General features: G+C 46.3%; 1 protein-coding gene and 1 long non-coding RNA gene across 2 annotated transcripts; both read left to right on the top strand.

The window, feature by feature from the left end:
- Window positions 1-36,734: 36,734 nt before the first annotated feature.
- On the top strand, window positions 36,735-48,517 carry LOC140716027 (uncharacterized). The gene is made up of 2 exons (XR_012096233.1): window positions 36,735-36,874; window positions 48,277-48,517. It is a non-coding gene; the product is annotated as an uncharacterized lncRNA (long non-coding RNA).
- A 120-nt stretch (window positions 48,518-48,637) lies between these two features.
- On the top strand, window positions 48,638-51,703 carry LOC140715700 (uncharacterized). Its single transcript, XM_073028069.1, is given in 3 exon segments — window positions 48,638-48,667; window positions 48,732-50,126; window positions 50,128-51,703. Coding segments are annotated over 3 exon segments (1,602 nt in total). The 3' UTR covers window positions 50,305-51,703.
- The last annotated feature ends 20,386 nt before the right edge of the window (window positions 51,704-72,089 follow it).

Raw genomic sequence — 72,089 nt, 5'->3', positions numbered from 1 at the left:
GGGGCTGATCGAAACACTCATGTTTTACCAAAATAATTATATACATCCATTAAATAATACCACAGTTAAATAGGATCGAGATCCAGTGCACGTCCAGGGGGAAATCACTTAACATCGGGATGTCGTGAGACAGTGGAGGAGTTGAATCGGGAGAGAGAATTGTCACTAACTCCGCTCTGACGTCCCCATGTTCTGCCAGCTCCACGTCCGAGCCCAAACGAATGAGAAGCAGAGCAGACATCAGGTGGGGGAAGACAGAGGAGACACTTGGGTAATGTTTCCCAGATCAGTCCTTGGTCTGGATCATGTGGGAAGTTTCAATGGAAGGTGAAGGTCTAAAGGATGGGCACCAAGGGGCAGAGAGATTTGTTGCTTGGGGAAAGGGGTGGTCACTCAGTCTGGGGCACAGAGATGGAGGTGCCCTTAGGGTCATCGAAACGGTCCATGGTCTTGAGGCTGGTCACCATGTGCAGGCCATAGGTCAAGATAGAAACCATCAGAAGGCTTGTGAGGAGACCCATCCAGACGGCCGGCGTGAAGAAACCAGAGCAGTCACTGGCGTAGGAGAATCGCAGGCCCTTCACCCCGAATGCCTGGATCTGCAAGGAACGTGAGATATGGGTCAGCAGCGCAGCAAACACACACAATGTCCGAGAGCGCAACTCTATGATTTCACTATCTATCCCATTCTCCTGGCTGCAATCTAATCCAGGGGTTCAGGGGTTTATATATAGAATAACAGATCCTCAGGAAATGGTTACAAGCTGGGATCCAATCTAGGGATTAAGGGGTTTATATATATCTGGAATAACAGATCCCCAAGTGTGGGTTACAGGCTGCGATCTAATCCAGTGGTTCTGGGGATTTATATGTAGAATAACAGATCCCAGGTAGTGGATTACAGGCTGGGATACGATCAAGGGGTTTGTGGGGTTTATATACAAAATAACAGATCCCCGAGAGTGGGTTACAGGCTGAGATCTAATCCAGTGGTTCTGGGGATTTATATGTAGAATAACAGATCCCAGGTAGTGGATTACAGGCTGGGATCTGATCAAGGGGTTTGTGGGGTTTATATACAAAATAACAGATCCCCGAGAGTGGGTTACAGGCTGGGATCTAATCCAGTGGTTCTGGGGATTTATATGTAGAATAACAGATCCCAGGTAGTGGATTACAGGCTGGGATCTGATCAAGGGGTTTGTGGGGTTTATATACAAAATAACAGATCCCCGAGAGTGGGTTACAGGCTGGGATCTAATCCAGTGGTTCTGGGGATTTATATGTAGAATAACCTGGGAGTTATGTAATCCCAGGGAACTGGGGAGCGGGATCAGGAGTAGCTGGGATCTTTAAGCGGGATCGGGGGGAGGTTTGTATGCAAGTCCATCACTCACAGAACAAGCATCCTCTGCCTGTACCTGGAAATCGTAGATCTGGAGCCTCCAAGTCTGGGAGGTGGAGCTGGAACGGAGGACAGAGCCGGAGGCCGGATCGTTGGAGATGTAGCCGCAGCGGTAGGAGTAGGCAGCTGGAGCATAGACATCAGTGACATTGAATGTGATGGCGTCCTTGTCCGAGGAGACCTCCACCTGGTCCAGGGTAAACCAGGGCTTGGCTGACACCCTGTATGACTGGTTGCTCATTTTAAAGCTGCAGGGAGTCAGAGCAGAATAATATTGTGGCTCATCATCACTCACAATAGTCCTGAAACGCTTTGTGGCAGCGAGACTTAATTATGGTAAATTAAAATAAATACATGGAGCAAAAGGGGAATGAGGATGCAGTGTTCATGGATCGTTTAGAAATATGATGGCGGAGGGAATAAGCTGTAGTTGAAAATTTGAAGGTGTGCCTTCAGGTTCCTGTACCTCTTCGATGGTAATAATGTGAGAGGGGCATTAAGGGGCATTAATGACGGATGTCACCTTCTTGAGGGACCTCTGTGAAAATGTCCTCGATGAAGAGGAAGCTCGTGCCCATGATGGTGCAGGCTGAGTAGGGAAAGGAGGCAGGGCTCTCCCCAAGATGGGAAAGTATGTGAAAGAGGGGGTGGGAGGAGAGTGAGAGAGGGAGGAGGCAGCAAGGGATGGCAGGCAGGAGAGAGGGGGACTGAGGGAGTGGGGTGGGAGAAGGGAAGGAGAGGGAAACCAGGGGAATGTTGGAGAGAGATAGGTAGAGGGAGGGAAGGAGATAGACTGAGACAGAGGGTGTGATAGAGACGAAGAGAACGGGACCCACAAGCAGGACATGTGAGTGGGGTGAGATTGGAGTTGCCAGGGTCGGGGAGGGGCAGGAAGTGGAATCGCTGTCTGGGACGGACCCCGAAGACATAATCTTGGTACTTACGTGATCTTCACTGCCCTGAGCTTCTCCACGTTGCTGTACTCGAGGACAAGTCTGTGGAGTCGGAGGTGGGGAACAGGAACAGAGCGTTAGTGAGCAGCCTCACCACCACCATCCCCACTCAGCCAGGGAGACAATCGACCCTCCGCCCAGAGCCACCAGACGGTGGCTGGGGCAGCAGTCCATTTCCGAGGCCTGCGGCATCGTCAGAGACTGAGTACTGCCTCCTCCCCAATCCTCAACCCCAGCACCCCACCCATGGATACCAGTGAGGAGCAGCTGAGGAAGTGGGAAGGGTACACACACACCCTCACCTCAGAAATGGACTGACCCCTTCCTCGCCCCACACTATCCCACCTCTGTCCCATCCACTCCCCACCCGACTCTCCATCTCTCCCACCCTCCCAAATGGTCTCTCCCCTGCTCCAACCCATCATACCCCTCCCCTACGGAGACACACTGGGCAGTAGAACATTCCCCCATCACCCTTTCCTTCGCGGCATCTCTCCACCCCATCTCTCGGCGCTCGTGAACCGACGGATGGACATGGAGGTGGTGGTCCCAAACCCTCTCCCCTTCCCTCCACCCCTTTCGTTCCTTCCCTCCTCCCTACCCGTCTGTACAGCCTCCTCCCTTTGCTCACATGGCCTCTCAGTCAGCAGTTGGCTCAGGCGGTGCGGCAGACAGACACACAGACACAGAGTGGCCCCTCCCTCCCCCCTACTCGCAGCTTCCCACATCGACTCGGTGTCCCCTCCCCCTCCTCCTCCTCCCGAGGCCACTCACTCGGCGCTGTGGTTGGCGCAGGCAGAGCGGTGTAGCGACACTGTGGCGGTGCTCCCGAATATGCGGTTGGTGAGGTCGACCTGCTCCTTGCCCCGGGTCAGCCACAGCTGAGACGCCCACAGCAGGATGCAGGGGGTGCCGCTCTGGTTGAAGGCTAGCGGCGGGTAAGCCCACTCACCCTCGTCCTTCAGCCCCAGCAGGTGGCGGCCGGGGGCTGGGGGGGCAGGTGGAACAGGCTGGACCACCTGTGGATATAGGGGAGAGGGAATGGTGTGAGAACCTTGGGCACCCAGACACCATTCAACACAGCGAGCCATCCGCTCCACTCCCCCTCCCACATCCCCACCCCCCCTCCCCAACCCTCTGTCCACACCCCCACTTCCCCTCTCACATTCCTCCCCATCATCCCCTCTTACCACACACTCCTTATCCCCTATCTGCATCTCCCCTCCACCAGCTTACCCGGGAGGGCCTGGAGGCAGTGAGGATGGCAGTGAATGGGACCCCGTCCTCCTTCAGGATGTCCAGCACCTTCCCCACAATGTCATCTGTGGGGTACAGCAAATGGCAGTGTCACTCAGGGGCGGGGGAGAGAGGGGAGATAGCAGAGAGAGAGACTGACATGACGAGATTCCATCCTTGAACAGTCCAGCACAGAAACTGGCCCTTTGGCCCATCCAGTACATGCCAACCCACCACGTACAGTATCCCATTCCGATCCCTCACTCAGTCAACACACTGGAGGGACAATTAACCCGCATGTCGTTGGGTGTGCGGAGAGAAGGTCATGTGTGTCACAGAGAGAGCGTGCGAACTCCACACGGACAGACAGTGTTAGATCAAATCCGGGGCAGTGCTACCCTCCCCCCACCCTGAGAAAGCACACACAAGGGAGGGGGGGAAAAGGACGAAAATCAAACACAAGAAATTCTGCAGATGCTGAAATCCAGAGACACACACACACACAAAATGTCGGAGGACCCCAACAGGTCAGGCTGCATCTACGGAGGGGAATAAACAGTCGACGTTTCAGGCCGACACGTCAGGCAGAGGGCATGGTCTGAGAATAAGGGGTAGGTCATTTAGGACAGGGTTAAGGAAAAACTTCTTCTCCCAGAGAGTTGTGGGGGTCTGGAATGCACTGCCTCGGAAGGCAGTGGAGGCCAATTCTCTGGATGCTTTCAAGAAGGAGCTAGATAGGTATCTTATGGATAGGGGATCAAGGGATATGGGGACAAGGCAGGAACCGGGTATTGATAGTAGATGATCAGCCATGATCTCAGAATGGCGGTGCAGGCTCGAAGGGCCGAATGGTCTACTTCTGCACCTATTGTCTATTGTCTTCATCAGGACTAGAAAAGAAGGGGGCAGAAGCCAGAAGAAGATGGGAGGGAGGGGGAGAAACACAAGGAAACAAACGTACCGTTGGCAGCAAGGGCCTCCTTTGGACGTATCAAAATGGAGCTGAGGAGGATGAAAATAAAGTGGACAATAAGCAGATGGGGTACAGACACACCCTCAGGTTCAACCCAAATCACCACAGCAGCCCAAGAGCTTGCAGTTATTTTGCACACCTCTATCAAATCTCTCCTCAAAATCCTATGAACTACGAAATAAAGTCCTAACCTATTCATTCTTCCCCATAGCGCAGGTCCTCAAAGTCCAGGCCACATCCTTGTAAATCTTCCCTGCACCCTTTCAGTTCTGTTTACATCCTTCCTGTACTTGAGTAACCAAAACTGCAAACTAGACCTCACCAACGTCTGACACAATTTCAACATAAAATCCCAACTCCTGTGCTCAGTACTTTGATTTATGAAGGCCAATGTGCCAAAGGCTTTCTTTATGAACCTATCTACCTGTGACGCTAATTTCAAGAAATTATGGATCTGTATTCTCCGATCCCTTTGTTCTCTGGCTCTGTGTAAGACTCCCAGAGTGTAACAACTTACACTTGTCTGTACTAAATACCTTTAGCCATCTTCTACCACTCTCTAGCTTCTCCCACAAAACCAATATCTAATCCAATTCACCTCCTCATCTTAAATACCAAGCAACTAAGCTTAGCCATGCATGAGGTGCCGGAGGGTTGGAGGATAGCAAATGTGATTACTACAGAAATCAGGGGCATAGATAGAGTGGATGGACAGAGTCTTTTTCCCAGAGTGGAAATGGCTGATACTAGGGGGTTTAATTTTATTCGAGCCCCACTGAGACAATACTCAACCCACACCAGAAGGATGTGGAGGAAGGTTCTAATTGAAAGCACAAAATGGGGGGAGGGGGGAAGGATGGGTTCTTTGGTACCAAGCAGAGGAGGTTCACAAGAATGATTCTGGGAATGAAAGGGTTAATGTAGGAGCAGCTTTTGATGGCTCTGGGCCTGTACTCACTGGGGTTTAAACTCAAATCAACAGTTCATTTTCCAAACCAGTGGAGTTTTCCTTTGTCCTCATTTTTTCAAGTGAATTTTACGTGAGGGGGAATCGCATTGAAAGTAGAAATAGTGGATGTGGAGAGGATGTTTCCTATAGTGGGGGAGACTAGGACCAGAGGGCACAGATAGAGTGGATGTGGAGAGGATGTTTCCTATAGTGGGGGAGACTAGGACCAGAGGGCACAGATAGAGTGGATGTGGAGAGGATGTTTCCTATAGTGGGGGAGTCTAGGACCAGAGGGTACAGATAGAGTGGATGTGGAGAGGATGTTTCCTATGGTGGGGGAGTCTAGGACCAGAGGGCACAGATAGAGTGGATATGGAGAGGATGTTTCCTATAGTGGGGGAGTCTAGGACCAGCGGGCACAGATAGAGTGGATGTGGAGAGGATGTTTCCTATAGTGGGGGAGTCTAGGACCAGAGGATACAACTCAGAATAGAGGGATGTCCCTTCAGAACAGAGATGAGGAGGAATTTATTTATTTACTGAGGTACACCACAGAGAAGGCCCTTCGAGCTGTGCTGTCTAGCAATCCCCCAACTGAATCACAGGACAATTTACAATATAACCATATAACAATTACAGCATGGAAACAGGCCATCTCAGCCCTTCCGAACGCTTACTCTCATCTAGTCCCACCGGCCTGCACTCAGCCCACAACCCTCTATTCATTTCCTGTCCATTTTTTTAAAATGACGAATATCGAACCTGCCTCTACCACTTCTACTGGAAGCTTGTTCCACACAGCTACCACTCTCGTGTTACCCCTAAACTTTTGCCCCTTAACTCTCAACTCATGTCCTCTTGTTTGAATCTCCCCTACTCTCAATGGAAAACTCTAACTCTATCTATCCCACTCATAATTTTAAATATCTCTATCATGTCCCCCCTCAACCTTCTATGCTCCAAAGAATAAAGACCTAACTTGTTCAACCTTTCTGTGTAATTTAGGTGCTGAAACCCAGGTAACATTCTAGTGACTCTCCTCTGTACTCTCTGTATTTTGTTGACTTCTTTCCTATAATTTGGTGACCAGGACTGTACACAATACTCCAAATTTGGCCTCATCAATGCCTTGTACAATTTTAACATTACATCCCAACTCCTATACTCAATGCTCTGATTTATAAAGGCCAGCATACCAAAAGCTTTCTTCACCACCCTATCCACATGAGATTCCACCTTCAGGGAACTATGCACCATTATTCCTAGATCACTCTGTTCTATTGCATTCCTCAGTGCAATATTCCTCATTCCTCTATTGCATTCCTCATTACTCCATTTACCATGTATGTCCTATTTTGATTAGTTCTACCAAAGTGTAGTACCTCACACTTATCAGCATTAAACTCCATCTGCCATCTTTCAGCCCACTCTTCTAACTGGCCTAAATCTCTCTGCAAACTTTGAAAACCTACTTCATTATCCACAAAACCACCTATCTTAGTATCATCTGCATACTTACTAGTTCAATTTACCACCTCATTATCCAGATCATTAATGAATATGACAAACAATACTGGACCCAGTACAGATCCCTGAGGCACACCACTAGTCACCGGCCTCCAACCTGACAGTTATCCACTACTACTCTCTGGCATCCCCCATCCAGCCACTGTTGAATCCATTTTACTACTTCAATATTAATACCTAACGATTGAACCTTCCTAACTAACTTTCTGTGTGGAACCTTGTCAAAGGCCTTACTGAAGTCCATGTAGACAACATCCACTGCTTTATCCTCATCAACTTTCCTAGTAACCTCTTCAAAAAATTCAATAAGATTTGCCAAACATGACCTTCCACACACAAATCCATGTTCCTAATCAGACTCTGTCTATCCAAATAATGATATATACCATCTCTAAGAATACTTTCCATTAATTTACCCACCACTGACGTCAAACTGTCAGACCTATAATTGCTAGGTTTACTATTAGAACCCTGTTTAAACAATGGAACCACATGAGCAATACGCCAATCCTCCGGCACCATCTCCGTTTCTAATGACATTTGAAATATTTCTGTCAGAGCTCCTGCTATTTCTACACTAACCTCCCTCAAGGTCCTAGGGAATATCCTGTCAGGACCCAGAGACTTACCCACTTTTATATTCTTTAAAAGCGCTAGTACTTCCTCTTCTTTAATCATCATAGTTTCCATAACTACCCTACTTGTTTCCCCTACCTTATGCAATTCAATATCTCTTTCCGTAGTGAATACCAAAGAAAAGAAATTGTTCAAAATCTCCCCTATCTCTTTTGGCTCCGCACATAGCTGTCCACTCTGATTCTCTAAGGGACCAATTTTATCGCTCACTATCCTTTTGCTATTAATATAACTGTAGAAACCCTTTGGATTTATTTTCACCTTACTTGTGTTACGTACCCGTGACACGTGACAGTGGTACCCTTGTCACGTGACTGGGGTTGAAGATATACTGGACTTGAGGTAATGGTCTTGTGATGGTGGAGTGACGTCATTTTCCCGCCAGTAGAGGTCATGTGACAGGTTTTTTTTACAGGTTATAAAAGGAAGACCCACCCTGTGGGGTGGGGCAGTTCGTGGCTGAATTTGCCAAGTTGACTTCATGCCACTGCGTGATTTAAGTGATGACGCAGTTTAGTTGGAAAATGAAGTTTTATCTAATGCCTAAAGTTTAAAAGGTCATTGCCAGCAGTTTCTTACAATACTGCTAGTGGAGAGTGAATATCGGAGTTCGGAAGTTAAAGATCGAGGAGAATCGATTTTCGACGGTGGATGGTTTCGACCTCGTGTGATCCTCATTCGGAAGGATTTCATTGACTGTTCTCGTGTTAATCTCTGCGGGAAGCAGGAGATTGAGGACAGAGTGTGGAAGAAGAGGTTAGTGCCTTTAAACCATTACGTTTCATAAAAATTCTACGTGGGAAGAGTTCGACGCCGGGGATCGAAGGACAACGACGTGGAAGAGAATTTAAATCGCCTTAAAAAGTCTCTCCTTTTAAATGGACTGTGAGCTTTTGAACTTTCGGCATACCGCTTTAAAGAACTGTTTTTTTTTCCAATACCGATTTAAGAACTGTGAAGTTGCCGCACAGCAGCTGTTTTCCGGTTACGTTAGAGTTTGTTTACTTTTGGGGGGTTTGTTTTCAGTGTTTAATAAATGTGTTATTTGTTATAAAAACCCTTGCCTAACTCATATATATTTATTGTTGCCTGAATACGTAACATAAATATGGGGGCTCATCCGGGATTGGATCGTTTGAGTTTAAATGCTTGTTAACTTTTGAGTCGGTGTTTTGGAAACGGGGAATACTCGATTCTTTTGTTTGATTGGCTTGTGAGTGGTATTCGGCAATGATGAATATTGATGAGTTTCTGGATTCGCCAGACGCGGATTTGTTAGCGAAGGCGAAAAAAACTGAGGTGTCTGAGATAGCTAGTCGATTGCAAATTAAAGGTATTTTGAAGACTACATCAAAAGCTGTTATACAGAGAAAAATCGTGTCTCACTATGTGGATTCGGGTGTTTTTGATGAATCGATTTTAGAATCGTTTCCAATAAGTAATATGGAGATACAGTTGCAAATTGAACAAATGAAGTTGGATCAAAGTAAAGCAGAATTGGAGCATTATAAATTGGAAGCTGAACAGAAAAAGAGAGAGTTTGAATATGCAATGGCGGAATTAAGGTCTGGGAAACAGTCTTCTGGTTCTGAAAAACTGTTTGTTGCTAGTCAAGAAATTAAATTGGTCCCTCCATTTAGTGAAACAGAAGTGGAAAGATATTTTCAACATTTTGAAACTATTGCTCGGATGTCAGACTGGCCGAAAGATAAATGGTCAGTGTTGTTACAGAGTGAATTAAAGGTAAAGCACAACAAGTTTACACAGCTTTAACTGCTGCGCAAGCATTAGATTATGATATTGTGAAAACGAATATTCTCAAAGCATACGAATTAGTCCCAGAAGCATATAGGGAAATATTCAGAAGTTTGAAAAAGTCTGTGGAAAAGACTTATGTGGAATTTGCCTATGATAAAGCTATGTGTTTTGAGAGATGGGTTTCTTCTAAAAATGTAAATGGGGACTATGATACATTGAGAGAGCTGATTTTAATGGAGGAATTTAAAAGAAGCATTCCTGTTGAAGTAAGGACCTACTTAAATGAGAGGGATACTGATAAATTGCAGGACTGTGCTAGATTAGCTGATGAGTATGTTTTAATCCATAAGAATAAATTTCCTCAGGGTAGAATTTTTAAGAGGAAAAATAATATGGAGACTCAAGGTAAATCAGAAATTAAATCAGAGGTTAATGAGAAAGGTAAGGAGGAAGGAAAACCTGTGAAGGAAAGACAGTTTGGTCTTATTTGTAACTACTGTAAGAAATTTGGCCATGTAATAGCTAACTGTTTCAAATTGAAAAAGAAAGAGAAGGAAGCAGTTCCAGGTGCTTGTGTGCAACATACTGAAGCACCTGTAAAGTTACAGGGTTTGATAAACACAAAGCCTCATTTGTTAGAGTCTGACCAAGTTAGAAAGGGATATGATCATTTTATAACTGAAGGGTTTGTATCCTTGAAAGAAGGATCTACTCTGGTGCCAATAAAAATCCTTAGGGATACTGGAGCTCCTCAATCACTGATGTTAGATAGTGTGTTGAAGTTTAATGAAGAGAGTGATACTGGTGAGGTAAATTACATAAGAGGTGTTGGAAGTGATTTTATGCCTGTACATTTACATAAAGTAAATTTAAAGTCAGGGTTAGTTACAGGATTTGTTAAAGTAGGATTACAGCATAGCTTACCTGTGAAGGGTATTTCTTTATTGTTAGGTAATGACTTGGCAGGTGGACAAGTTTTTCTTGAAGTGCATTTGACAATGGAGTCAGAGGAACCAGAGATGAATTCTAACACAGATTCTTCCTGTGTTGTGACTAGAGCTATGGCTAAAAAGATTGATGTGCAGAATGAGGTTGTTACTCATGACTGTTCAACTCAGGATTCGAGTTTTGAGGATGTGTCAGAGACTTTCTTACCTTCGTTGTTTGAACAAGATTCTGGGAGTATGTCTGACTATGAAGATTTATCTCTGTCTCGGAAGGAGATGATAGCAGAGTAGAATAGAGATCCTGAGATTATAAAATTAAGGGAACAAGCTTTACTAGGTAGTGAAATTGAGAAGGTGTCAGTAGGATATTACTTGGAAAAAGGAGTGTTGATGAGGAAGTGGAGGTCGCCTACAATTCCTGCAAGTGAGGAATGGAATGTTGTTTACCAGGTAGTTGTTCCTAAAGTTTATCGGAATGAGATTTTGACTTTAGCTCATAGTGTGCCTTTAGGTGGACATCAAGGGGTAAGGAAAACTGTGGACAAGATTTTAAAACATTTTTACTGGCCTGGTCTAAGAAAAGATGTGGCGATGTTTTGTAAAACGTGCCATACTTGTCAAATTGTGGGTAAACCAAATCAGGTTACACCAGTAGCTCCATTACAACCTATTCCAGCATTTGGTGAACCGTTTTCTAAAGTTATTGTAGATTGTGTTGGTCCATTACCAAAGACAAAAACTGGTTATCAGTATTTGTTGACTATCATGTGTACTTCGTCTAGGTTTCCAGAGGCAGTACCACTTAGGAATATAAAAGCTAAAACTGTGACGAAGGCTCTTATAAAATTCTTTACTTATTTTGGATTGCCTAAGGAAATACAAACTGATCAAGGCAGTAATTTTATGCCTGGATTGTTTCAACAGATAGTTTATAAATTGGGAGCTAAGCAAATCACTTCGTCTGCATACCATCCAGAATCGCAAGGTGCCTTGGAGAGGTTTCATTCTACCCTCAAGAATATGATTAGGACATATTGTGTGGAAAATGAAAGTGACTGGGATGAGAGTATAAACTTACTTTTATTTGCAGTAAGGGAATCGGTACAGGAATCTTTAGGTTTTAGTCCATTTGAACTTGTGTTTGGGCATACAGTTAGAGGACCTTTAGCTTTATTGAAAGAACAGTGGATTAGTAAGGAGGTACACACTAATTTGTTGAACTATGTTGTGAAATTTAAGGACAGGTTACATAAAGCTTGTAGCTTAGCCAAGGAAAATTTAAAGTTGGCTCAGGAGAAAATGAAAACTTGTTATGATAAAGAATCTAGGATGAGGATGTTTAAGCCTGGAGATAAGGTGTTGGTTCTTTTCCCTGTGCAGACAAATCCTTTACAAGCTAGATTTCATGGTCCTTATGAAATTGTGTCTAGAATCAATGATGTGGATTACGTAATAAAAACTCCAGATCGTAGAAGGTCAACACAACTTTGCCACGTAAATATGATTAAACCATATTTTGGGAAACAATTTGATACTGTGACTGTTGTGGTTAGTGAGAATGAGTTTGATGTAACTAGGAACATGATAGATGATTCATCTGACATTCATTCTAAATCCAACATTGTTTCTGTTAGGTTACCTAATTCGACCATTCTGGAAAATATGGATGAGAAATTAGCATATTTACAGCTAGAGCAGAAACAACAGATGAAGGAATTGATTTTTAAGTATAAGGATTTGTTTCCAGATGTTCCTAGAAGGACTACTATAGCTTCACATGATGTAGATGTTGGAGATGCCAAACCTATTAAACAACATCCATATAGGATGAACATGGAAAAATGTGAACTTGCTGAGAAAGAAATTGAATACATGTTAGAGAATGATATTATTAGACATTCTAACTCGAATTGGAGTTCGCCATGTGTTATGGTGCCAAAACCTGATGGTAGTATTAGGTTTTGTACGGACTATAGGAAGGTGAATGCTGTAACGAAAACAGATGCATATCCAATTCCTAGAGTAGATGATTGTGTAGATAAAGTTGGAAAAGCAAAGTTCCTTACAAAGATTGATTTATTGAAAGGGTATTGGTGTGTTCCATTAACGGACAGAGGTAGAGAGATTTCTGCATTTGTAACTCCATCTGGGTTATATGAGTATAATGTTCTTCCATTTGGGATGAAGAATGCCCCAGGTACTTTCCAGAGGATGATTAACTCTGTGATTCAGGGATTGAAAGATACTGATGCTTATATTGATGATTTAGTGACAGGAAATGATACTTGGGCAGCACACATAATTGCGGTGGAGAAATTGTTTGAAAGGCTTTCAAAAGCTAACTTAACTATTAATTTAGCTAAGAGTGAATTTGGACATGCTACTGTGATTTACCTTGGTTATGTTGTGGGTCAAGGTAAGGTAGCTCCTGTTCAGGCAAAAGTTCGGGCAATTTTAGAGATTCCCACTCCAACGGGGAAAAAAACTCTTAGAAGATTTTTGGGAATGGTAGGATATTATCGGAAATTTTGTAAGAATTTTGCTAATGTTGCCCTTCCATTAACTAACCTTCTGCAGAAGAATGTGAAGTTTGTGTGGACAGTGCCTTGTCAAGAAGCATTTGAAAAATTGAAAACAATGATATGTCAACAACCTGTGCTTAAGGCACCTGACTTTGAAAAACCTTTTTCATTAGCTGTAGATGCTAGTGATGAAGCTGCGGGAGCAGTATTAATGTAAAGGAATGAGGGTGATGAGGTTGATCATCCAGTAGCTTACTTTTCTAAGAAATTTAATAAGCATCAAAGAAATTATTCAACAATAGAGAAAGAATTGTTATCTCTTGTTTTAGCTTTAGAATATTTTGAGGTATATGTTGGTACAACTCAAAAACCACTTATTGTTTACACTGATCATAATCCATTAGTTTTTCTGAGTAAGATGAAAAACAAAAACAGAAGATTATTAAATTGGAGTTTGATGTTACAAGAGTACAATATTGTGATAACTCATATTAAAGGTAAAGATAATGTGGTTAGATAGATAGATAGATAGATAGATACTTTATTCATCCCCATGGGGAAATTCAACTTTTTTTCCAATGTCCCATACACTTGTTGTAGCAAAACTAATTACATCCAATACTTAACTCAGTAAAAAATATGATATGCATCTAAATCACTATCTCAAAAAGCATTAATAATAGCTTTTAAAAAGTTCTTAAGTCCTGGCGGTAGAATTGTAAAGCCTAATGGCATTGGGGAGTATTGGGGAGTATTGCTGATTGTCTATCTCGATGTTGAATGTACAATGTAATTTTTTTTTTGGAGGGGTTATTTTTCTGATTGTAACACTCCTACTGTATTGTATATTGTGTATGTTATATAATTTATACATTTGTTTTTCTTGTAAGTAATTGTTAAAATTTTTGTTCTTGTCAGACCAAAAATATTTTTTTTTGGAGGGAGGTGTTACGTACCCGTGACACGTAACAGTGGTACCCTTGTCACGTGACTGGGGTTGAAGTTATACTGGACTTGAGGTAATGGTCTTGTGATGGTGGAGTGACGTCATTTTCCCGCCAGTAGAGGTCATGTGACAGGTTTTTTTTACAGGTTATAAAAGGAAGACCCACCCTGTGGGGTGGGGCAGTTCGTGGCTGAATTTGCCAAGTTGACTTCATGCCACTGCGTGATTTAAGTGATGACGCAGTTTAGTTGGAAAATGAAGTTTTATCTAATGCCTAAAGTTTAAAAGGTCATTGCCAGCAGTTTCTTACAATACTGCTAGTGGAGAGTGAATATCGGAGTTCGGAAGTTAAAGATCGAGGAGAATCGATTTTCGACGGTGGATGGTTTCGACCTCGTGTGATCCTCATTCGGAAGGATTTCATTGACTGTTCTCGTGTTAATCTCTGCGGGAAGCAGGAGATTGAGGACAGAGTGTGGAAGAAGAGGTTAGTGCCTTTAAACCATTACGTTTCATAAAAATTCTACGTGGGAAGAGTTCGACGCCGGGGATCGAAGGACAACGACGTGGAAGAGAATTTAAATCGCCTTAAAAAGTCTCTCCTTTTAAATGGACTGTGAGCTTTTGAACTTTCGGCATACCGCTTTAAAGAACTGTTTTTTTTTTCCAATACCGCTTTAAGAACTGTGAAGTTACCGCACAGCAGCTGTTTTCCGGTTACGTTAGAGTTTGTTTACTTTTGGGGGGTTTGTTTTCAGTGTTTAATAAATGTGTTATTTGTTATAAAAACCCTTGCCTAACTCATATATATTTATTGTTGCCTGAATACGTAACACTTGCCAAAGCAACCTCATATCTTCTTTTAGCTTTTCTAATTTCTTTCTTAAGATTATTTTTACATTCTTTATATTCCTCAAGCACCTCATTTACTCCATGCTGCCTATATTTATTGTAGATATCTCTCTTTTTCCTAACCAAGTTTCCAATATCCCTTGAAAACCATGGCTCTCTCAAACTTTAAACCTTTCCTTTCAGCCTAACAGGAACATAAAGTTTCTGTACCCTCAAAATTTCACCTTTAAATAACCTCAATTTTTCTATTACATCCTTCCCATAAAACAAATTGTCCCAATCCACTCCTTCTAAATCCTTTTGCATCTTCTCAAAGTTAGCCTTTCTCCAATCAAAAATCTCAACCCTGGGTCCAGTCCTATCCTTCTCCATAATTATATTGAAACTAATGGCATTGTGATCACTGGACCCGAAGTGTTCCCCAACACATACCTCCGTCACCTGACCTATCTCATTCCCTAACAGGAGATCCAACACTGCCCCTTCTCTAGTTGGTACCTGTTTATTGCTGCAAAAAACTATCCTGCACACATTTTACAAACTCCAAATCAGTGTGGACTTCCCGGTCTATGTGAGGAAAATTAAAATTTCCGACAATCACAACCTTCTGCTTACTACAGATATCTGTTATCTCCTTACAAATTTGCACCTCCAATTCTCGCTCTCCATTAAGTGGTCTATAATACACCCCTATAAGTGTTACTACACCTTTCCCATTCCTCAATTCTACCCAAATAGTCTCCCTAGATGAGCCCTCTAATCTGTCCTGCCAAAGCACCGCTGTAATATTTTCTCTGACAAGCAATGCAACGCCTCCTCTTCTTGTCCCTCCGATTCTATCACATCTGAAGCAACGAAATCCAGGAATATTTAGTTGCCAATCACACCCCTCCTGCAACCATGTTTCACTAATAGCTACAACATCATATTTCCAGGTATCAATCCATGCTCTAATCTCATCCACCTCTCTTACAATGCTCCTAGTATTAAAATAAATGGATTTAAGAAATTCTCCACCTCTTACTCTCTGTTTATCCCCAATGGTGCAAACAACTTTACTATCTTCTTTTTCTTCCTTCTCCCCTACAGCTTCAGTCTGAGCGCTCCCCTTCTCTATCACCTGCCTATTCTCCCTCACACTCTGTCTGCTAGCTTTCTTTATTTGTGAACTAACCTCCTCTCTCCTAGTCTCTTCAATCTGATTCCCACCCCCCAACCATTCTAGTTTAAAGTCTCCCCAGTAGCCTTAGCAAATCTCCCTGCCAGGATATTGGTCCCCCTAGGATTCAAGTGCAACCCAACCTTTTTGTACAGGTCCCACCTGCCCCAAAAGAGGTCCCAATGATCCAGAATCTTGAATCCCTGCCCCTTGCTCCAATTACTCAGCCACGCATTTATCCTCCACCTCATTCCATTCCTACTCTCACTGTCGCGTGGCACAGGCAGTAATCCCAAGATTACTACCTTTGTGGTCCTACTTCTCAACTCTCTTCCTAACTCCCTATATTCTCCTTTCAGGACCTCTTCCCTTTTCCTACCTATGTCATTGGTACCTATATGTACCACGACCTCTGGCTCCTCACCCTCCCACTTCAGGATATCTTGTACGCGATCAGAAACCAGACCCTGGCACCAGGGAGGCAAACTACCATCCGGGTCTCCTGATCGCATCCACAGAATCGCCTATCTGACCCCCTAACTATTGAGTCCCCTGTTACTACTGCCTTCCTCTTCCTTTCCCTACCCTCCTGAGCTACAGGACTGGACTCTGAGCTGGAGGCATGGCCACTGTTGCTTCCCCCAGGTAGGCTGTCCTCCCCTAAAAGTACTCAAACAGGAGTACTTATTGTCAAGGGGTACAGCCACTGGGGTACTCTCTAGTACCTGACTCTTCCCTTTCCCCCTCCTAACCGTGACACACTTGTCTGCCTCCCATGATCTCGGTGTGACCACCTGTCTGTAACTCCTCTCTATCAACTCCTCACTCTCCATGACCAGACGAAGGTCATCGAGCTGCAGCTCCAGTTCCCTAACACGGTCCCTTCGGAGCTGCAGCTCGGCGCACCTGGCGCAGATGTGGACATCCGGGAGGCTAGGAGACTCCAGGACCTCCCACATCCGACACCGAGAACAACAAGCTGCTCTCACACTCATAATTCCCCCTTTTCTCAAATAACAGGAAAAACTGAAACCTAAACCTTCCTTGCCTCACCCGTTTCCGCCTAAGCCCGTTGAGCCAAAGCCCTTAAGCCTTCACTCTGCTCCCGGCTCACTCTGTTCAAATGACCAATTAACCTACCAACTGGTATGTCTTTTGGACTGGCAAGGGACGACGGGCAGAACATCTTGATATCTTATCGGAGCGTAGGAGGTGCTGCAGGTGCAGATGCTCATTCTGGCTTCCACCCCTTTCTTTTCCAGTCCTGATGAGGGTTCTCGGTCCGAAACGTCAGCTGTTTAAAACTCTCTATGTATGCTGCCTGACCTGCTGAGTGCATCCAGCTTTTGGTGTGTTTCTCTTATAAAGCCATCTGGAATGGTACCACTCGAGGGTCGAACCCATCCAGAGGCATGCAGGAAGAACTGGCGGGAGTGGACTGCCAAGGTGAGACAGAAACTGGGGCTGTGGGGAGGGCGCTCCCTATCGATAACGGGCAAGAACCTGGTCATCAGGTGTGAGGTGCTCTCAGGGCTGCTGCACTTGGCGCAGGTGTGGCCAGTCCCCCGCTCCTTCAGCTCGGAAGTCACCGGAGCCGTCTTCAAATTCGTCTGGGGATCAAGGATGGAGCGGGTCAGACAGACCACCATGCACAAGTCCCTGGAGAATGGGGGCAAGAACGTCCCCAATGTCGCCCTCACCCTGATGGCCAGCTTCATGTGTGGCTGCATCAGGTTGTGTGTGGATCCCAGATACGTGGGTACTAAGAACCGCTGTGTGCCCAGGTTCTACCTGTCGCCCTGCCTACGAAGGATGGGTCTGGCCCCTTCCCCGCACAACACCCCTGTCAGCTGGTCGTTGCTGCCACACCTGTCCTTCGTGGAAAGAGGGAATACCATCAATGATGGCATTTACACCCCGCGGAGCCCAACGGTCTCGAAACTCGCCGTGGACTGCGCGTGTTCCTTTTCAATATTTACCCGGGCACGAACATACCCTCTAAACATTGCCGGGCAGTCTGCCCGGGGAGATCCTCCCGCCACCCGTTTCCAAGACCCTCGGATGGCGGATTTCGCCAGCCCCAGGAGCAAGTTAACAAGGACATCCTCATCCCTCCATGTCCCCCTCCTTACTGGATGACCATATATAAATAGGGTGGGGTTAAAATGCAACCAAAAAGCGAGAAGCAGCCCACGCAAATACGCAAAAAGGGGCTTCAGCCTCGCACACTCCATGTACATGTGGTACACGGTCTCCTCCAGCCCGCAGAAGTGGCATGCGGGTGGGAGATCCATGTACAAACTAAAAAAACTTATTGCAGGGCACCGCTCTATGCAGCACCCTCCAGCCTAGATCCCCCAGGTGCATGGGAAGAACCCCCTCGTAAAGGGACTTCCAGTGGGGACCCTCCTCACCTCCGGGTGGAAAGACCGACCGCCATGGTGTGTCGGGACGGTGGACAAGAGCAAGGGCAAGGAAGTGGAGGATGAAGATCTTGGTTGGTGCAGCTGTAACGAAACCCAATTTCCCTCGGGATCAATAAAGTATGTCTGTCTGTCTGTCTGGAACAGCAGCCCATACAGATACCTCCTACTTGCATCCCTGAATGGGATTGTGGGTGTTGAGGAGTGTCGGCTCATATTGTGTGGACACGGCTCCCGGATAAGATCGCGGGGCCTGGGCCCGACAAGCAGCTCGGCCTGAGCCGCACCGACATCCATTGAGTTAGGGCAAGGGTCGGCCAGGACCCCGCCCTCCGCCCGAGGAGGGGATTCCCGGCCTGAGGCGACCAAGTTCCAGACTCTCAGTAGGTCCTGATAGAAGCCGGGCAGACTCCGCAAAGCAGTACGGCTGACGCCCGCCGGTGGTAGCCGCATGTCTTCGTGAAGACAGCAGCCCCTCCGGAGGAAGAAAGTCGCCAACACGTGCCACCTGGGAGGGTGCTCGGCGTCCAGGAATCTCTGCAGAGTCCTGAGGCGGAGAGCCGCCAGTCGCGTTCGAACGCACACCAGTGACTGTCCGCCCTCTCCCACTGGGAGACTCAAGACCGCTGCAGAGACCCAGTGTTTCCTGTTGCCCCAGAAGAAGTCCACTAACTTCCTCTGCATTCTCGCAACAAACGGGGCAGCAGGGGCCAAGGTGACCATCCGATACCACAACATGGAGGCCACCAGCTGGTTTATGACCACCACCCTGCCTCGATAGGTAAGTACCCTGAGAAGGCCTGACCAGCGCCCCAGCCGGGCCATGACTTTCGTCTCCAGGTCCTGCCAGTTCGCCAGCCAGGTCTCCCCAGAAGGACTCAGGTAGACTCCCAGATAGAGGAGACGTCTAGTGCTCCACTCAAAAGCTCTCATCTCCTCCGGCAGGGAGTCCACCTGCCACTGACCCACCAAGAGTCCGGAACAGTTCGCCCAGTTGATCCTAGCGGAGGATGCTGCCGAGAAAACTTCTTGGCACTCGCGCATCCTCCGCAGGTCATTGGGATCTGTCATCATGAGGAGTACATCATCGGCGTAGGCCGACAGGACGACCTCCATGTCCGGTTCACGCAGAACCAGACCTGTCAGCCTTCGCCGTAGGAGGCTTAGGAATGGCTCGACACAGATCGTGTACAATTGACCGGACATGGGGCATCCCTGATGTACTCCTCTCCTGAAGGGAATGGGCGCTGCCAGTGATCCATTGACCTTAACAAGGCACTCTGCGGCAGAGTATAGGAGCCGAACTCGGGCCACAATGTGTGGTCCGAGTCCAAAAGCCTGCAGAGTGCCCACCAGGAAACTGTGGTCTACCCGGTCAAACGCCTTCTCCTGGTCAAGAGAGAGAAACGCTGCCCGGGACCCAGTCTCCTGCTGCAGGTGGATCAGGTCCCGTACTAGGTGGACATTGTCCTGGATGGAGCGGCCCGGGACCGTGTAAGATTGGTCAGGGTGAATCACCTGTCTCAGTACTGAACCAAGACGGTTGGCCATTGCCCGGGCGAAGATTTTGTAGTCCGCGCACAAGAGGGAGACCGGGCGCCAGTTCTTTAGCAGGTGAAGGTCTCCCTTCTTGGGCAGTAGGACCACAACAGCTCTCCGCTATGAGAGGGGCATTTCCCCGGTGGCTAGGCTCTCCCCTAGAACAAGGCTGTAATCAACCCCCAGGACATCCCAAAAAGCCTGATAAAACTCTACACTCAGACCATCTAAGCCAGGGGATTTACCCCTCCGGAGTTGCCGAAGGGCAGTAGACAGCTCCTCCCGAGTCAGGGGAGCGTCCAGAAGCGCTGCGTCTTCTGGGCTGACCTTTGGCAAATCAGACCTCATTGCACGCCTCTGTATTTGACAAATCTGTTGAGAATAAGGACTGATAGAATGAGCGGACTTCTTTGATAATTTCCTCAGGATCAGTGATGGAGGAGCCATCAGCAGCCAGTAGCTCCACCAGCTGCTTTTGAACTCCCCGCCACTTCTCCAACGAATAGAAGAAGGGTGAGCCGCGGTCCAAATCTTGCAGCATTTGGATCCGCGACCTCACATATGCACCTCGGGACTGCTGAAGCTGCAGATGCCTGAGTGCGTCCTTCTTCTCCTGGTATTCCTGCCACATTTGATGGTCTCCACCGGTCGGACCAAAATGGGACTCCAGGTCAAGCAACGCTCTCTCAAGCCGCTCAATCTCAGAGCCCCGCCTCTTTGTCGACCCCCTAGTGTACTCCCGACATAAAAACCGGATGTGGGCCTTGCCCACATCCCACCACAGCCGTAGGGAGCTGAACTCTCTCCATCTCTCTCTCCAGGCGGCCCAGAACGCTCGGAATGAATCCCGGAATCGGCTCTCCTCCAGCAGCCGGTTGTTAAAGTGCCAATACCCGGATCCCACCCGAGGGTGCAGAGGAGTAAATTCCATCCACACAAGGTGATGATCCGAGCACGACACCGGCCGCATGGAGGACGCCGACACGCGGGAGACATAAGCCCGAGAGATATACAGGCGGTCTATCCGGGAACCCCCCTCTCTAGATCTTCTGGAGAAGGCGCTAGAGTCGGGGTGAAGATTCTGCCAGCTGCCCACCAAGTCAAAGGAGCCGACTAGCTCCTTTAACCTTTTCGCCGATGCTGGGTCGCGTTGGAGGCCCGAGTGGTCCTCCACCTCGAGGGTACAGTTGAAGTCTCCCCCGAGGATGACACAGTCCCCAGGATCGATGGAACTCAGCAAGGTGGACAGCTGACAGAATAGGCGCGTCTGCATCACCCCGCGCCTCGGAGCATACACGTTGATAAAATGCAGCGGTACTCCATCGAGGCGCACAGCCAGGTGGAGCAGACGGCCGGGCACAACATCTTGGACTCCTACGATTTCTGGCCGAAAGGTTGGGGCCAACAGGATCGCCACCCCGCTTGAGTTGGAGCTAAGGTGACTCATGTAGACCCCGCCCTGCCACTCCAGGAGCCAAGCGGACTCGTCCCCCGGGGTGGTATGGGTTTCCTACAGGAAACTCACCGCGTATCTCCCATCCCTGAGGACTGAGAGATTGTTATATCTGCGGAGAGAGCCCCTGCTACCATTTACATTAAAACTAGCTATGGTAAGTTTCATGTCAGGAGCACACTAGGCCTCAGCACCGGTACCCTTCCCGCTGAGAGCGGAGGCGCCCTCAACCACACTATCCCGAAGAAAACCAAGAATATACTTTGCTTTCCGGGCCCGACTGCTACCATCACCACCCTGTGACCCACCATCTCCCGAAGGAGCGAGGCTGCTTCTCACCCTGATGTCCCTCACCAGGTCATCCAGGAAGGATTTCAGCTGCCGTCTGTCATTCCCTGACACAGCATTCCTCTTCCCCTTCCCCTTCCGTCTGAGAATGATTCGCAGGGAATTCACCAGGAAGCTTCTCAGGAGGGGTGAGGATGTCCATTGTCTCACTATCAAAGGAGTCTCCCTCCAATCCCTCACTACAAATAGATCCCCCATCTTCCCCATCGTGTGTTCTAATAGATGGCTGCACTTGTAACCCACACTGCGCAGCGGGTACCTCACTCATACCTGCCCGCTCCACCGTCGCGTCAGTCTTATCCACCATTACAACAGTGGAGGGATAATCTGCAGGGACTCCCTGCAGGCCATTAGTTGATGGGGTCGGCATGCAGGGTATAGCACCCTCCCCAGGAGACAGGTATGAGGGGGGCCCCAGCAGCTCTGGTCCAAGGGATTCACTGGCAGCCTGATGCTGACAGTGAGACAGCTTGGTCCCCTCTCCGCCCATATTACCCCTTGCCTCCAGGGAGGCGCCTACTACTGAGTCCTGGGTGGAGGTCTCCAGGTCTGTTTTAGTTGTGCAAACAGGCCCAGCACTAGCTTCCTGCACAACCACACCACCTACCACAGGACTGGTGGCTACATCTGGGGATTCAGGGTTAGACACAACTTCCACCCGGATTCCCACCCCTTTCTGGGACTCCCCCGCATCTGCATTCCCTGCCCTCTTCAAGCCGGAGGAGCACACAGGTGCGGGATTCACCGATGGAGCGTTACTCTCCGCTTCCATCACCCCGTCCGACTGTGCACTTCCCCGAGCCTCCCGCTCCACTTCAGGGCAAATGGGCGTGAGCTCTGCGGTCTCCGGAGCCGACTTCTTAGGTTCTAGTGAGTTCTATAGGTTCTTTTCAGGGAGATTTGATAGTTATACAAAATCATGAGGAGTATCAATAGGGTAAATGCAAACAAGTATTTTCCACTAAGGTTGGGTGGGACTGTAATTAGAGATCATGGGTTAAGGGTGAAAAGTGAAAGGTTTATGGGAAACAAGAGGGGAAACCTCTTCACTTCTAGGGTTGTGCGATTGTGAATGAGCTGCCAGGCTGATCCAATCCTTCCAGGCATCCCCACTCCCCTGCCTGACCTGCCGAGGTCATTCTGCATCTTGTGTGTGGTGTTGCAGCATCTGCAGAATCTCTTATGTGAAGGCATCATTTTGTGCTAAAATGTCGAGATTAGGGCTGTGCGGTGTGGGGCTCCTGCCTGATGGATATGCCTCATGTCATGTTTGTGGGAAACCTGGATGAACAGAGAAATGGAAATGGACCAGGAGGTGAGAGGAGCATATTGCACCATGTGGGTCATATCGTCTGAAAGTTCTTCTGCCCGTGGAATGCTGAAGGAATTGGAGAGTTGTTATCCTGAGTAACGCACACGCACGCGCACACACACACACACACACACACTCGCGCGCGCGCACACGCACACGCACACGCACACACACACACTCGCGCGCGCACACGCACACTCGCACACGCACACACACAGACACACTCACACTCACACACACACAGACACACACTCACACACACACACACACACAGACACACACACTCACACACACAACACACACACTCGCACACACACACACACACACACATACACACACACACACACACACAACACACACTCACACACACACACACACACCCACACACTCGCACACACACACACACACACAGACACACACACTCACACACACAACACACACACTCGCACACACGCACACGCACACACACACACACACACACACAGTGCTGGAGGAAATCAGCAGGACAGGTAGCTTCTATGAAGGTCCATGAACAGTCCATGTTTGGGGTGAGACCCTTCTTCAGGACTGGTGGAGCTTGGGTCAGTGTGTTCCTCATTGTGGTGTGGTGACTAACGCCGTCGCTGCCTTAGCCAGTTTTAACTGGGCCCGAGTGCACACTGATGAGAGCCTGGGGTGGAATAACTCCTCTGACCCCTGGACATGGGGCAGGAATTGGTTCCACAAGCACCCGTGTGAACCTGCAGCCTGGAATGGCACCCTTGCTCTCATTTTCTCCCCTGGCTGGCCCAGTACACCAGGCAGATTACAGAACCGCCAGGCTCACGGGTGTTACCGCATGCACCCTTCCACCCCACCCATGGGTGCTTCTGGGACCACAATGAGCTGTGGGGGCTTGACGACACAGAAGAGACTGCTTAGGCTAATATTCTTTCTTTGTGGTCAGAGAAAGCACACTGAGTGTTGAAGTTGGGGCATTCTGTTGCAGTGGGAGAGACTGCGTTTGGAGTACTGTGTACAGTTTAGCCTTGTTTTGCAAAATGCATGATTCCAGTGGAAAGAGTTGAGAGAAGATTTTCCTGTCTGCAGCCAGAACTCGAGGGTCTGAGTTAATATGGAGAGGTTGGGCAGGCTCGGACTCTCACCTTGTGTCAGAGTGATATACGTTTAGTGGGTGTACTCTGGTTCGGAGTAATGTTGTAGATAATTACTGTCATATGGCAATAAACTCAAATTTGAACTTTACTCCTTGGAATGCTGGGAGACTGAGGTGAGGAAAATGATGAGGGGGCACAGACAGGGTGAATACACCTCATCTTTACCCAGGAACATGGAACCAAATACTAGGGCACAGAAGGGAAAGATTTAAAAGGGACATCAGGGTGTTGTCACATGGAGTGAGCTACCAGAGGAAGGAGTTGTAGCAGGTAGAATAATAATATTCCAGACATTTGGGTAAGTGCATGTTTAGGAAAAGTTCAGAGGGATTTGGGCCAAAGGTGAGCGAATGGGACGAGCTCGGTGACTCTGTGGTTGAATGGATGGTGGCTGTGGCATTGACTCCAGGAGTGATGTGACTTTGGCAGGGTTGCTGAGACTCGCCCCAGTTCGCTCCTTTTGTTTGGCAGGTTATAATCCAACCTCTGGCATTTAGGGTGAAATGAGCTGTGTGTGTCTCATGTACATCGTAGCGAACAATGAAACGCCTCATTTGCATCAACGAGCAACACAGTTGGAGGATGTGCCGGACCCAGCCGGCAATTGTCACCATGCTCCTGGTGCTACCATTGCAAATATTCAGGTAAGATCAGTGAGTTGTGGGCATGCCGTGTTGGTACCAGGACATGGTGATGCTTTTGTGGGCTGCCCAGCACAACCTGCGGTGATTTGATGTGACACATTTCACTCTACTTTCAATGCAGGTGTGACAAATGAAGCTGATCTTGATCTTTTTTCTCCACCACCACCCCTGGCAGCCTCTGCACCCATTCCAGTGTTGCCTGTACCGAGTCTGCATGTCCTTCCTGTGAGTGGGGGGTTTCCTCCGGGTGCTCAGGTTTCCACCCACAGTCCAAGTACCGACCAGTTAGGAGGTTAATTGGTTGTTGTAAATTGTCCTGTGATTTGGCTGGTGTTAAACAGGTGGACTGCTGGGTGGTGTGGCCTATTGGGCCAGAAGGACCTGTCTGTACTCTGTCTCCAAATAAAATAGAATCAATAAAGGATAGAATCCAGGTCACTGGTGCAATGAGGCAGTAACTCAACTGGCCTGAGCGTGGTACCATTCCAGGAATCAAGGACTAATACCTGCAATTGTTGGTGCCCAGGACAATTTTTTAAAACTTTTTAAAGTACGTTTGCCGTCACACCATCCCTCCAAGACTTGAGCAACGCATTTGGCTCCCGGCTGACTTCAGGATCGTACCGCACCGTCCAACACTCTTCCTGCAGTTTGTAAAAGTGGGGCTGGATTTGAGCTTCAGCATGTGACTACCCTTGAGCATGGTCTTAACATCGTCGTCCTCGACGAGGCCTTGGGAGGAACACAGTCGGAGTGATGGCAGAAGGGAAGTGGAAGGTGCGGGGAGTGGGTAGTGGAGTGGAGGGAAGGAGTGATGGAACAGACAAGAGGAGGGTGAGGGAGGCAGGGGTAAGTGGTCGGGAGTTAGGAAGGTAGGGAAGAGCAGTGGAGAACGGAGGAAGGGCGTTAATGTGTAGGAGAGGGGAAGGTATTGCAATGAATGAGATGGAACACTAGAGCACACTACAGGCTCTTCAGCCCACACTATTGTGCCAATTTTTTAACCAGTTCTAAGATCAATATAACCCTTTCCCCAGATAGAGCACCCCCTTGTTCTATCATTCACGTGCACTGTACGGGTATTTCCCTAATGCATCTGCCTCTTCCACCACTCTCAGTGTACACCCCCTGGTATTTGCCTTTCCCACCCTGGGAAAATATCTCTGGCTATCCACTCGATCTATGTTTCTTATGCCCTTGTACACCCCTCTCAATTCTCCCCTCACCCTCCTTCACTCCAAAGGGAAAAGCCCTCACGTGCTCATCCTCTCTTCATAGGACGACATGAGGATGGGTTAAACTCGACCACGTAGCATCCTGGTGAATCTCCTCTGAACAGTCGATACCCGGAAGGGGGGAAATTGGAAGCTTTCAATTGAACTTGGAGGAAATCCATGGTGTCTTGGGGAGAATGTACAAACTCTTTACAGGGAGCAGTGGAACTGCACCCCAATGGGTGATCACTGGCCCAGGAGTGTTGCACTAACTGTCCCGTACCAGTGGCAAGGGGCAGTTAGATAATTAATGTGGGTGGGAACCTGCAGGTAAACAAAGGGTCTGTGATGTCATGACGTGTCATCGGGAGATCTGCACAGAATCAGACCCTTCGACCCATCATTTCAATCATATCATCTATACTAGCCCCAGTTATCAGCATTTGATCAGTAGCCTTCTACAACTTGAATATTCCAGAGCCCCAAAGTCTTTGGAACACAGCCCCTTTATATAAAAAACTTAATACAGCAATTGTCCCTATCCATTTATTCTCAAACTCTTACACGTTCACACAGACAGATCTGTTTAAACTATCATTTATTTCTTCATCCCTTTCACGAGAATGGGGATTCCAGTCTTCCGTGTTTCTTCCAGGACCAAACGATTGCTCTTTCCATTTTCCTACTGTTATGACCCCAGCCCCCTCCTTTGTGAGAATCGCGAGAGAGAGAGAGCAGCCTTACAGTTTGGAATGTGGGCTGGCCTCTCAGCCAGACAAAAGCCATGGACATAGCCATTGTCTTGGGAGACACCTTTGTGGAATAAGGGACTGGACTACGTGCAAACCCTCAGGGCAACGTGGGCTGGGTGATGGGGGAAAGATTGCCTCACCCCCACCCTGATTGACATCTACAACCCTGCCAGTCCAGATAAAAGGTGGGCTGCCGAGGCGGGGCCTCAGACGCACCAAGGAGACACACGAAGAAGACACGATAGCGCTTCCCGTCGGAGTGGGAAGCCATTTTGAAGGAAGCCACGTGCGTTAGATTCCGGATCGGGAGTCTGTGGCTGAAACCAAAGGAAAACCGTTTTAACTAACAACTGGGATTTTCTTCATAAAGACGACGGGCAAGTGTTCCTTTTCTCTCTCTCTCCAACACGTGAAATGCCAGCGGTTCCCGAAACGTTGAGGTTGGTCTCCCCGTTCGAGGAGACGGATGTTGATAGTTATTTCTTGCTTTTTGAAAAGGTGGCAGTGAATCAGAAGTGGCCCAGAGAGCAGTGGGTGGCGTTACAAAGTGTGTTACGAGGGAAAGCACAGCGGGCATATGCAGCGTTGCCCCCGGAAGGGGAAGGGAATTATGACCAAGTAAAGGAGGCCATTCTCCGAGGTTACGAGTTAGTACCTGAGGCGTATAGACAAAGGTTACGAAATTTAAGGAAAGGGTGGAATCAAACGTATACCGAGCTAGCCCATGAGAAGGGTGTGCTCTTGGACCGTTGGTGCATCGCGGAAAAGGTGGCCGAGAATTATGGGCATCTCAGGGAGTTATTTTTGATTGAGGAATTTAAAGGTTGTGTTCCGGAAGAGATCCGGATGTATTTGAATGAGAGGACGAATCAGTCCATCTCCGAAATTGCTAGGTTCGCAGATGAATATGCCCTAACCCACAAGACAAAGTTTTCCTTGCCAAAAAGTTACCTGAAGGACCGTCGGAATGGTAGGGAAAGTCCGCCGGCTAAGGGAGAAACTCCGCCGGGAGCTAGCAGAAAAAGTGAGGATAACAGGCAGGAAACCTGGAGATTTCCTGGTTTAACCTGTTTTAATTGTGGAAAGGTGGGACATATTGCATCTAAATGCTTTGCTCTGAGAAAGGAGCCAGAGAGAGAGAGAGCAGCGATCCCTATCGGGCGTGCAGTGGTAATCAGAAAATCGGCAAGAGGGTCCCAGGGGAGCAGAGAGCGCGAGGGGTCGGAGATTTATCTGTCACCCGGAACCGTGTCTGTGAGGAAGGGGGACCCGCCAATCCCCATACGGATTTGGAGAGACACGGGGGCGGAGCTATCATTAATTAGCCGTAACGTATTACCATTCGGACCTCCGACGGGCGTGGTAGCCCTGAGAGGCATAGGAAACCGGACCGAGGTAGTGCCTTTGCATAGGGTCCTTCTAGATTGTGAGTTGGTGTCGGGAACTGGGGGTCCTGCCGGAGTTGCCGGGGGAAGACGTGGACGTCCTTCTGGGTAACGACCTAGCGGGTGGGAAGATGGGAGCAGCCGTGAAGCTGACAACCCAGCCCGTGAGAGTTGAGGCCCCGCCCACAGAGTCCCCGAGCTATCCCGCATGCACGGACACTCGCAGCCTGTCGAGAGCAGCAGCTGAGAAAGCGAGCAGCTTAAAATTGGCCCAGACGTCTTTACCGACCCTGTGCCACGAGGGTTTCGAGGGTGGTAAAACGAGGAATAGTAACGTAAAAGGGGGTAAGGGAGAGAAGGGAGAGAAGGTAGATCCTCCTTTAGCGAATAAAAAGGTCCTAGAGGTAGGAAATAAAGATGAGAAACAGATAAAGCTGTTAAAAGGTCCAGGGTTGGACATGGATGAGTCTAAAGGTGTTCCCAATAATGAAATGAGGGCAGTCCTCGATGAAAAGGATGCCATTACCTTGAAGAAGTCTGCTGGGTTGGCAGATGAGGTTGTTTCAGCCCGCTGGGTTGAGTTTACTCCGAAAGTGAGTTGCCCAGAGAGTAACTGGGAGGATCAGGGGAATTTAGAATTTGAAAAGGGTACGGGTATTGAAAGCCTGGAAGAGGCCAATGCCCCGTTTGAGTGTGTCCAAGATGGGGAGGCCCGTGGTCCTAACCCTAGTCATGGAGCTCAGAAAAAGTCTGAGGTATTTGACTCGGCTGGACGAGACGGCCGTTCTTTTGGATCAGATAGACTTGGTTCGGGGAAGAAGGTGTCTGTGCTGAAGGGGGTGTTCCGAGTTAAGGTGGAGTTTACGAATGGGGAGATAACTGTTGTTGTGGAGGAGAACGGTAAATCTGTAGTTCCCAAATCGAATGGAAAAAAGTTAAAGTCTAGATTGATGCCTGCACATCGATTACAGGTTGATTTGGAATGTAAGGGGGCCTCACAGGCTATTGTTATTCAAGAAAGTGCTGTGAGGAAGCCGAAATTTAAATACGGCCGGAGAAAAAGGTTCGAACTGAAACACATCAGCCTGCATGGTCTTGACAAAAGGGTTAACTACCTGTGTAGCATTAAAGAATTGGGTGGAAATTCCCATGATGGACTAGGTTGGGGACACGGAGTTAAGAGAATAACCCTTGTGGAAAGGAAAAGTGGGAGAGTACCTCGCCAAATTACTCAAGTTCCCCACGGGGGAACTCCCCGGGAAAGAGGCGATGGTTAATAGAAAATGCCATTTTTAAACAGCAACGCCGGTTGTACGGGTTTGCGCCAAAGCCTGTGACTAATAAAGACAACCCCTTTGGAGACCTGCCGGTGAAATAACACGACCGAAACGATTAGTATTTGTATAAACTTTTGTAGATGCACCTCCTTAGATCACACCTCCTTAGTTGTGTTGCTGAAGAAAATAAATAAATAGGTGGTTATTGAGCTGAAGTTTGATGCTACCAGACTTTAGTACGGTACGTGATGTTAAGATATTAAAGAAAGGGGCACTGTAATTGTTACCTGTTTAGATACTGACTGGAATGTATAACTGTAGTACTCCGTGAAGAGAGGAGCTTGTGTATTGTGTTAGATTCAAAAATCCTATACCAACTTGTTTTTAACCGCTGGTAAAAAACTTTTAAGAGGGGAGGTGTTATGACCCCAGCCCCCTCCTTTGTGAGAATCGCGAGAGAGAGAGAGCAGCCTTACAGTTTGGAATGTGGGCTGGCCTCTCAGCCAGACAAAAGCCATTGTCTTGGGAGACACCAGGGTGGAATAAGGGACTGGACTACATGCAAACCCTCAGGGCAACGTGGGCTGGGTGATGGGGGAAAGATCGCCTCACCCCCACCCTGATTGACATCTACAACCCTGCCAGTCCAGATAAAAGGTGGGCTGCCGAGGCGGGGCCTCATACGCACCAAGGAGACACACAAAGAAGACACGATAGTGCTTCCCGTCAGAGCGGGAAGCCATTTTGAAGGAAGCCAGGTGCGTTAGATTCCGGATCGGGAGTCTGTGGCTGAAACCAAAGGAAAACCGTTTTAACTAACAACCGGGATTTTCTTCGTAAAGACGACGGGCAAGTGTTCCTTCTTTCTCACCACTCTCTCTCTCCAACACGTGAAATGCCAGCGGTTCCCAAACGGAAAAGCCTGCAAATTTATGAGTGACTTTTATATTCCATTGGACTCAGTGTTCCCCTAGACAACGATAGAGCTTCTGATTGATTATTACTATACCTGTGCTTTAGATTGAGTTTTGACGATGTATATGATCTGAATGTTTTGTATTAACCATACGTTTGTGCCCCTTTATAAATAAAAACATTTGAAAATAGTATCATCAGGCTTCAGCGGACCTCTCTATCTTTGCTGGTAAGTCACCCGGTTACTGGGGACGTAACAGACCTAACTTGTTCAATCTTTCCCTGTAATTTAGGTGCTGAAACCCAGGTAACATTCTAGTAAATCTTCTCTGTACTCTCTCTATCTTGTTGACATCTTTCCTATAATTTGGTGACTAGAACTGTACACAATACTCCAAATTCAGCTTTACCAATGCCTTTTACAATTTTAACAATACATCCCAACTCCTGCACTCAATGCTCTGATTTATAAAGGCCAGCATACCAAAAGCTTTCTTCACCACCCTATCCACATGAGATTCCACCTTCAGGGAACTATGCACTATTATTCCTAGATCACTCTGTTCTACTGCATTCTTCAATGCCCTACCATTTACCATGTATGTCCTATTTTGATTAGTCCTACCAAAATGTAACACATCACACATCGGCATTAAACTCCATCTGCCATCGTTCAGCCCACTCTTCTAACTGGCCTAGATCTCTCTGCAAGCTTTGAAAACCTACCTCATTATCCACAACGCTACCTATCTTAGTATCATCTGCATACTTACTAATCCAATTTACCACCCCAACATCCAGATCATTAATGTATATGACAAACAACATTGGACCCAGTACAGATCCCTGAGGCACACCACTAGTCACCGGCCTCCAACCTGACAGTTATCCACCACTACTCTCTGGCATCTCCCATCCAGCCACTGTTGAATCCATTTTACCACTTCAATATTAATACCCAATGATTTAATCTTCCTAACTAAACTTCCGAGTGGAACCTTGTCAAAGGCCTTACTGAAGTCCATATAGACAACATCCACTGCTTTACCCTCATCAACTTTTCTCATAACCTCTTCAAATAATTCAATAGGATTTGTCAAACATGACCTTCCACACACAAATCCATGTTGACTGTTCCTAATCAGACCCTGTCTATCCAGATAATTATATATATCATCTCTAAGAATACTTTCCATTAATTTACCTACCACTGACATCAAACTGACAGGCCTATAATTGCTAGGTTTACTCTTAGACCCCTTTTTAAACAATGGAACCACATGAGTAATACGCCAATCCTCTGGCACCATCCCCGTTTCTAATGACATTTGAAATATTTCTGTCAGAGCCCCTGCTATTTCTACACTAACCTCCCTCAAGGTCCTAGGGAATATCCAGTCAGGACCCGGAGACATATCCACATTTATATTCTTTAAAAGAGCCAGTACTTCCTCTTCTTTAATCATCATGGTTTCCATAACTACCCTACTTGTCTCCCTTACCTTATGCAATTCAATATCCTTCTCCTTAGTGAATACCGAAGAAAAGAAATTGTTCAAAATCTCCCCCATCTCTTTTGGCTCCACACATAGCTGTCCACTCTGATTCTCTAAGGGACCAATTTTATCCCTCACTATCCTTTTGCTATTAATATAACTGTAGAAACCCTTCGGATTTATTTTCACCTTACTTGCCAAAGCAACCTCGTATCTTCTTTTAGCTTTTCTAATTTCTTTCTTAAGATTCTTCTTACATTCTTTATATTCCTCGAGAACCTCATTTACTCCATGCTGCCTATATTTATTGTAGATATCTCTCTTTTTCCTAACCAAGTTTCCAATATCCCTTGAAAATCATGGCACTCTCAAACTTTTAACCTTTCCTTTCAACCTAACAGGAACATAAAGATTCTGTACCCTCAAAATTTCACCTTTAAATGACCGCCATTTCTCTATTACATCCCTCCCATAAAACAAATTGTCTCATTCCACTCCTTCTAAATCCTTTTGCATCACCTCAAAGTTAGCCTTTCTCCAATCAAAAATCTCAACCCTGGGTCCAGTCCTATCCTTCTCCGTAATTATACTGAAACTAATGGTATTGTGATCACTGGACCCAAAGTGCTCCCCAACTCATACCTCCATCACCTGACCTATCTCATTCCCTAACAGGAGATCCAACACTGCCCCTTCTCTAGTCGGTACCTCTATGTATTGCTGCAAAAAAAAACTATCCTGCACACATTTTACAAATTCCAACCCATCCATTTCGGCCCGAAACGTCGACAGCGCTTCTCCCTATAGATGCTGCCTGGCCTGCTGTGTTCCACCAGCATTTTGTGTGTGTTGTTGTTTGAATTTCCAGCATTTGCAGATTTCCTCGTGTTTGCTCATTCCTTTTATAGTATGGGCTTCCCAACCTATGTGTTGAAAATTAAAATCTCCCACAATCACAACCCTGTGCTTACTACAAATATCTGCTATTGTCGTGGTTTTTCGTGCTTTTCAAATGACCAGGAGACGCAGAAAATTCTTCAAGAAGGGTTAAACTTTAATTTGCAAATCAAAGTTGAGACAGTCATTGAGCTAGTCGCTGAATGCCTCCCGATTTTCGGACCCAGCCGCTTTTTAAAGCAAACCTGGTTTAGCTGCATTAACATATCCAAGCGGTGCATATCACAGTACATCCGTTACTATTTACTATATAGTTTTAATTACACAGCAGACAACTTGTCTCCTACATAGCTTTAGTTACACAGCCGACAAGTTCAAAGCAAAATATCCCTACATATTGTCTCTACATTCAATTGGATACCTGATTAGCATATATTAACACATCATTGTCCTTTAGCATTTCACACAGTTTTGGTTACACAGCAACTTCACAGCTGGCGACCGCTCCCAGCCACCTCTCCCTAGCATATACCAACACACCATAGTTTTTAGCATTAAGTTTTATACTCCATAACATTCATATTCTCCAATACTATCTCCTTGCAAATTTGCTCCTCCAATTCTCGCTCCCCATTAGGTGGTCTATAATACACCCCTACAAGTGTTACTACACCTTTCCCATTCCTCAATTCCACCCAAATAGTCTCCCTAGACAAGCCCTCTAATCTATCCTGCCAGAGCATCGCTGTAATATTTTCTCTGACAAGCAACGCAACGCCTCCCCCTCTTGTCCCTCCGATTCTATCACACCTGAAGCAACAAAATCCAGGAATATTTAGTTGCCAATCACACTCCTACTGCAACCATGTTTCACTAATAGCTACAACATCATATTTCCAACATCCATGCTCTAAGCTCGTCCACCTTTCTTACAATGCTCTAAGCATTAAAATATATGCATTTAAGAAATTCTCCACCTCTTCCTCTCTGTTTTTCTCTAACCATACAAAGAACTTTACTGTCTTCTTTTTCTTCCTTCTTCCATACATCTGTTCCTACACTCTGGTTCCCCTCCCCACTCATGTCTAGTTTAAATCCACTGGAGCCTCTCTAGCAAACCTACCTGCAAGAATACTTGTCCCCCTCCAGTTCAGATGTAAACCGTCCTGCACCATGTCTTCAGCCACGTGTTGATCTGTGCTATCTTACTATTTCTAAACCCGCCTGCACGTGGCACTGGTAGCAATCCTGAGATTGCTATCCTGGAGGTCCTGTCCTTTAACTTGGTGCCTAGCTCCCTAAACTCACCTTTCAGGACCTCCTCACTCTTCCTACCCACGTCATTGGTCCCTACATGGACCACAACATCCAGCTGCTCACCCTCCCTCTTGAGAATACTGAGAACTCGATCCGAGATATCGCAGACCCTGGCACCAGGGAGGCAACAGACCATCCGGGATTCTCAATCTCTTCCAAGAACCTCCTATCTATCCCCCTGACTATTGAATCCCCTATCACTACTGCTCTCTTCTTTTCCCTCCTTCCCTTCTGAGCTGAGGGTCCAGTCTCGGTGCCAGAGACGCAACCACTGCAACTTGTCCCTGGTAGGTCGTCTCCACCAATGGTATCCAGAACAGTATACTCATTGTTGATGGGAACGGCCACAGGGGTGCTCTGCTCTTCCTGTCTATTCCCCTTCCCTCTCCTGACAGTCACCCAGCTACCTGTCTCCTGACTCCTAGGGGTGACTATCTCCCTGAAACTCCTGTCTATTTCTGCCTCTGCCTCCCATACGATCCAAAGTTCATCCAGCTTCAGCTCCAGTTCCAGTTCCCTAACACGGTTTGTCAGGAGCTGCAGCTAGATGCACCTTTTGCAGGTGTAGTCATCAGGGACAATTGTGCTCGCCCTGACTTCCCACATACTGCAAACGGAGCACTCGACTGCTCTAACTGCTGCCTCCATTACTTACTTCTGAGCTAATTAGATTAATTAAAGCTTACCCGGCCTTACCTCACTTGGAGTGAAGCTCGTACTCAGCCTCTGCTTGCTTTTTAAATTCCCCCGCTGATCTCAGAGGCCGACTTTCACGCACTTGCACAGTTGTGCCCCGTTCAAACCTCGCCTCTGCCTGATTGAACCAAAGCCGTCCCACTCTGCCTCAGTCCACTCCGACGTTGGCCGCTGTATATGGCATTCTTTCTTTTTAAACCTTTCTCCTTTATCTATCCTACTTGTAATCTCCTCAAAGAATTCCAACAGGTTCATCATGCAAGATTTTCCCTTAAGGAAACTATGCTGACTTTGTCCTAACTTGTCCTGTGTCACTAAGTGCTCCATCACCTCATCCTTAACAACTGACTTCAACATCTTCCCAACCACTGGTCTATAATTTCCCTTCTGTTGCCTTCCTCCTTTCTCAAACAGTTGAGTGACATTTACAATTGTCCCGTCTTCTGGCACCATGTCAGAGTCCAATGATTTTTGAAAAATCATTGCTAATGCCTCTGTTGCCTCTTTCAGAACCATAGGGTGCAGTAGATCGGGCCCAGGTGACTTCTTAGATCTTCCAGCGTTTTGAGCACCTTCTCTCTTGTAATAGTAACTTCACTCAATTTGCTTCCCTCACACACTTCAACATCAGGCACACTGCTGGTGTCTTCCACAGTGAAGACTGTTGCAAAATACTCATTTTCTGGCAGTCCTATATCCACTGTCATCTCTCTTATTACATACTTGAAAAAGCTTTTAATATCCACTTTGATATTATTTGCTAGCTTGCTTTCATATTTCATTTTTTCATCCCAATGATTCCTTTAGTTGCTCTCTGTAGGGTTTTAAAATACTTTGTCTTCCCACTGATTTTTGCTTTGCTGTATGCTGTCTCTTTTACTTTTATATTAGCTTTGACTTCCCTTGTGAGCTAGTTGTATTATACTGTATTGCCATTTGAGTATTTCTTCACATCTATACTGTACCTTCCTCATTTTTTCCCAGAAATGCACGCCATTGCTGTGCTGCTGTCATTCCTGCCAGCATCTCCTTCCAATTTACTTTGGCCAACTCCTCTCTCATACCACTGTAATTCCTCATACTCCACTGAAATACAGTTTAAATACTATCAAATTTCACATTAAACTCTATCATATTGTGATCACTGCTCCTAAGGGTTCTTTTACCTTAATCACCTCTGGTTCATTACATAACACTCAATCCAGTGTAGTTGATCCCCTAGTAGGCTCAACGACAAACTGCTCTAAAGAGCCATCTGCTAGGCATTCAACAACCTCACTCTCGAGACCCATTTCCAACTTCATTTTCCTAATCTGACTTGCATGTTGAAATCTCCCATGACTATCAGAACATTGACCTCATGACACACCTTTTCCATTTCCTGTTGTAATGTGTAGTCCACATCCCAGCTACTAGTGGGAGGCCTGTATATAACTGCCATCAGGGTCTTTTCACTTGCAGTTTAACTCTTCCCTCAAGTATGCTACATCTTCTGGTCCTAGGTTACACCTTTCTACTGATTTGATGCCATTCTTTGCCAGCTGAGCCACATCACCTTCTCTGCCTACCTCTCCCTCGGGTTTGAAGAGGCAAGTGAGCTGGACCAAATGGACTACACCCCGGGATGCTGAATGAGGCATCGGAACAGATTGTAGTGATCTTTCAAGATCAGTGGATTCTGAAATGGTTATTAAGAACTGAGGTAGGTAGGTTTTTTGATTCGTAAGGGCGTCAAAGGTCATGGGGAGAAGGTTGGGGGTTGAGAGGCAAGATAAATTAGCCATGGCCGAATGGCCTAAATATGCTCCTGCGTCCTATGGGGTTGGAGGGGGAAGTACTGGGGAGGTATGTAAGGGTATTACGGGAGGATGTGGTCTGGAAGCTGCCCTCACCCTCCCCTCCCCCGCCCTGTCGTAGTTCCCCGGCCGGAGCGGGCACGCATGCGCAGCTCCGCTCCCGAGCCGGAGGGGGGGAGGCTGCGCATGCGCTGTGGCGCTTGGGGAGGGGGAGGGGCCGGTCCGGCTGCGCACGCGCAGTACCAATGCACTGCTCAATATGGAGTCCAGGAGCTGCGACGTTCCCAGACTGATGAGGGTCTCTTGTTCAATCTCGCTCTGCAGGAGGCCACAAACCGATAGGACAGAGTGAGAGGACACACCACCGTCTCTCATTTCTGATCCAACCGCGTAAGTCTCTTTAATAAATTGGCAGCTCCTCCAGTGGCGTTAACAGCGAGAATTAGGGTAACAGGGACCACCAATCTGCGTTTGGTTTCTCCGTTGTAGAGGCGACTACTGTGTGATCACTAATTTGGAAAAGTGAGACTCCCTCGCCTGGAAGGAAAGTTCAGGGCGACGAGGTGAATACAACACAGAATCAGGTCGTTCGGCCTATCTAATACTACCGACCCGTTTTTCTGCCTGATCCCCTCTACCTGCACCCGGACCAGACTCCTCTCACGCATGTAGTTCTCAAAACAGTGTAACATCTCACACTGGCATGCATTAAATTCCTCCTGCCATTTCTCAACCCGTTTTTCCAGATGGTCCAGTTCGCGTTGCTAACTCCGATAGCCTTCCTCGCTGTCCACTAAATCTCCAATCATATTGTCGTTCTGATCCCATTACTATATTATCATACAAATCATCGATGTAGACGACCCAGCACCAATCTCTGTGGCACACCAGTAGTCACAGGTCTCCAGTTAAAGAAACAACCGTCTGCTACTACTCACTATTTCAATGCCAAGAGTTAACATTCTGGACCAGCCTCCCATGCTGTCAAAGGCCTTGCTCACATCCATTTACACAAAGTCCACCGACTTTCCTACATCAGCCTTCCTTGTAACCTCCTCAAAAACCTCAAAAAGATTAGTCAACTTTATGCGTGGTTTGTCTTATCGAGGTTAACTTTCCCTAATCAGACCATATCTATCCAAATACTTATATCTCCAGTTCCGTTGAATACTTTCCAAGAATTTACCCACAAGTGATATCAGGCTCACTGGCCTGTAATTTATCGACTTATTCTTCGAGCCTTTCTTAAACAGTGGAACATTAGCTATCCTCCAGTCCTCTAGCACCTCGCCCTTGGCTAGGGACATTTTTTAAATATCTCTGTCAAGCCCCCTATGATTTCTGCACCAGCCTACTGCAAGATGGAGGGGACCTCTTGTCAGGCCCTGGGGATTTATCCAGTGAATTTGACCAAAGACAGCAAACACTTGTTTTCCTGTAATTGGGTTAAGTTCCATCACCAGTACTCTTTTGCCTCAGTCGGTTCTATAGATCCTGTGTATGTCTTCCAAGGAAATACAAATAATCAAATCAAGTTCTTCCCTATCTCTTTGGCTCTGTGGATAGATCTCCACATTGGTCTTCAAATGGACGAAATCTCACCCTTGCTATCTTTTTCCGTTAAAATATTTTCAAAGCTCTTTGGGGTCTGTTCCACCTTGTCAGTAGAACAAATCAATAGATTTCAATAGGTACATCTAGTGTCAGAGAAATGCATACAAGATATATCCTGAAATTCTTTTTCTTCGCAAGCATTCACGAAAACAGATGAGTGCCCCAAAGAATGATTGACAGTTAAATGTTAGAACCCCAAAGCCCCCCCCAGCTGCCCCCTCACACACACAAGCAGCAGCAAAGCAACGATCCCCCCTCCCGCACCAGCAAAAAGCATCAGCTCCCTCCACTGAGCGCTCAAGTGTGCAGCAAAACATCAGTAAAGATACAGGCTTGCAGTACCCCAAAAACTACTCACTCACCCGGTATTTGACATGCCACAGGCTCTCTCTCTCTCCCTAATAAGGGAGAAAGAGGGGTCGCCGTTTCAGTGAGAGGGGAGAAATAACAAAACAACTCACTGATTTATGGTGTTAAAAGTCAGTTGCGTCACTTTTACTCTGCCTCTGGGCACACAGCCAACAGCAAGCCCGCTGCTTCCGACCCTCCTTGTTCTCCCACGAAGCATCAGTCAGTGGCAGCAGCTCCAGCCTTCCTCCAGAGCCATGAAAATCCGGCACCCTGAAGATGCGCTAGTCTTCTAGGCCGTGTCCTTGGCATGTCGAAAAGCAGCCAGTCGTGAGGCCCCGAGAACGGGGTCCCATTCCCACAAAGAGCCAAGGTCAGAGTGTAACTCCAGGTCAGGGTCTTCAAAAGAACCTTGGATATCAAAGCTGTTTCCAAAGATGCAAGCAAAGGAGTCACCATTTAGCACCAGCATCACTCAGCTCTGCCTCTTCTGTCTCACGTTGTCATTTGGCCCTCCTGATATCTCTCTTAATTTGCAGGGAGATGGGAACCAGAGTGGAGAGGTTGTGAAGACAGGTGTTGTTAAGGGATCTGGGAATACAGGTCCATAATTCTTTGAAAGTGGTGTCACGGATGGATAAGGTTGTATACAGAAAGCTTTTGGCACAATCAAATTATTGAATACAGGAGATCGAATGTTATGTTGATGTTTTATAAGACTTTGGTGAGGCCTAATTTGGAGTTTTGTGTGAAGTTTTGGTCACCTACCTACAGGAAAGATGTAAATAAGGTTGGAATAGTACAGACAACCTTTACAAGGATGTTGCCAGGTCTGGAAGACCTGAATTACAAAGAAAGATTCAGTAGGTTAGGACTTTATTCCTTGGAATGTAGAAGATTGAGAGGAGATTTGATAAAGGTATACAAAATTATGAGGGGTATAGACAGGGTAAATGCAAGCAGGCTTTTTCCACTGAGGTTGGGTGGGACTACAAGTAGAGGTCATGGATTAAGGGGAAAGATAAAAAGTTAAGGGGAACATGAGGCAAACCTCTTCACTCAGAGGGTTGTGAGTGTGTGGAGGGAGCTGTGAGTGCAAGTGTGCATGCATGCTTGATTTCAAGAATTATGAGGAGTTTGAATGGTCACATGGATGGTAAGGGTATGAGTGCCTATGGTCCTATATGTCTATGAATGCAGGTCGATGGGAGTAGACAGTTTAAATGGTTTGGCACGGACTAAATGGGCCAAATGCTCGTGTTTCTCGGCTGTACTATTCCTATGACTATGACTCTTAAGTCTTCTCATGCATTTCTTATACCCCTCAAGCATCTCATTTGATTCAAACTGCCCTCCTCCTCCTTCGTAACCAGGACCTCAATATCCCTCCATAACCAAAGTTCCCTAAATTGGTTAACCAGACCTCTATTCTTACAGGAACATCCAAATTCCCTACTCTCAATATTTCACAGGTGAGGACAATGCGGTCGCAGGGGAAGTGTAGTAATAGGGAAGAGGTGTTGGTGGAGGATGGGAGTGGACTGGGGTGTCCAAAGTGAATGGGCCTTGCAAAACTCCATGATGTTCTTACACCAGAATGAGGACAAAGGAGATTTTCAGGGATGTTGCTGGGACTCAAGGGTCTGAGATGTGGAAGGATCTTGAGCTGTTCGACTCTCCAGGCATAGGAGAACAGTCAGGAGAGGCATAGATAAGTGTTTAAAATTAGGAGAGGTGGACTCTAACAAACTTTCCCCTGGGTAGGTGAGTCTAAAGCTAGCAAGGGGTGGAACAGAGGTGACCTTGCAGAGGTGTATAAAATCATTGGTAAGCTGGTTTACAGTGTGTTTACTGATTGGGGTTCGATTCCCACTGTTGTCTATAATGAGTTTGTACATTCTCACCATGACCACGTGGATTTCCTCTAGGTGCTCCAGTTTCTTCCCACCTTCCAAAGATGTATGAGTTAGCATTAGCATGTTATGTTGGCGCTGGAAGTGTGAAGACATTTGTGTGTTGCCTTGGCACGTCCTTGATGCAAGCAAAGCATCTAACTGTTTTGATGTTTTAATATACATCCAACAAACAAAATTAATTACAAAAGTTAATACACTAATCTTTTACAAGGGAGAGTTCTTTTCCACTTAAGGATCAGTGTGAGCATCTACATTTGGAGGCACGGGCGGTGTTAAATCATTATTTCTCATCTGTATTTACCATCTAGGTATTGGAAGCTCGTGATTCCTGGGTAGGTCTGTAGTCTAGTGTAGTTTTTTTCCTGTGTTATTTTTTACGTAGTTCAGTCTAGTTTTTGTACTGTGTCATGTAACACCATGGTCCTGAAAAAACTGTCATTTTTACTGTACAGCAGTTATGGTCGAAATGACAATAAAAGTGACTTGCCTTGATTTAAGGGATTGAATAGTCATGTCTTCAAACAAATCGACATTACGAAATGAGAGATGCTGGAAATTTTAGCCGCATTAAGATGAATAAATTGCCAGTGTCTTGGCCAAGTTTATCCTTGGAGACTGTAAGAAGCAAGGGAAGAGTTTATATGGGCCCTTACAGAAATATTTGTATCATCTTTTGACATGGGTGAGGTACCAGAAGAATGGAGGCATGTCTTTGTTTCAGAAGGCCTGCAAAGGCAAGCCAGGGACGTACAAACTGTTGGATCTAATGTCAGTGGTAAGAGGGGATTTTGAGGGTCAGGATCTACCAGCTTTTGGAAGAGCAAAGACTGATTAGGGATCATCAGCATGGCTTTACACATGGGAAATTGTGTCTCATGAACAAGGGGATTGACATTGTCTCCATGGACTTCAGCAAGGCCTTTGAGGAGGTCCATGGTAGGCTGGTCTGAAAGCGTAGTTCACGTGGAATCCAAAGTAAGCCAGCCAATTGGGTACAAATTTGGTTTAGCTGAAGGGGACAGAGATTGTAGGTGGAGGATTGGAGGCCTGTGACCAGTGTTGTGCCACAGGGATTAGTGCAGGGCCCACTATCGTCTGTCATCTATATGAACAATTTGTTAGCATTGATCAGTAAGTTAGCAGTTGACACCAAAATTGGTGATGCAATGCACAATGTAGATTTTTATCTAAGTTTATGGTGGGATCTCGATGGATGGGGAAGTGAGCCAAGGAATGGTATGTTGAATTGAATTTGGACAGTGTGAGGTGTTGCATTTCAGTGAGTGGAACCTGGGCAGAACACATACAGTAACTGGTAGGGCCCTAGGGAGTGTTGTAGAACAGAGGGACTCAGGAACACTAGAAGATTGTTCCCTGAAAGCAGCGATACAGGTGGACTGGATGGTGAAGAATGTGTACGCAGCACTTGGCTTCATCAGTCAGGGCGCTGAGTGCTAGAGTTGGGATGTAATGTTGCAAATCAGTGGTGGGACCACTCCTGGAGTATTGTGCACAGTTCTGGTCAGCCAGCTGTGGGAAGGATGTTGTTAAGCTAGAAAGAGTGCAGAACAGATTCACAATGACATTACCAGGGCTGGGGACCTTGAGTTATAAAGGAAGGCTGGATGTGTTGTGACTGTTTTCCCTAGAATGTAGGAAGGAGGCTGAGGAGTGATCATGTAGGAATATACAGTATAAAGTTATTAAGTGAATAAATAAAGTGGATGGACACAGTCTTTTTCCCATAGTCAGGGACGCCCGTTGATATTTTGGGCTGAGATCCTTCACCATGTCTAGACTGTTCATTCCTCTGCTTAGATGCGACCTGACCTGCTGAGTTCCTCCAGCAGTTTTTGTGTTTTGCTCTATATTTCGAGAATCTGCAGAATCTCTTTTGTTTTATATCTACATTTGTAAGTAGGTTGGACTTTAACATTTGACAGCCAATGACGTTGATTATATTGTTTTTGGAGCTTGCTGTATTAACGCAGCTGCTGAATGTTCTATATAAAAATATTGACTTTTTGAGGCAAAAAAGGGATCAGCAATGATTGAATGGTGTAGCAGACTTGATGGGCTGACTGGCCTAATTTTGCTCCTGTGTCTTATGGTCTTTTGGAAATGGTGCATACAGATACTTTCAATGGTTCTTTGCGAACTCAAAACCCTCTGCGCTTTACAATTCACCATTGGTGACGAAGCGATCAAGTGCATGGGCATCAGGGTCCTGAATATTGCACATGAGCTTCGTGGACAAAACGCTCTGAAGGATTGGCAGCAGGTATGAGCGGGGCTGTCATCAGTAACATGCACAGAATGCTGGAGGAACTCAGCAGGTATGAGCGGGGCTGTCATCAGTAACATGCACAGAATGCTGGAGGAACTCAGCAGGTATGAGCGGGGCTGTCATCAGTAACATGCACAGAATGCTGGAGGAACTCAGCAGGTTAGGTACCGTCCATGGAAGAGAATAAACAGGCGACATTTTGGACCAAGACCCTTCATCAGGACTGGAAAGGAAGGGGGAAGATCCCAGAATAAAACAGATGCTCTAGCTGGAAGATGATAGGTGAAGCCAGGTGGGTGGGGAAAGTCAAGGGCTGGAGAAGAAAAAATCTGATAGGAGAGGAGATTGGACCATAGGAGAAAGGGAGGACCATAGGAGAAAGGGGTAAGTAATAGGCAGGTGAGAAGTGAAAGTTTAGGGTGGGGAATAGAGGAAGGGGTGTGGGGGGGGTGGATTTGTTTACCCGAAGGAGAAATCACTATTCATGCCATCAAGTTGGAGAGTTGAAAGTGAGACCCATCGTAAATAGTGGGACTGTTTCATCGAGCAGCTCTGCAGCACCCACCAAAAGCAGAATTCCCAGTGCTAAACATTTTAACTCCCATTCCAATTCCGACGTGTTGGTTCTTGGCCTCCTCTTGTGCCGAGAATAGGCTACACTTGGGGTGGAAGAGCGACAGCTAACGTCTAGGTAGCCTCCAACCTGATGACATGAATATTGATCTCTCCTGGTTTAAAAATATATCACTCCCTATTCCCTTTTCTATTCCCCACTCCGACTGCTTACTTTTTCTCATCTGCCCATCACCTCCCTGCTGTCCCTCCTCCTTCCCTTTCTCCCATGATCCTATCAGATTCCTTCATCTCCAGCCCTTTACCTTTCCTACCCACTTGGCTTTGCTTAGCTATCCTTCTCCCCCTCTCCCCCCACCTTTGCTTCTTCCCCCTTCCTTTGCAGTCCTGAATAAAGATCTCAGCCTGAAACACTAGTTCATTCCATGGATGCTCCCTGACCTGCAGAGTTCCTCCAGCATTTTGTGTAGGTTGCTTTGGATTTCTCATTCCGGTAAACAAACTTCCCCCTCCCTTCCTCTCAGCCACCTATTACTTCCTCCTGAGCCCCCACCCCCCTTCTGTGGTCCATTCATATCAGATTCTTCCTTCTCCAGCCCTTGACCATTCCCAGCCAACCTGGCATCACCTATTACCTTCCAGCTAGCCTCTTTCCCCACTCCCCACCTTTTTATTCTGGCAATTTCCCCCATCCTTCTCAGTCTGAAGAAGTGTCTCAGCCCGAAACATTGCCAATTTGCTCTTTTCCATAAGATGCTGCCTGACTTGCAGATTTCCTCCAGTATCCTGTGTGTGGGATTCATAAGAAAGGGTGAATAAATATAACACAAGTACGAATGGAGCAGGCCGCTGTTTAGGCAACTTCAGGCTTGGGCGAGGTGAAGTATCTGCCTTTTCGTCATTCAGAGCATAGTGGTGTGGTGACAACGTTTTGTTCTGTGTGTGATATGTGGGAATTCTGGGAGAACTCTCGTCTCCCCAGTAAACAATTAGCACTGTGGTGCAGCTTCTCAGGAAATGTATTCATGAACCAGAGCTACAGCGCGATTACCTTTGGCTCGTACAGGAGAATGAGGAGGCGATAGATAGGATTAATCAAGCTTTGCTAGAATTGTTCAGGAGAGTTGAAACGGATTGTTCTAAGACAAGGACATGCTCGGCACAGCTGTGTGGGCCGAAGAGCCTGTATTGTGCTGTAGGTTTTCTATGTTTCTATTTTTTTTAATTTGGCAAAGGAATGGGAATTGGAGTGATAGGCTGAGGATGAGGTAGTTGGTTTCCAGACGAAAACAGTGTGTAGTGAGACTCCTAGCAAGGAGAGGCTAGGGCAAAATTACGGTCAACAGGGTGAGTTGCAATATAAAAGGCAGACCAAATTGAAACAAGTGAATACAGGACTGAAGGTGTCACAGTATACAGAGTAAGGTAGACGAACTTGTAGCACAGTTACAGATTGGCACGTATGATATTGTGGGCATCACTGAATCATAGTGGGAAAGATTTATAGCTGGGAACTTAAAGTACAAGAATTAAAAGGACAGGGTTTTGGCAGTCCTTGTGCAGGATTCCCTTAAGGTTAATTTGCAGGTTGAGTCATTTCAAGAGTTTTGAGACACTGGTGAGGCCTCACGGAGTATTGTGAGCAATTTTGGGCCTTTATCTAAGAAAGGGTGTTCATGTGCTGATATTGGAGAGGGTTCAAGGGAGGTTCACAAAAATCATTCCGGGGTAGGCTTGTCATATGAACAGCATTAGCAGAATGAGGGGTGACATTATTGAAATCAACTGAATGTTGAAAGGCCTAGTTAGAGTGGATGTGAAGAGGATGTTTCCTATAGTGGGAGAGTCTAAGACCACACAGCTTCAGAATATAGGAGTGTCCTTTTAGAACAGAGAAGCAGAGGAATTTCTTTAGTCAGAGAGTGGTGAATCTGTGGAATTTGTTGCCACTGTCATTTATGGAGGCCAAAGGAGATTGATAGATTCTTGTGTTACGAACCCCGTAACTGGGTTACTTACCAGCAAAGATAGAGGCGTCCGTTGGAGTCTGATGATACTATTTTTAACAGTATTTATTAGTAAAAATACACAAAAATAATATCAATGCAAATATACAGATAATATACGTCGTCAATACTAAACCTAAAAGTGCGGGTATAATAATAATCAATAAGAAATAAGCTCTATTGTTGCCTAGGGGATAATGAATTGTCCGATGGAAATATAAAGTTCGCTTCAGTTCACACAGGCTGCCATCATTTGTTTGTCGCTGTGTTGTAATTGTTGGAGAGAGAGAGGGAGATAGAAGAATGGGAATAGTTACCGCTAAGTGTTTTGCCAACCTTCCTTTATGATTTCGATCCGTCGGTGTCTCGTTGTTGTGGCCATTCAAGTATGACCTCTCCTTTAGCTAAACCGTTCTTCCGTGATGAGCCCGCCACCCAGGCAAGGGAGGACGCACATGAGCTCTCACCGGCTTCGCTATAAAACGCTGTCACTGGATTTCTAGCGTTTCTCCTGGTGCGTCTGAGGGGTGTTCCCCAGACCCGACTTTTATCCTCACACACGGGGTCTCAGATAATCAGGTTGGGATGATGCAATCCCTCAACCAGACCACTCTGGTTGTCCCCTGAGGGGTTTCAATGAATAGTACAGTACTCAATACACAATTCCGTCTCCAAGAGACAATAGCAGTAATCAGTGGTTCCGTTCCGCTTATGTCAGGAGACATTCCACCTGGTTGTGTATTCTGCGTCTCTCTCTCTCATTTCCTGGCATGCTGTGTATCTCTCTCATCTCCTGGGTCTCATACCCGAAATACTAGCGATCTTGCGATTCTCAAAAAGGAGGGGGCGACTTTGCACCCTTCGGCCCCTCAGAGTTGCTCCACATTCGTAACACTTGATAGTCAGGGCATTAAGGGGTATGGGGAGCAGGCAGTAGATCGGGGCTGGGAGGGAAAATGGATCAGCTGGTGGAGCAGATTCGATGGTCTAATGCTGTTCATATATTTTATGGTCTTAAGGTGTTGCTTTGGATTTCCAGCTTCTGCAGAATTTCACGTGTCAGGAGTTTCATCAGCATTGGTGTCCGCACCGCGATTGAAGGATATCTGCTGCAAGCTAAGGACACACTGTGGTTCTGCAAACCCAGACAGTCCTGGTCATTTCCCCCTGTCCCAGCCGTACGATCTGTACCCTGTCCCCGGGAGCTGCTGATGCCATTTCTGAGGTGCATATGCATTGCTGGAACCACGACATGTAGTTGGGTCTCTGATTCATAGGGTTTCTCTGTATAAAGGCAGCCAAGGGTAACACTTCCAGCACTTTCTCCACCATTCTGTAGGACATGGTTGGAAGCACAGGCAGAGGGAATGGGAGTGGATGTATCTCCCAAACACAGTTGTACTCCAGCTATCTAAATTCAAGGATTAGAAACTTGGAACAGAAGTATAGTTCCAAGCAACAGGAATTCTGAAGATGCTGGAAATCAAAGTAATATACACAAAATGCTGGAGAAACTCAGTAGATCAGGCAGCGTCTATGGAAAAGAATAAACAGTCGATGTTTTGGGCTGAGACCTGGAGAAAAGAGATGAGAGGTCAGGGTAAGAAGGTGGGAGAGGGGGAGGAAGGAGGACAAGGTAGTAAGTGATAGGTGAGATCGGGAGAGGGGTGGGGTGAAATAAAGAGCTGGAGAGGGGGAATCTGATAGGAGAGGACAGAAATCCATGGAAGAAAGGGAAGGGCTAGGAGCACCAGAGGGAGGTGATTGGCAGGTAAGGAGAGGGGAAAGGAGAATGGTGAATGATGAAGGTGGGGGGCAGTTACAGTAAGTTCAAGAAATTGATGTTAATGCCATCAGGTTGGAGGCTACCCAGATGGAATATGAGGTGTTGCCTCATTGCAAGAGTGTGAAGTAGAATGGGTGACCACTGGGCAATCCATTTGGGGTGGCAGGTGAATGGGATGAGCTTAGACAAACTGGATGCAGAGACTGGTGGAGTGGTGGGTGTGGATAAGAGGAACCCTGCCACAGTGGTGAGTGGATGGGATGAGAGCAAGACGCACTCCTTTTTTTTCAAAGACGAGGGCTGTCCTTTCTCCACCATCCCAGAACTATAATGAGGTGTCCTTCTTCAAAGAAACTTCCTCCACCATCAAACTGCCCTCCCCCACATCTCTTCCATTTCATACACTACTGCCCTCACGCCACTAGGGTAGGGCTCCTCTTGTCCTCACCTTTCACCCCACCAGCCTCGGCATCCAGCACGTAATTCTCTAACTTCAACCATATCCAGCGGGACCTGATCACCAAGAACATCTTCCCCCCTCCCCCCACTTTCTGCAAGGATCACTCCCTTGTCCATTCATCCCTCCCCATTTTTCTTCCTCCTGGTAACTACCCTTGCAAGCGGAGCAAATGCCACACCTACCCCGACAACTCCTCCTTCACTTTCATTCAGGCCCCAAACAGTTCTTCCAGGCGAGGTGACAATTCACCTGTGATTCTGTTGGACTCATCTGCTGTATCCTGTAATCCTGGTTTGGCCTCCTGAATATTGGTGAGACCCGACGTAGATTACGAGACCATTTTGCCGAGCACCTGTGCTCTGTTGTCCAGAAAGAGTGGGATCTCCCGATGGCCACCTATTTCAATTCTATTTTCCATTCCCATTCCATCACTAACAATCACCGGTGGGTGTGGGGAAGGTTGGTCAGAATAATTATGAAGTCTGCAGAATTGGCCGTGTAATATCATGTGCTCTTTTGTGACGCTGTGAGACATGACCAGAACTTGAATTAGTACTAATAGAGAGACAAATTGAGCCAATTCACTGATGAAAATTGGGTAGGAATGTTCCATTCTTATACAGACAGGAGGACCGTTAGAGAATTTGATGGTCAGTCTAGATGCCCTGGGCAGTTGAGGAGTTGATCCTCGAACATATTTGAACCTCACTGTAACAGTGTGATTTCAGAGCTCGCTGTCAGACCTAAAATGATCCTATCTGATTAATTATCCCATTAATGTCTTTTGTAAATCTTTTTACAGGTTAGAAAAGGCAAAGAACCTGTGTACGGGAATCTCACACAACTACACGTCAGATTAGCTGCCTCTGTCCGGATATTTAAGAAGTGACCAGATATTTCCTTTGTAACACCAGTATATCTGTGGTTGATCATTGGAGGTGAAGAAGTATCTCATCCCAGCTGGAAATGTGCTTTGTGTCTGAAATGAAGTTGTCTGTTGTAATTCAGTGAAATTGAATGGAATCGAGGTGCTGAGAACACAACAGCTTTTGTTGACCAGAGATCAGTTCTTCACACTGACAGATTCACTACCTCTAACTTCCAACTTTCTGAATTTTCAGAGAACCTTGCAGGGAGATATCATTGTGGCAAAGAATTCTTTCATGCAGACAACCCCCAGGCACAACAGTGAGGCCAGTTACCCGCTCAGCTGTGGGAAGGGATTCAGTCAGTCATCTCACCTGCTGGGACTGTAAGAAGGGATTCACTCGGTTATCCCATCTACAGAATCACCAGTCAGTTCACACTGGGGAGTGGCCGTTCACCTGCTCAGGCTGTGGGAAGGGATTTACTCTGTCATCTCAACTATTGTTACATCAGTCAGTTCACGCTGGGGAAAGGCCATTTACATGTTCGAAGGGTGGGAAGGGATTCATTCGGTTATCCCATCTACAGAAACACCAGTTAGTTCACGCTGGGGAGATGCCGTTCACCTGCTCAGATTGTGGGAAGGGATTTCCTCGGTCATTCCATCTGAAGGAACATCAGCGAGTTCACACTGGGGAGAGGCCTTTCACCTGCTCAATCTGTCAGATGGGATTCACTCGGTCTTCTGACCTGAAGGCACATCAGCGAGTTCACACTGGGGAGAGGCCATTCACTTGCTCGGACTGTGGGAAGAGATTTCCTCGGTCATTTCAGCTGAAGGAACATCGGCGAGTTCACACTGGAGAGAAGCCATTCACCTGCTCAGATTGTGGGAAGGGATTCACTCGGTCATCTCAACTGAAGGCACATCAGCCAGTTCACACTGGGGAGAGGCCGTTCACCTGCTCAGACTGTGGGAAGGGATTCACTCTGTCATCTCAACTATTGTTACATCAGTCAGTTCACGCTGGGGAATGGCTGTTGTTCTGCTCAGATTGTGGGAAGGGATTCACTCGGTCGTTTCAACTGAAGGTACATCAACGAATTCATACTGGGGAAAGGCCATTTACGTGTTCAGTGTGTGGGAAGGGATTCACTCGGTTATCCCATCTACAGAATCACCAGTCAGTTCACACTGGGGAGAGGCCGTTCACCTGCTCAGACTGTGGGAAGGGATTCTCTCGGTCATCTGACCTACTGGCACACCAATCAGTTCACACAGGGGAGACACCATTCACCTGCTCAGACTGTGGGAAGGGATTTCTTCGGTCATCTCACCTGAAGGAACATCAGCGAGTTCACACTGGGGAGAGGCCATTCACCTGCTCAGACTGTGGGAAGGGATTCACTAAGTCATCCCATCTACAAACACACCAGCGCGTCCACACTGGGGAGAGGCCATTCACCTGCTCAGATTGTGGGAAGGGATTCTCTCAGTCATCTCAGCTACTGGCACACCAGTCAGTTCACACTGGGGAGTGGCCGTTTACCTGCTCAGAGTGTGGGAAGGGGTTCACTCGATCCTCTCAGCTGAAGCTACATCAGCGAATTCATACTGGGGAGAGGCCGTTCATTTGCTCAGACTGTGGGAAAGAATTCACTCGGTCGTTCAGCCTACAGAGACACCAGCGAGTTCACACTGGAGAGAGGCCGTTCACGTGTTCCGTGTGTGGGAAGGGATTCACTCGGTCATGCATCCTGCAGAGACACCAGCAAGTTCACACTGGGAGAGAGGCCTTTCACCTGCTCTGACTGTGGGAAGGGATTCTCTCAGTCCTGCAGACTACAGAGACATCAGTCAATTCACACTGTTGACATGTTCCGTGTGTGGGAATGGATTCACTTAGTTAACCCTCCTGCAGCCACACCATTCAGTTCACACTGGGGAGAAACCATTCTCTAATTCTGGATGTGGGAAAGGATTCACTCACTCATCTGACCTTGTGACGCACACTGTTCACTCTGGGGAAACAGTTTAAGTAACCTCCATGCTGGGTATGTTGGTGATTCCAGATGCAAGTTCTATTGGTGTGGAAGTCTGCAATTATTGCCACTCATCACACCCAGCTCTGCAGCCTGATCACTGGGCATGCGAAGTGCTTCTTCTGCAGATTTTCACCTTTAATAGGGTTAATATTCTAGAGCTGTGAGAAAGAAATTAGTTCAATGTTAAACTCTGTCTTAGGTACTTGGTGAATCTACAACACACCCAGTCTACGGTAGGGAGTCAACTCAGCCTAAGAGTTTCTGTTCCCCGACAGCCTTCTTAAATCCATCCCTGCTGTTCACCTCTCACTCTCCCTGTGGTGATGGGTTCCAGTCACCATTTTGTGGGTGAAGAGGTTTCCCTTGAATTTCCCGCGTGTCTTTCTGCAGACCGATGAAGATGATGTCTGGCATATTCTTCATCCCTCAGACCTCTGGGGTGAGAAAGAGTGGCATTAGTTGATAATCTCCTTATTCCCTGTTCATTTCAATGCTGTGGGTTATTTTCACTTACAATGTAAGTGATTGTAATGTCCAAATAAACTGCCCCCTAAAGTCTGAAAGCAGAATAGAGAACCATTAGTTGGATGTTCAGTGTCACAAGCCAGAGTCTGGTCAGCATAGGGCAGAGTTTGGGCTGTGCACCAAGGTAGGGGTAAAAGCAGGGAAACAGTGCAGGCGCACGGCATCGAATGGCACAGTAGCAACACATGGAAGCTGACTGACAGAATATAATTAGGTTGACTGACTTATGACACACAATACCTATGCCATTATTTTGCTAGTGGGATCTTGCTGAGATTGCCAACTGAGTTCTCATTAAAATATTGACTGGATTGGTGGCATTTAGCAGAGGGGAGACAATGCTTTCAATGGCACCATTCTTACCCAGAAATCTGATCTTTAGAATGTACTATCACTGCAGATTGAGTGCGCACGTGCCCAAGAGCCTCTCGCATCCAATTGTTTAATTTTAATTGTAATTATCTTTGCAGTTTAACAGCTAATTTTCTGCTTGAATTTTAAGTATCCTTTATATACATAACAGTTTATTCTACCTCTAGTGGTTGTACAAAGTATAATTCTGGAGCTTCTTTGCACCTCATTTGGTGAGTAGTGTTTCCTCGTTGGTTAATTTTTACTGCAATACTGACAAAGTACTTATTGGATTATTGTAATAATAGACTTGAATGGAAATTTTCTTATCTTTGGGTATAAAAGTGGCTTTTTTATGATTAGCTTCTCTGCTTCAAGTGGAAGACTCCGGCACTGTTCTTATTCTATCATGGTTTAATAAAATGATCGTAAAGCAAAAAGTTGATGCCTCATTCCCGACTTCTAAAAGAATATTGAATTTAAATCCAAAAGCCATCATTTCACATATGGTAGTTGGCAGGTTTTAGAGCTTGCCAGAGTTATTCAGCATGTGAACAAAAGGGTGGGGAACGTCCTTATATGTTCCAAATTGAGGAAATAATAAACTAGTTCCATTGTATGAAATCAGGATTGAGGGCTGATGTGTAGCTACTTTTAAAAACATCTGTTGTAAAATAGTGCAAAGCTGTAGAGCACTAATTAAATACACAAGTCAGTGGAGCATCAAAAATCAAATTTGTACAAGCAGAGGAGGTAAGAAATTTCGAGCACGGAAAAAAATAAATTCAGCTTGCAGGACAACTTGTTAAAATTTCCGGATCGCTGTCAGAGTCAAAGTACATATGTATTTAAGATCGAATCAAAACATGACGAAATATACTGACAGCTGTTACCTAAGTGAAACATAATTTTGATAAGGTTATTGAAATATAGCATCAATGTTGAAAATGTAATGCCCTGGTTAAGATCTTTACTGCAATGCTGTAGGTATTTGGTTATTAGCAGTTTTCTGTAAAGAGCAGTGTGCCATGTTGGAAAACGTGTTTTGGCTTCAGCTAAGTTAAGGACACATTTTCCAACTCAGGAATGTGAGTCAACCAATCAGGATTGTGGGGAAGAGTTTCTGAAGGACAGTGTCTTTTTAGCGGGAGCTGCGAGCGGACGGGAGGGAGGATGGCTGAGGACGCCGTTCCTGTTGCACAAGGTGCTCTGTGCAGATGAGTGGCTCCAAGGAGGAAGAGCCCGTTCATTCGAGATGGATTTTGAGTGACACTCGGAATGTAGTTTGTGCTTTCACGCAGACCGAGGGTCCAATGCATGAATTAAAAGGGCAACTTCAAGATGATCTCCAACTGAATGTGCACATTTGGACTGGGTTAACTATAATAGGCCCTTTTATTTCTTCTTTTCATTTTCCTACTTATAAAGTTGAACTTTGTAAGTATACTTTTTTATAATTTTACTTAGTGTACGATTTGTTACTTCTTGCCGACCGTCAGTTGTGTATGGGCAAATCGCTATTTTGTTAATTGGAATATTACAACGTTCCTGTTTGGCTGATCCCCGAATCAGGTGCCTATTGTTTATGAAAGGTGGCCTTCTCAATGCGGAGTCCCGTGGCTGTTAGCGGGTCAGCAACGGGCCAAGTCTCCGTATAAGCCCAGTGAGCAGCTTGTAAATGTAATGAACGGTGGCTCCTGACAATATTATGAAATGACTGCTAGACAGCCAAGACCATGTGCTGGGTTTGATCGAAGATGCGAGCGATTAATCACCGGCATGTGTCGTGCTTTCGATTAGTAAAAGACTAGTTGTCACTTTAACTCAGCGACTCAGGAACATCGTGGCATTCCTAAATAGTCATCGAACCCATGAACACTCCCTCACTACTTTTATTAATTTCTGCACTACCTATTTAAACTTAACTGAAGGGCAAGACGAAGAAACACAAATCAATCCTCACAGAGGGATCAGAAGTGGTTCATCCACCGTCGTCGATGAAGACCTCGACACCATTAGTCACTGAGACTGGGTGCGGTGTGTCCGAAGATGACTGGTCAGGCCCATTAGGGCACAGAATGTTCTGGAACACGTTGGGCAGACGTGGTGGCGCTGGACTCACGCTTATGTTGTGCTTCAGCCGTGCGCCTCGCTTCGTGAGCTTGACAGCCCCTGTGGAGGAGGCCGCGCCAGGCAGGGCGGTTCCCAGGAGGTCGTGTCTGTGTCAAGCGACTTCAGGGAGGCCTTTAGTGTGTCTTTGTAACGTTTCTCCTGCCCTCCATGCGAGCGTCTTCCAGCAGAGAGTTCCCCAAAGAGGAGCTGCTTGGGTATGCGCTCGTCCGGCATGCGGATGACATGACCTGCCCGCCGGGTCTGTGCTGTCATCAGCAGATGGGAGACTTGCTCTACAGAGAGCTTCGCGTCTGGTACTTTGTCTTGCCATCTGATGCCTAATATTCTGCGAAGACGAGTCATGTGGAAGTGGTTGAGCTGTCCTGCACGCCTTCGATACACAGTCCACGTTTCACAGGCATACAGGAGGGTAGTGAGTTCCACGGCTCTCCATGGATTTGTTGCTGGGCTGATTCCTCGGCGTTCTCCACTCGGCAGTCTACCGAGAGCAGAGCTTGCCTTTGCTATTCTGTATCAATAGTCACTGCTCGGGAGAGGGTGTGGCCACGGTAAGTAAACTGCTCCACTGCCTGTAGTTCCTGTCCTTTGATTGTCATTCTGGGTTCTGTGTACGGTGCACGAGGAGCAGTCTGGTGCGTGACTTTGTGATGATGTTGATGAAGTTGTCACAAGCCGTGGAGAATTGACTTGCACCTCTGGCTCTGAGCCAGCGCACAGGGTGCAGTCATCGGCAAAGAGAAGTCTCTCAGAACAGTCTCCTTCACTTCGGTAATAGCTTGAAGTCTCCTCGGGTTGAAGAGCCGAACTTTGACACGATCCTCCGCAGGCCTTGTCGGCAAGTCAGTGTCGAAGGCTTTCGTGAGGTGAACAGAAGTTGTGTAGAGTTCGCGATTCTCCTGACTCTCCTCCTGAAGTTGTCGAGCGGCAAAAATCATGTCAATAGTCCCACGACCTTTGCGAAAGCCACACCACGACTCTGGCAGCAGGCCCAGCTCCAGATGAGTGACCAGACGATTTAGCAGGACTCTTGCAAGGGTTTTTCCTGTGATGGAGAGCAGCGAGATTCCTCGGTGGTTGTCACATACCAGTCGATCGCCCTTCCTCTTGTAGAGGGGTACGATGGATGCATCTTTAAGTTCCTGAGGAATGGATCCTCGCTCCCAAAAAGACAAACAACTCGGTGAGTTTCTCTGTAAGTACAGGACCCCCGGCTTTGTAGATCTCTGCAAGCATGGCGTCTGCCCCTGGGGCTTTGCCACTGGATAGCTGGCTGACAGCTTTCGTGACTTCGGCTGCTACCATGGCGTTGTTGATGTCGACCTGGGGTATCCTGTCTATCGCCTCATCGTTAATGGATGACGGTCGGTTGAGGACAGCTTCAAAGTGTTCAGCCCATCTCTGCAGGATCTGAGCCTTCTCTGTAATGAGAGTTGTACCATCTGTACTCAGGAGGGGGGAGCTTCCCAGAGACTGAGGCCCGTAGAGAGTGTTGAGGGTTTCATAGAATCGTTTCTGTCAGCGTATTGTATTCCATCTGCCTCGGCGCTCAGCCAGTCATCTTGCATTTTACACAGTTTATTCTGGACCGTCCTGCGAGCACTGGTAAAGGCGTTTTTCTTGGCCGCTGATGATGGGTTGTTCTGACTGGCACAATGAAGGTGGTGCTTTTCAACAAGTAGAACCTGTATCTCCTCATCATTCTCATCGAACCAGTCAACCAGCCCCAGCATCGTCAGTGTAGATGAATGGACAGCATCCCTGAAGTGCCCTCAGTTGTCCACGGCGCTGCCTGCAAGTTGTAGGTCAGTAAACCTGGTTTCTAAGTCTCCAGCCAGTGCTGAAGCTATGCTGGGGTTCTTCAGCCTGGCCACGCTGATTCTTTTCATGGCCTTGCTTCCTTGTGGTCGCCTCTTGAATCTGATGTGGAGCCTCATTGTGGAGACGATGAGCCTGTGATCTGTCCAGCAGTCAGCACCACATATGGCGTTAGGCCTTGGTCACTCTGACTGACATCCTGCCTGTCTTTTCTCCTGACAATGACATAGTCGATAAGATGCCGATGCTTAGAGCGGGGGTGCATCCAGGAGGTCCTGTTGCGGGTGGGCAGGCGGAAAGTTGTGTTGGGGATGAGGAGGTTGTGTGCTGCACAGGTCTTCAGTAAGAGTAGGCCGTTACTGTTACATTTGCCCACTCCATTACAGTAAGCAATGGGTTCCTGGGTGTCAAGATCTCTGAGGATTCAACCTGGCATAGCGATGGAACCATAAAGGAGGCAGAACACCTACTATATTTCATTAGCAGTCAGAAGATATTTGTCACTCAAACATATAGATGTGTCGTGGAGAACATTCTGACAGGCTGTATTACTATCTGGTATGAGGGGGCTACTGCACAGGACCAAAAGAAACTACAGAACATTGTAAAATTAGTCAGTACATTGTGGGTACTAGCCTCCATAGTGTTCAAAATATCTTCAAGGAGCGGTGCCTCAGAAAGCTGACGTTCATTACTAAGGATCACCCAGGGCACGCCCTCTTCTTGTCGTTCCCGTCAGGTAGGAGGTACAGAAGCCCGAAGGCACACATGCAGCGATTCAAGAAAACCCTCTCCCCCTCTGCCATCCGTTTACTGAATGGACATTGAACCCTAACACTACCTCACTCAAAAAAATTATTTCTGTTCTTGCACTATTTTTAATCTAATCAATATCCGTAAACTGTAATTTATTTATTTTTTATTATCATGTATTGCATTGTACTGCTGCTGATGTTAACAAAATTTCACGACACATGCCGGTGTGACTGATAATGACTCTTCGCATCAACGAAGAATCACACACAAAATGCCAGAGGGTCTAGTACTTGTGTGTGTTGCTCTGGGTTCCCAGCATCTACAGAATCTCTGTAATTCAATCGATGGGCATTTCCTGGGGCTCAGAAACTAACTGAAACAAAGTCAATGTGGTAAGATGGCGGCACATTCAGACACACCAGCCATTCGGGGGCCGACCAAAGCTGCACTTTTCTGTTTAAAATGTGTTTCTTACGCTCGTAAGACTATACCGAACTGTAAGAATGACGGGCAAGGCAGATCTACTGCGTCAGTGATCTGATCGATGTTCAGAGCTGCCGGCTGGGCCGGGGGAAGATTCGGAGGAGCTGACCTGGGCGTAGACCATGCTGCTGCCTACTGTTCGAAGACATCGGAGTTGGTGCGCAAAAGCGGATGACTGATGGCCTTGTACATTTCTCTTGCGATCATTTCTCTTTCTATCGGACGTTGATAGTATGAGATGTTGCAAGCCTGCTTCGCTTGTTCAATGGTGAGACAGACAACAAGGCAGCAGCACGGCCTCGGTTGCCTGCTACTGCAGTCCACATAGACGACGCTGGAGGTGGTGTAGACTGGAGTCTGGAGTCTGGAGTCTCTGCTTGGTTGGGAGCTGGCCTCTCTGGTCAGTACTGCCCTCCAGTGTCCGACCGGCAGAATGACAGGCTGGATTGCCGGGATCTGCACCATCAATTTGCATGTTGCTTAGGGACTTGAACAGACTAAACATTTATTTTCTTGCATAACGATGTGTGCTTGTATGTTCTTCTCTCTCTTTTCTATCGAGTAGCGACTTGAAATGTATGTTATCCACCTGGGCCCCAGGGAAATGCTGTCCTGTTCGGCTGTATCCATGTATGGTCTGAATGACAATTAAACTTGATTTGATTTTGGAAAAAGCACAGGCGTGTTTTCAAGAAGGAGGGTCTCGACCCAAAACATCAACTGTTTACTCCTTTCCCTACACAAACTGCTGGAGGAACTTGAAGGCAGTATCTTTGGAAAAAAGTAAACCTCCTGACTTTTGAACTCAGTGCCTCGACTATTCTGATGGAGGGTCTCAGCCCGAAATGTCAACTGTTTTCTTTTTCTTTTCCACAGATGCTACCCAGCATGCTGCGTTTCTCCAGCATTTTGTGTCTGGAGATAACGACACCACCTGTACTCTGGAGAATTCCAAGCTACATTGGACAATCCTCCAAAGACAGTGACACCCCCAGAACTTTGGACGATTGGCAAGTGGCTGATATTGTACTTCTACTTCAGAATGGAACAAGAGAAAATCCAGGGAACTAAGACCAATGAGTCTCAGGTCAGTTGTAAGGAAATTGCTGGAGTAAATTCTTAGGGAGAGGATATGTGAAATTTTGGAAATTAGGGAGAGCCAAGCAGGTTTTGGAGAGGGTGCAGAGGAGGTTTACCAAGATGCCTCCTGGTTTTGAGAGCATGTACTATCATGAAAGGCTAGATAAACTTAGATTGTTTTCTGAGGGGAGATCTGGAAGAGGCATAGCTAGTGTAGACAGATTTTCCCAGGGTTGAAATGTCTAATACCAGAGGGCGTGCTTTGAAGGTGAAAGGGAGTAGGGTTCAAGGGGGATGTGAGGGGTACTCAAAGTTGTGGATGCCTGGAATGTGCTGCCTGGTCTGGTAGTAGGGGCAATAGATCAGAGGCTTTTAAGAGACATTTGGATAGACACATGGACACAAGGAAGATGGAGGGATATGGACATGGTGTATGTAGGATTAGTGCTTGGGTGTTCTACATTTGCTTTTCAGCTAGTTCTGCACAACATTATAGACAAATGCCCTGCTCCTGTGCTAGACATGAAATGGACTCTACAGTGGTCCCTAGCAACTCAAGTATGGACAACAGTGAAGAAACAATACCATTAACAGCTATCTTGCAGCTTGCTCCAATAAAGACCAAGAGAGTGAAGACACACAGGACTGGAGATAAAAGCATTGTTAATTAATGTATTGAAAATCCATCAACTATTGGTCAATCACTCAACAATTTGCTGAAGGACAGCAAGTTCTTAGACAACCCTGTGATTCTTAATGAATAACAGCTGAAAGCAGTTCGAACTTTAAAAAACTGACATTGTAAAATGTACCTGCATTAAGAATCCCTGGCACTTGCATGTAAACGAGAAGCATGTGATAGCTGACTTAATTCAAGAACAGGAGCCCAACGGCAATCTGTTGGTTATTACTTTGCCAAAGATCAGATTCTACACATTGATGTTTCAATGGTTGGGGCGGAATTCAAATGGTTGTTGTTGGAACTGAAGTGTTGTCATCAGGATGCATAGCTCTTCGTACCTCTGTGCAACAGGAAGAACTGAAAGTTTTGATTGAAACCTGTAAGTTGGCAGAAGGAAGATCAGCTAATATCTAGACTTATTCTCCATGTGCTTTTGGGGTTGGTTATGAGTTTGGAAATGTATAGACACTGTCAGAAACGAGCCACGCTCCCGAATAATGGCTTCAAGACAAATTCAAGGAAACAAAGTTTATTAACAGTTCTGCAGAGCTGGGCCCCCTCAGAGAAGGGAACCCTGAACCTTACAGGGCAGCAGGTTTTATCCTTCTTCCTTACCACCCCCCCTCCCTGACTCCATTCCATATTTGGAGTTGTTTTTTTACACGTTTCTGTAAAACAATAGTCCATATCTCAGGACTTCAATGATTCCACAAACAGTTAATTTTGTCAAGGCTTCTGCATTCATAATTAGATCACACTTGTTTACAGACTTTAACCCAGACATAATTAAATCACATTTGTCCCTAAACATAATTAAATCACCTTTGTCCTTTGACCTTAACCCAGACCTCTTTCAGAAACGCACATCTTAATTTTGAATCTTACAATACCACCCTTTTTCTTTTTAAGATGTGCGTTTCAGCTAGCATTTCTCTCACTCCCAGGGGGCCCACCATCCTTCCTCCGCCCCCCCATGGAGGGTCAACTTTCTTCTTCAATAGCATAAGTTTTAGCTCGTTTGTCCCATGTTGGGGTATCGCTACTGCCTGGAGCTGGAATATACTGCGCCTGATCAGTGTTCGTATACAAGGAATCAAACACGACAAAAGTAAGAGAATCATTAGACCCCCGCCTGCTACTAGGAGAGCGGTGCGCCACCAACTACCTCCCAGTAGCCCGTCTAGCCAACTCATGTTCCCCAGGGATCTCCAGGTTTGTACTGGCACGTGGGCCAGTTTCTAAATTTTGTCGGATATTTTTAACACGGCCTTTCCACTGTCGTCTATCTTAAGGCAACAGTTTGTAAGATTGAACTTCCCACATGCCCCGCCTTCAGAGGCCAATAGGTAATCCACAGCCAGCCTGTTCTGGTATATTGCTGTTCGCATCTGACTCTGCTGTTTTGCCAACAGCTCCAATGCCAGTGCCGTTTGATTGGTTATCACTCCCACCACCGCCTGCAGTCTAATAATTCGGTTTAACATGTAGACAGGAGTGCGATACCCCCACGACCCATCCTGGGCCCAGGTCGCTGGCCCATAGTATTCAATGATGCGAGCCGGTGGCCACTCATCACCCCACTCGCCCACCTTTATCTTCCGTGTTTCTCTCCTTAATGAATCAAACAGCTTAATTCCCAGCTTCCGGTCACCCTCCTGAGGCAGGAGGAAGAACTCCGGTCTTATGAGACCCAGGAAGCAAACACCCGCCCAATCCCACGGTAGTTTGGTATACGCCTGATTACCGCAGATCCAGAATAACCCCTCCGGGGCAAATCCTCCTTTCTTTGCTTCCTTCCATACTTCCCTGACCCTGGGGACCCCTTCGTACGGATTTGTTCCGCTGCACTTCCAGAATTTAGAGCCGTTTCCTACGGCCTCGCAACTGCCATTCGGTTCTCTGGTTATGTACCATGCTGGCTCCTCTGGCCACCAGGTAACATTACCTTCCCTCTTTGCTAATTTAATGCTTCGGCAGGGACTTTCTCCCACCTTTACTTTCCCCTGCCTTTCAACACATACTTGTCCCTCCGGGTAATTGGTCAATTTCCACCTTTGCTTCTTCTGGTCTGGGACATTTGTCCAATTGTGCGCAAGCAATTCCCACACACTCAAGCTCTCACCCCTCCACGGCCACTGTTCACTCATGTGCGGTCCTCCACAGACACAACAACTACTCACATTTAGGCTCGTGGCAATCCGAGTCGCTAAGTCTATAAAGAGGTTCTCTTTAACATCGGGGAGGACTATATCTTTCTCTATCTCCTGATATATAGACGGGTCCGTGGAGACCACTGCCGCCTTCCTTTGCTCGCGCTCTTCCGCCTCCTTTTTCTTCTCATCTTGTATTATAATCTCCTTTACCTTATCTGCATGTTCCTTAACCAGTGTAGATGGGATGTCCCACTGCCCTCCCTTGTTTATACACAACCACCGGTCTTTCCTGGGACAGCTGAGACTTCTCATGGTCCCCCCCTGTCCCATGTATCCTTTATTATAGACTTGGTAATAAGGTTTACTATTCTCCCCACATGTTTCTCTCTTGCTTAGATCATAGCATCGATCATTCACATGCGAGTGGGATACAAATGATCCTGGGAACACCCTCTGCCCCACTCGTACCACGGTTCTGCACTTGTCACATTTCCCTTCAATTTCCCCGACATATAGATTCAAATATATTACAGTCAATAATGTTACAGTCCACATAGAGTTCATTTTTGCTGCCTTTTTAGCCTCACCACCATCGGTTCTTCACCGGGAACACAGGTCCACTCAGTGCGGCTTTCGGGCTTCACTGGTCCTTTTACCCTGGATGCGTGTGTCCACCCTTTTTCTTTTGTCCGTACAGCCGCCTCTGTTGTTAGCAGGACCTGGAAAGGGCCTTCCCACTGTGGCTGTAACTTCTCCGGCTTCCAAGTCCTTACCAGAACCCAATCTCCAGGCACGATCTGATGTAAAGCAAAATCGAGCAGCGGAGTCTGGGCCAAGAGACCCTTTTTCCGCAGTTCTGCAAAGGAACGGGACAGTGCCAGTAAATAGTCCCTTACAAAGATATCACCCCCTTGTAGCGTGGGGTACCCTTCCACCTTATTCCAATATGGCAGTCCAAAGAGCATCTCATAAGGAGATATTCCTATATCCTTGCGGGGTGCAGTTTGTATTCTCAGGAGAACGATCGGCAAACACTTGGTCCATGGTAGCTTGGTTTCCAACATCAACTTGGTTAGCTGTGCCTTCAGGGTGCTGTTCATTCGTTCTACTCTTCCCGAACTCTGGGGATGCCACGGGGTATGGTACTTCCATTCGATATCAAGTGCATCACAAATTAACTGGTGCGTATCTCCTTCTTGGTACGTGGTAGTGACATTCCCGTTATTCCAGCTATCCTTTCTGGGGTAATGCATCGCTGTCCTTTACTGACCTGGTGTCCCAGATACCTTACTTCCTTTTCTACAAATTGTAACTTTTTCTTTGAGACCCGTAGCCCCTGCTTCCCCAGGAAGTTCAGTAGTCTGATGGTGTCTTCCTGCACCCCTTCCTGTGTTGGCCCGGATAGTAATAGATCGTCCACATACTGTAGCAGTTGGCTCTCTGGAGCACATTGGAATTCTGCTAGTACTTGCTCCAAGACCTGCCCAAATAGGTTAGGTGATTCGATGAACCCCTGTGGCAGGACCGTCCACCGGAGTTGTCTTTTCCGCCCCGTCGTAGGATTTTCCCATTCGAACGCAAACATGTCACGACTGCTCTCTTCTAGCGGGCAACTCCAGAAGGCGTCTTTTAGATCTATTACACTGAACCATTCATGGTCAGGGGAGATCTTACTCATCAGTGTGTAAGGGTTGGGCACTACCGGGTATCGGGTTTGGACTACTGCATTTAGGCCCCGCAGGTCTTGTACCATCCGATAAGTCCCATCTGGCTTTCGCACCGGGAGTATTGGGGTATTATACGGTGACATACATTCCTCCAGTAGTCCATCAGCGATCAGTCCTTCAATCACCGGCTGCAGCCCTTTTCTTCCTTCCATTGAAATAGGGTACTGTTTTCTCCGTACTGGCGAACTGTTAGGTAATAGTGAGATTTGCAAGGGGGGACGTTCAAACCCCCCCGGTTCCCTTCCTGGTACCATACTTCCGGGCTTATTTTCCTATCGTCTTCTTCCCTGAGGGCAAACAGCTGTACCATTATCTTCCCGTTCCTGGGCACAGTCCCGATGCCTAGCCTGACTTGCAGATCCCGCCCGAGCAGGTTGAATCTCGCAGAGGGTAACAAAAGTAGGTCCTGTCCCGTTACCCTATCCTCATGTTCAATTTTCACGTTTTCTATAACAGGTACTTGTATTATTTTGCCTCCAATACCGGATACTCCCATTACCTTTGTTCCGGTTCGGGCGCCGGGAGGTATCTGGATTACGCTAGATCTTTCGGCACCCGAATCTACCATAAAGGTTGTATCTGACCCTTGGGGACCTACTTTTAAATTTACCAGGGGTTCCTGCCGATAATTCATCCCCAAGGGGTGGAACCCCCGACCTCCCTAGCCTTCATCTTCCATCATAGCGTACGAGCGCACTTCCTGTCGGTATCTGGGACACTCGCGCCTGAAGTGTCCTTCTTCGTTGCAGTGAAAACATCTTAAAGCCTTCCTTAGCCCTCCTCCTTGCTCCTGGCTACTACCTCGATCCAACCATGGTCCCCGTCTCTCTCTCTACTATCTGCGGCTACTTGTCGCACTGTCTGGACCATTATCCTTGCCGTCTTCTGCTTCTCTTCATCCCTTCTTACAAACACTTTCTGTGCCTCCCTAAGTAGTTCACTTAAGGGTTTAGTATTCCAATCTTCTAGTTTTTCCTGTTTTTTTTTCTGGCCATGCTTTCGATACAAATTCAACACGAATCAGCTGTTGGCCAACCTCCGTCTCAGGGTCTTCGATTTGCGGAGCGGTAAGGGGCACATATGGGGCGGCAGGTGGTCGAGCACCTCCCATGTATTCTTTTTCTGTCCCCCTTCATTTATCGTTTTCAATTTATAACTATTTGTCGTTTAACCAGCATAGGGCATAATCACTTTCTTCGGGTTTAACGTTAGGTTTTGAATTCACGTACAGATTAAGGGCTTGTTGTACCCAATCCTCACTAGACCCGAACTTAGGCCATCACACAGCCGACCCTTGGATCGGCTGGCGGGACCAGAATTCACAGTACTGTATCATTTTTTCTTTGACTTCCCTTTTCGCCTCCCATAATCCCAATTTTCTAACATCCATCCCAACGGACTATCAGGGGGTACCCCGGGGTATTTTTCATCATTGGCGCCTGGATTTCCTTTACCCTTTTCTCTCTTAGACCCCTTATTCCCCATCTCGAGGACTTGCTCGGTTCCAATCCACCCGCAGGCACCCCGTAATTCCACAATTCTCGTGCACTACGTCTCTGCAGGAATTTAATTTGAATGTGACCCACCTAGCTCGGTCACTCCTGTCCAATTCCGGAACCTGTATTCCCGCGATCGCCCAGGAATTCACCTGCAGGCACCCCGCAGTTCCACAATTCTCGTGTACTACGTCTCTACAGGAAGAATCACCTGCAGGAACCCCGCAGTTCCACAATTCTCGTGTACTACGTCTCTACAGGAGAAATCACCTGCAGGAACCCCGCAGTTCCACAATTCTCGTGTACTATGTCTCTACAGGAGAAATCACCTGCAGGAACCCCGCAGTTCCACGATTCTTGTGTACTACGTCTCTACAGGAATTCAATTTCTTACCTGGGTCCTGTGCACAGAAATTACTCGATCGCTCACTGTCTCAACTGCCTCGACAACCCCTCTTTGTTTCCTTGAGTCCGCCGGATATCACTCGCTCAAGCCGCGCGGGGCGACGAGCAAGGAATCAGGGACTGCCGAACTCGGCAGGGTGCACCTTCTCCGATGTCCTTCCTTGCCCCCCTCACGGCTGGAGTGTGGATCCCGGACGAGCGCCCCAAGTTGTCAGAAATGAGCCACGCTCCCGAATAATGGCTTCGAGACAAATTCAAGGAAACAAAGTTTATTAACAGTTCTGCAGAGCTGGGCCCCCTCAGAGAAGGGAACCCTGAACCTTACAGGGCAGCAGGTTTTATCCTTCTTCCTTACCACCCCCCTCCCTGACTCCATTCCATATTTGGAGTTGTTTTTTTACACGTTTCTGTAAAACAATAGTCCATATCTCAGGACTTCAATGATTCCACAAACAGTTAATTTTGTCAAGGCTTCTGCATTCATAATTAGATCACACTTGTTTACAGACTTTAACCCAGACATAATTAAATCACATTTGTCCCTAAACATAATTAAATCACCTTTGTCCTTTGACCTTAACCCAGACCTCTTTCAGAAACGCACATCTTAATTTTGAATCTTACAGACACAAAGAGAATTTCTTACAGCTGAAGGAACCCCAATCAAGAATAGCCGACTAGTACAAGGACTTAGAAGTTGACATGTTGAAATGCATTCGCAAAAGAAATTCCAAAAAGGCAGCATGGGAAGGAATGAAAGATAAGGTATGCAATAAAGCAGACAATTGTAAATATGGAAACAAAAGTTGGTCTATAATCACAGATGAACATACAAGATACTTGAAAGATGCAAGCTCAATGCTATAACCAGGAAAAGTGGTTCTAAATGGAGAATGATGGGAGGTTAAACAATGATGGAGCATGGGGATATGGCACTAGTCATAGACTAGTAGCTCCAACTACATTGTTTCCTTATCTGGCACAAAGAGTACACTCCATAGAGCACATTGGAGTGCAAAAGATCATCCACAGGTTCTCCCAATGGTGGTGAAATCCAAAGTGCAGGGAAAACCGGGACAAACGTATCAGAAAATGAATCCTGGAGCATCAGAAAAGCCACCATAATTAGTGCTCCTGCCCCATCTGGTCCATTTTTACACTTCGTGGACTACATTTCTTTGCCAAAGTGTGAAGGATACTCAGATGTACTGGGAATGGTTGACAAGGTTCCAAGGTAGATGGAAGCCATTCCAGCAGGGAGAGCCACTACCACTCACACAGCAGAAACTCTGATGAAGGACTGTATTTTGAGATGGGGATTCCAATGCCACAACATCTCCGACAAAGGAACATATTTTACTGGGAATGTTTGTCAGGAATTATGTCGTCTGATGAACATTGAATTTCCGTTTCTTTGTCCATATCATCCAGAGTTGACATCAAACAAATCAACAGAATTATCAGACGACGACTATCTTGAGGAAGAGCCTACAGCTCTTCCCATGGTCTTATGTAGCATCAGAGCAAGCCCAAACAAGGAAACTGAAATGAGTCCATTCACGATGATACCAGGGTGTCCTGTGCCCCCAGTCTCTGATATACACATTATGGCAGACAATTTTGTTAATTATTGTGTGAAATTAGCCCAAACTGTCCAGTTTGCTTCTCAACAGGTTTCTGCTGCTTGGAGTGACCCAAAAGAAGCAGAAAACATCCCGTTTCCTGGCAAGTGGATCCTGATTAAAAACCCACATGAGAAGCCACTGAGCTGGTTATGAAAGTCCTTATTAAGAGCTGTTAATTGCCAACTCAGTGGGGAGAGCAGAAGGTAAAAGGAAGTGGATTCACACTGAAGTATCCAACAAGGGCAGTAGGCACTATGGTTAATGTACCAGTAACCTTCAGACACAGTGCCTGCACTGCTGGGCTGCAGTGAGCAAATCACCAACCAGCCAGAAGACCTCAACCAATCAGCAACTACTGGACATTAAGAAGTGTATTCTAGTACTTTTTACCCATTTTTCCTACTCGGTGTACCAATTGAGATGACTCAATGTATATTTGTACTATTGATGATCAAAACTATTACAAGTCAACAAAGCTCCTGTCAAGTAATAAGAAATGGTCTAAGCTCATGGAACAGTACACGCTCCGTGTGGGAATAGAGCCTACTCCTTTACCTCATGTACTTGCTTAGGATCTTGTTATCTTAGGTATTGTTTTTTCTGCCATTAGACATACGCACACCTTTCCTTTACCTCCTGAGTCTAAAAGCAAATGAGACATTTCAGAAGATCATTTTGCATCAATTATATTTTTATTTTATGTATTTGTAAGGAATATAAGAGAGATTAAAATGTTGCTGCAGCCTTAGAAAGGGTAAGAAATGACACTGTTGAGGCCTTGGGAAAGGTTACAACAGAAATGGTTGCCGTGCTTAAGATGTCCTTCAAAATTGCATGGCGTTAGGTCTCCTCTTAGTAGTTAATGGGGAAACATCAGTGCCCACCACCCATCAAGCAAGCCCTCAAAATGAACGTGGACTCCAAAATCTTTTCCAAAATATTGGCAATTAGATTGGAAAATGTATTGCCAGAAATTGTCTCTGATAACCAGACAGGATTTATTAAAAATCGTTATTTTTATTTTAATGTTAGGAGGTTAATGAATATTGAATATATTCCTTCATCTAAAACCCCAGAACGTGTTATTTCGCTTGATGCCGAGAAGGCGTTTGATAGAGTTGAATGGGAATATTTATTTAATATGCTTGAGAAATTTAATTTTAGCCCAAAGTTTATATCTTGGATTAAATTGATATATTATACACCTTTGGCCTCTGTACTTACCAATAATCAGAGATCCTCCTTTTTCAGGCTTTTTTGAGCTACTAGACAGGGCTGTCCTTTAAGTCCTTTACTATTTGATATTGCTTTGGAGCCCTTGGTAATTGCTGTTCGCAATTCACCCAATATACTTGGCATTATTCATGGGAATGAGATACATAAGGTATCACTACATGCAGATGACCTGTTACTATATATCTCTAACCCAGAGAAATCCATCCCTGCAATAATATCACTACTTGCTCAGTTTAGCACTTTTTCTGGTTATAAATTGAACCTTAATAAGAGTGAACTTTTCCCATTAAATACACAAGCTCCAATCTATAGACAAACACCATTCAGACTGGTTACTGATTACTTTACTGATTTGGCCGTTAAAATTACTAAGAAGCATAAAGATCTATTTAATGTTAACTTTTACCCTTAATTGATCTTGTTAAACAACTGCTTACTAAATGGTCCCCATTGTCCTTATCGTTGATTGGTAGAATTAATGCTATTAAGATGATTATATTACCTAAATTACTGTATCTATTTCAGGCGGTACCAATTTTCATTTCTAAATCCTTTTTTGATATTATTGACTCTAAGATTTTTTCATATATATGGCAGAATAAAAATCCTAGATTAAGTAAGAAATATTTACAGAAATCAAAAAAGGATGGTGATTGGGCAATGCTGAATTTAAGATTCTATTATTGGGCAATTAATATTCAACATTTAACATTTTGGACACAAGATCTGGATGAAATTCAATGTCCACGAGCGCGAGTTCTTATTTGCTTCTATCTTAGGGGTCTCGCTTCCCTTTGCATTTACTAAACTGAATAAACAAATGACTAATCCAATAACTAAACATACAATAGGAATATGGTTTCGATCTCACAAATTTTTTCAATTGAATAAATTTATCCTATCAAGTCCTATTATATCTTATTTTTTCTTCCAACCTTCCAGAATTGATCAAGCTTTTCTTTTATGGAGAATGAAGGGAATAACATGTTTTCGTGACTTATTCATGGATAACTGTCTCATGACTTTTGAACAGTTGTCTAATAAATATAGTTTGCCTAGATCACAGTTTTTTCAGATACTTACACATTAGAAACTTTTTGAATATTATGTTACCTACTTTTCCGGTATCACATCAAACTCAAATTAGAGAAAGAACTTTAGGTTTAAACCCCTATCAGAAGAATTTAATAGCAATTATTTATGATCTGATTACGAAAATACGTCTAGGTACATCTGATAAAATTAAGAATGAATGGGAAAGAGAACTTCAGGTATCTTTACCTACAGAGAAATGGGAGAAAATTCTCCAACTAGTTAACACTTCTTCAATGTGTGCTAGACATGCCTTGATACAATTTAAGGTGGTTCATAGGGCCCATATGTCCAAGGATAAGTTAGCTGGTTTCTGTTGTCATATAAATCCTGTCTGTGACAGATGTGAGTCTGAGGTAGCTTCCTTGAGACATATGTTCTGGTCTTGTCCTCTTTTGGAAAAATATTAGGAAGGTACTTTTGATATTATTTCAGCAGTTTTGCGTATTGATTTACAACCTCATCCTATTACTGCAATTTTTGGGTTACCAGTGATAGACTCTAGTCAATTATCCCCTTCAGCTTGCCATTTGATCACATTTGTTACATTAATAGCCAGAAGATCCATTTTATTTAAATGGAAAGATTCTAATCCCCCTACTATAGTTTGGTTTTCCCAAACTATAACATGTTTAAACTTGGAAAAAATTTGGAGTGGCACAATCGACCCTTTGGTTAAACTTGAAGGAACTTGGAGGCCACTTATTCAACGTTTTCATATGATGTGAGCTGACCTTTTCTGAATCCTTCTCAATAACTTTTTGTTTGTGTATAGAGGAGCGGAGTTATTGACCTGGTCCCTCAACACCAGCTCCATAGCAAAGAAAGCCCAGCAGCATCTCTACTTTTTGCAAAGGCTGAGGGAAGTCCATCTCCCACCCCCCATCCTCATCACATTCTACAGGGGTTGTATTGAGAGCATCCTGAGCAGCTGCATCACTGCCTGGTTCAGAAATTGCACCATCTCGGATCACAAGACCCTGCAGCGGATAGTGAGGTCAGCTGAGAAGATCATCGGGGTCTCTCTTCCCGCCATCACGGACATTTACACTACACACTGCACACGCAAAGCAAGCAGCATTATGAAGGACCCCATGCACCCCACATACAAACTCTTCTCCCTCCTGCCGTCTGGGAAAAGGCATCGAAGCATTCGGGCTCTCATGGCCAGACTATGTAACAGTTTCTTCCCCCAAGCTATCAGACTCCTCAATACCTGAAGCCTGGACTGACACCTTACTGCCCTACTGTCCTGTTTATTATTTACTGTAATGCCTGCACTGTTTTTGTTCACTTTATGCAGTCCAGTGTAGGTCTGTAGTCTAGTGTAGCTTTCTCTGTGTTGTTTTTTATGTAGTTCAGTCTAGTTTTTGTACTGTGTCATGTAAACCATGGTCCTGAAAAACGTTGTCTCGTTTTTACTGTGTACTGTACCAGCAGTTATGGTCGAAGTGACAATAAAAGTTGACTTGAGAAATAACGATTTTAACCGATGAAATAAGGCAGCCCAGCTTTTGTTTTGTTTTGTTTTGTTTTTATTCTGGTTTTTTTGTTAGTTTAGGGGGATTTTTTTCTTGTAAAAATCATGTAAAAGTCATTTAAGAAAGTTTAAACAACACACACAAAATGCTGGTGGAACACAGCAGGTCAGGCAGCATCTATAGGGAGAAGCACTGTCGACATTTCGGGCCGAGACCCTTCGTCAGGACTAACCGAAAGGAAAGATAGTAAGAGATTTGAAAGTAGTGGGGGGAGGGGGAAATGTTAAATGATAGGAGAAGACCGGAGGGGGTGGGATGAAGCTAAGAGCTGGAAAGGTGATTGGCGAAAGTGATACAGAGCTGGAGAAGGGAAAGGATCATGGGACGGGAGGCCTCAGGAGAAAGAAAGGGGGGGAAACACCAGAGGGAGATGGAGAACAGGCAGTGTGATGGGCAGAGGGAGAGAAAAAAACAAACAACTAAATATGTCAGAGATGGGATAAGAAGGGGAGGAGGGGCATTAACAGAAGTTAGAGAAGTCAATGTTCATGCCATCAGGTTGGAGGCTACCCAGCCGGTATATAAGGTGTTGTTCCTCCAACCTGAGTGTGGCTTCATCTTGACAGTAGAGGAGGCCACGGATAGACATATCAGAATGGGAATGGGACGTGGAATTAAAATGTGTGGCCACTGGGAGATCCTGCTTTCTCTGGCAGACCGAGCGTAGGTGTTCAGTGAAACGGTCTCCCAGTCTGCGTCAGGTCTCACCAATATATAAAAGGCCACACCGGGAGCACCGGACGCAGTATACCACACCAGCCGACTCACAGGCGAAGTGTCGCCTCACCTGGAAGGACTGTCTGGGGCCCTGAATGGTGGTGAGGGAGGAAGTGTAAGGGCAGGTGTAGCACTTGTTCTGCTTACAAGGATAAGTGCCAGGAGGGAGATCGGTGGGAAGGGATGGGGGGGATGAATGGACAAGGGAGTCACGTAGGGAGCGATCCCTGCGGAAAGCAGAAAGGGGGGGAGGGACAGATGTGCTTGGTAGTGGGATCCCGTTGGAGGTGGCGGAAGTTACAGAGAATTATAAAAAGTTTAATGTCATCGAACTGAGTCAGTGGTTCAAATGGTCGATGCCGACCAAGGTTCCCATCTGAGCTTGTCCCGTTTCATTTGGTCTATATCCCTCAAAACCTTTTAGAACATGGAAGATAGAAATCTACAGCACGTTACAATGTTGTGCTGACAATGTAACCTACTCTAGAAACTGCCTAGAATTTCCCTACTGCATAGCCCTCTACCTGTCCAAGTAACTTTTTAATCTCGTGTAGCACTCGCTTGCCTAGTGGCTTACTCTGGGGGGTGATAACCCCCCCCCCCCGGCCAAACTTAATAAGCCTCATTTGGGTGGCTGCTGCACGATGTGTCCCGTTTCAAATCAGTACCTGGAAGTAACAAACGGTACACAATATGCGGTAAAACGATTAAGACTTATAACTCTTACTTTGACTATGTGGTTAGTAGAGAACAAGATATAAAACAAAAGGTGCCAATCTTATTAAAACAGTCTGTGCACGAATCATTGGAGCTCACTCTTCTTTCCTCCATTTGATCTCCTTTGAGCGTCACCCCTCGAGAACTAGCAACATCCACTCCTCAGATCCAGCACACTAAACCACTTCACACCAGCGAGTCTTCGACCCTCGGGACCGTGTACTGGTCAGGGACGGTGCGCCTGTTCAGAATCCTGTAGTCCACACACACGTGTACCTACCCGTTCTTCTTCCAGGCCAGTACTATCGGGGACGCATGGGGGCTTTGGGACTCGGTGATGATCCCAGTTTCCTTCAACTCACGCAAATGCTGCCACACGTCCTCCACCTCTGTGGGGGCCAGTCACCACGACCTCTCCCTCTAAACGGAGTGTCCTCAGCAGTCAACTTTCCCCCCTTCCAATAGTTTCTTCCCGGCCTGCCTCACGGGGACGTTAGCATTTCCTTCACCAGGAACAAACGTGCCAAGGGCACCCCTTGCTTGGAAGTGACCTCCCTCTTTGTAGAGTTCCTGACGATCACTGCCATCCTGCTCGCCTGTACAACCGAGGGCTTCTGCAATTCGGGCCTCACCAGTACCCCCGCCGGAAATCTCGACTCCCGGAGTGTCCACTAGGAGGGTTTCACCCTCAGGCACTCTGGGAAATTTGGGGGTCCCCATCACTTCCCCGGGCTGTACCACACAGTCCCTCGTTTAAACTCGGTACCCCGGCCCAATGCTGCCACACACGTCCTCAAAAGCAGCTCGAAACACTGGGTGCACGGACAATGTTCCCAAAAAGCTGTTTAGGGGTGGGTCAGTGGATGAACAGTGGCAGATGTTTAAACATCTGGTTCATAACGCCCAGCAGACAATGATCCCAATTTGACAGAGAGATCCAGGAGAGAGACAAACCATCTGCAGTCAACCAAGATAGTCAACAGCATCACAGAGCATATCAAGAGGCAAGGGCTGGTGGTAGTCCAGAGAGTATTTCAGTAAGAGACAAAAGTAAATTCAGCAAGGAAAAAGCAAATCAGTCAATTCAATAATTTGATCAACGTTCATGGTAGGAATTCAGCAAACATGCCATAGATATCTGATGGGTGACATTTCAATACCATGCAAC

The sequence above is a fragment of the Hemitrygon akajei genome, chromosome 24 (genome assembly GCF_048418815.1).
Source record: "Hemitrygon akajei chromosome 24, sHemAka1.3, whole genome shotgun sequence".
Classification (NCBI taxonomy): Eukaryota; Metazoa; Chordata; class Chondrichthyes; order Myliobatiformes; family Dasyatidae; genus Hemitrygon; species Hemitrygon akajei.
This window is presented reverse-complemented; position numbering and strand designations above follow the sequence as displayed.